The 72,089-nt window shown below is 41.3% G+C and overlaps 1 long non-coding RNA gene across 1 annotated transcript; it reads left to right on the forward strand.

Moving 5' to 3' along the window:
* Nucleotides 1-627: 627 nt before the first annotated feature.
* LOC137150112 (uncharacterized) lies at nt 628-40,387 on the forward strand. The gene is made up of 2 exons (XR_010918916.1): nt 628-1,078; nt 38,187-40,387. It is a non-coding gene; the product is annotated as an uncharacterized lncRNA (long non-coding RNA).
* Nucleotides 40,388-72,089: the final 31,702 nt, after the last annotated feature.

Here is a 72,089-nt window from a genome sequence, read left to right on the forward strand (position 1 = left end):
CAGAGCGACTGGGGGGAGAGGGGTGTACACACCCCACACCAGACAGAAAGAGGAGTGTTAAGGAGCTGCTATGGGCTCAAGCAGTCCTGGGCAGGGTCACCCCACATCTGCAAGACATGTCAGACCTCCAGGAAGGGCTTTAAGAGGGGAGTTGGGGTGGCTCCCTTAGAAGAAGCTGTGGGAAGAGAATCCTCAGTGGCTCTGGAGGAGTAGGGCTGAGGACAAAGAATGCTTGCAAGCCGACAGCTAGTTTGCATCTCCTGAAAGGAAGATGGGCTGGGCCGGGCCCTGAAGGACTAGCTTGGACTCTTTCTAGTGACTTGCCTGAGGGCATGGAACTGGACTGCAGCTTGCTAAAGGCTCCTAGAAGGAAGAGGGAACTGTGGCATTTTTGTGACTGTTCATTTGTCTTCCTTTTGTCCTCTCTGGTGAACTGTCTCAGAGACTGGGAGGCTGGCCCCTTTCAGACAGAACAGGCCCTGACTGCACAGACTATTTAGCTGCCTCCTGGTGGGGACAATTTAACTCACCTGCTCCACCTGGGGCCAACTCAATTAGCTATCAGCTGCAGCTGGTGAGGGATAAGGCACTTCTCACAAAGAAAGGAGTTAATATGTGTGGAAGGAAGCTGAAGGGAGAGAAGGGATGGTCTCTGCAGGCCCTCTCCAGTTAGAGTAGAGGAGCTGCCTGGAACAGGGAAGCTCAACTAGGAACAGCAAGGCAGTTACCGGCTTCCCCAGATGAATAAAGAAGCAGGAGGAAGCTTCTGGAAATTTCCTGGGGACACCTCAGAGTTACCTAGTTCTGAAGGAAGCAGAGATGGACTGCTGAGAAAGGAAAGGTTTGGGGGACTTGCCCTGGACCCTGTTGTCCTGTATATGAGGAAAAGCCCATGTTGGACTGAAAAAGACAAACCCAGGAGGAGGAGATACTAAGTGTGTGGGACTATTGTTTAATCCCAGGATGGGAAAGCCTATAAATGTCTTTGCTTAGGAGGAGATACTGGGGAAATTCAGCATTCTTCCACTTGGATGGGTGAGCTGCCTGAGTACTGAGGAGTATGGGCAGAGACCAAATGGTAAGAGTTGCATCAGAATCTGGGCTTTTCTTTAAGACTGTGCCTGGGTGGGTTTGAAGCCCGTGTGTAAATAAAGGAGCCCTCAATGCTAGTGGCTTTTTGATGAAAGGGTATTTGTGGAGTGATTTGGCAAGACTTGCAGGGGCATGCTCCTGCCACATGGGAGAGCCAGGTAGCCTCAACACCTTACATGGCCTTTTTAAAATAATCCTGAAAGGGGCATGTAGTAGGACCCATCCTGAGGGCTGAGTCTCCCATACCCGGACCTGTACTGCTGGCTGACTGGACACTGATGACTAGAGGCTTGGTGAGTATGAGGCCCTGTCACACCCCAAGGGAGTGCTGGGGGAGGGTAAGACAATGATAGGGGTTTATAAATAAGACAAAATAAACTGTTCTGGAAAATAGGGGTGAGGGATGACTGCACCTATGAATTCTGGGACTTTGCTGATTTTGGGCAACCAACTGTGAGTGGGGGTGCAGCAGAGGAACAGTTGAGTGGTGCATTAAAGGGATATTTGTGGGAACATGAGCTAGTTCTGTTAAGAGAACCCCCTAGAATTGAACCCAGCTATTGTTGCTGCCAATGCCACCTGGCAGAAGGCTTGCACTAGTTAAAGGGTAGTTTACATATAGCTATATAATAGTACATGATGCATATTAAAAATAATAAACTGTTGGCATAGAACACCCCTTGTTTGTGTCCCTTGTATGTATTGAAAGCCTCTTCAAGGTTCTGGCTATAAATGGACTTCTCTCTAACATTGTTTCTTAGGCCCTCTATTTTACTACCTCTGTAACTTTGGTTTGGAAATTTTCTGACCTGAAAACTGTCAGGATTAGTCTGGAGGCAAGGGAGAATGCTCCCATGAAGTTCTAAGAAAATTCATCAAATGTTCTTGAGCTGCAGGTCACTTTTAGTGATCCCCAGTTTGAAATTTTGGCTTGATCTTGCTTGTTTCTTTTTTTATGTCAAAATGGCTTATTACTACTCTTTTCTGACTTTCCACATGCTCAGAATTTAAGTACTGTCTATATTTGAAGGAAACTTATTATAATTAAACAAAGCTAGTGACTATTTTTGTTGTGGAGAGTTTTGAGACAATCCTGCTTCTATTGATGTCAATGGGAAGGATTTTTTTTTTTTAATTTTTATTGACTAGTAGGAACAGAATTAAGCACCATAGGCCAGATTTTTCAAGAGCTCAGCACCCAACATCTATCATTAGTCTCAGTGGGAGCTACTGAGTCCTTGGCCACTTCATTTACAAGGGCTCGATTGTCAGGTGCATAAATGGGAGCTGCTGGATTGCAGCTCTTTTAAAATCTAGCCTTGTAACTTTGTGTGATCATGTTTGTTCTTTCTCATCTGCATCCAGCCACTAGAGGAGAACATGCTCTCAGAATTAGGGGATAGAGAAAACTCTTCTTAGTGCAAGTGGAGCAGGGCTACCTACCTGGAACTCTAGGCTCAGAGTTCTTGTGCTGAATTTGGTGTGGGGAGTGTGTGTGTGCTTTATTCTTAGTTTTATACTTCTCCACAATAAACTGAGCAATTTTTTAAAATTAAAACAGTTTACAATGTCTCAAACTTGAATCTTTTGCAATGTCTAATGTTTTTGTCCCTCCAGATGCACTGAAGTCCCATGAGCCCACAAAATTTGAAATATTTCTAGATTCTAGATATTGGCAAGAAGCTGTTTTCAAGGGTTGAAATAGTAAAACGTCTAGTTATCAAACACTATGAATTTCTTATATATGATTGTCTGTCTGTGGAATATAGGGGGAGGGGAGGAGGAATTTTTGTTGTTGACTTTAGAAGTGGCCTGAGCTAATTTTCAAAAATGAAGGAAACACTTACTAAAGTGGGGCTTTTATGACCAAACATTTTGTTTCTATCCAGTGAAATCCTGGCCTCATTGTGGTCTGGGGGGTTTTGCCATTGACTTCAATGGAGCAGGGTTTCACTTTCATATGGCAAGAGAAGTGATTAGTAATGTTCAAGTACCCACTAGCTCACTAATCTGGACTTGGTTGTCTTTTGGAAGTGGCTTGGTGCAAGTCTGAAATGCCTCCAATTTGGAGGGTGGAAGTTCTTTTGTAGGATGGGTAATCAGGTATTTGTTTGGGACATTCACATTATCCCAAGTATTCTTTGCAGTGTGCCTCAAGATTGAATGAGGACAGTTTAAGAGCTTTAGTTCAATCTCCAAAAGGCTTGTGAAATTTGAGGTGTGCCTTGGGAAGGTTCCGGAATGCCTCATGAATTGGTAAATTCAGGTTGGTTGAGGTTGATTTGTAATCATTAGTATACTCACAATCACATCAAGAAATGGTAAAAGTGTGTGTCGTATACACACGCTATTTTTTTTTTTCTTGATGTTATACTCTTCCTTTTTAAAAAAGTATATGTACAACACTAGTCTCAAGAGACAGCAAGTATAAGTACTTCCCCAACAAAATCAGGTGAACTGATAAATATCTTTAAATTAAGAGGAGATATAACACTATTCCTTAGAAGAAAATATTTAAATACCAAAATCAGGATAAAAGTAGTGTACTATAGAGCCTCCCAGCAATCTGTAGGTCAGAATAAAAGTAGTTGTATTATGTTGGAACTATGCATTTCTTTATATTAAGAATGTTTATGCAAATTGTGTGCAGTGCGGGATTTACTGAGAATTACATCTGTGGTTCTTTAAATACTTATACAATATGTGCAGTGTCAGTCAAACTTCATTTCCCAGATACAAAACTTTCTTTGGACTGCAATTCTGTAACCACTGAGGCAATAAGCCTCATATTTTTAAGGCCAGAAAGAACCATCACAATCATCTAGTTTGACCTCCTGCACATTGTAGGCCACAGAACCTCACTCCACTCCTGTAATAGACTTCTCATCTCTGGCTGAGTTACTGAAGTTCTCAAATGATTTAAAGACTTCAAGTTACAGAGAATACCCTCACGCACATTTCCTATAGTGGTTACACCACACCACCTCAAAAGATATTTGGAAAAGTCAAATTTAGCTTCTTTCAAATAAACGAGAAGCAAGGCATCTGGTATACTGCTACTCCATCTGCATGTTTTGTTTTTAATGCCTAAAATATAAGTAAGTGGCAGAAAACTGAAAGAGCAGTAACTGAAGTTTACCAGAGATTAACATAAGTGCTGAAAGCTAAAATATTTCTTGTATTGCATCTAAAGATAGTCATGTTGCCAGAGTGAGTGGAATATCTCTGGAGATGAATGCAGCAGCTTTTTGGCTTAGGGCATGATGTGGAGAGTTCACTATAGCCAGTCAAGACTGCAGGGGGAATTTTAGGCAGGCAGACTGTATCTACCCAAGCTGGGACTTGGTCAGGAGTCTCGGGTTGGTGGCAGCAACTCCTCTGACAGGACCAAATGCTCTGATGCAAAAGCTATGGAAGATCAAAGTGGTTCTGCTGTACGTGGAGAGGCTGAGCATGGAGATACTATGCAGGGAGACTTTGCACCCTCACATTTCATGGAGCGCAGCGTTGCAGCAGTCTTAGCAGCAGGCCCATGGAAGGAGACCTGGTGGTCTGGACATGGCTGGAGGGACTACAGCTGCATTGAATCACTGACAAAAAGCTGTATTGGGGACCATCTTGTGGCCTGTAGACTGCTTCAGCCCTGAAGCCACCTATGGTTGCAGTGATGGCTGTAGAAGGGTGGGTGAGAGAGAGAGAGAGAGGAATTCTACCTCTCCCCATCTCCACCTGAAATAACACCCTGTGTTGCCCTGCACACAGCACTGGTTGTGCACATGGGTTAGGATTTGGCCCACAATAAGTGCTATGAAAATAACCAAAATTCCAGATGAGACAGAAAACCACAAATGCTCTGAAAGATAATCCCTAATATAAAGGGCTTCAAACCAATCCCTGGACCTGAACTCTGCATTCTGTTCTTCAAATTTGTTTGGGCGGGGTGGGAAGAAGGCAAGGCTGGGGATTGCAATTCTGATTTGCCACTGTTTCTGTAATGGGCTAAATCAAATTTCCAACCTGAATATTCTCAAATGTCAAATCCAGATCCAAAGTTTGCAGCTTAGGGACATCCAGAGTTACTACTCAGTGTGTAAATCTTTTGGCACATAACAAGCATTTTTAAAAAAAATCTATCCTAGATAGTTTAAAAATCAGCTGAGTCCCAGTTTGTGGTGGTGTTAATCTGCTTACATTTGCAAAGAGCCACCTGAAGGATCAAAGCTGTCCTTTAGGCTCTTAAATTGATGACTTGGGAGCCCTTAAAATGTCATTTTAGGGTGGTACATTAACTGCTAAATTGAATGTCTCTAAACTCAGTGCAGTTTACAGCTGTAATAAATACAAAATTAATGTTGCCACTTCAACTACCAAGAAACACCAAACTGTAAATTGACAGAATTTTATCAACATGCCTTAACAAAAACAGCAGTATATCACTTTGGTATGCTGAGAAATATTTATCTTTTTGGGACAGCAAAATCATTTGCAGAACATTTTAACTGCTAAATAAATACTTTATTGGCAACTTCTGAGGCATCATAAATGCAGTCAATATAAACACAGCAATGTGCAAACCAGTTCCAATCTCCATTCAAGTAACTGCTGGCTAATTCATGGCAGCACAGGACTCTGAGTTGTATCTGGCTGAGTCTCAGCATTTGGAAAATCTGATTTCTTCCTGCTATTATAAGCAAGCTTACTCAGTTTAGTCACAAATTCTGACAGTGAAAGACTCATCAAGCCAGTAGGCCTTATGATACAGCTGGTCAGCACTGGACTGAACCCCAGTTTTTGTAATTAAACTTAATTTTAAAAAACTTAATCCAGTGCTTATGAAAAGATCTGGATTCATAGATGTGGAGACAGGTTGTCTGCCTGGCTACAGAACAAAACCTCATGGGCAGTGGATAGTGCAAGCTTTCTTCCTACTCTCCTGCCAACGTACTTCAACTCTGACCTGGAGGTATGTGACTCCCAATGTCCATGTATCCTTCGCTTCTTTGTTGAGGCTGCCAATGAGCTGCAGTGAGAGTTTTTTAGAATGTGGTCATCTGTTCATTAGAAATCATGATTGGTTTCACAGAAGCCATTGAACAGCTGTCAAAGGGTAACAGCTCTTTCTGGCTACTAACAATTCTCACTGGTCTGGGTTTGAATCTGTGACCTAAAGATAAAAGGTTGTATATATCATTACCAACTCCTGAGCCATCCAATCTCACTCACTGCTCGTTAAAACTGAGATTATGCTTCGTGCATTATAATTATTGTTAATATTGCCTAGCACTTTGCATCTTCACAGCACCAGTTGATATTCTGCAGTTCCTTCTCTTTAAGTAGTAACAGACATGTTCGTTAGAACACCACACATTTGTCACTACTATCTGTGCATTTAGAAATGTACTTTATATTTGATTAATACATGTACAACACATTTAAATATAGCCAACCCATGTGGGTTAAATAACGCCACATGTTTCCATTAATAAAGATTCCTATTCCTATGTTCCAAATATATTCTAAGGATTTTGCTCATGCACATGTACATTTATAGGAGTGCAGTGTCGTAAACATGTTAGGAGTTTCTTTTGTCAATAACCACTATGAGCTTTCTATTTCTCATCTTCACTGCTTCTTAGACTCTTTGGAATGGACTGGAAGAAATTCCATCAGACTATTAACTTTGTACTTGGAAATAATTAGGTGTCCTTTCTGAGGGCTCAGTAGGTGGGGATTTTTTTTTTTTTCTCTGATATTCCTGCCCTTACCCACCTCACTCCCTGGATTTGTGTGTTTACAAAGGAATGTTTTTCCTTTTCTCTAGCCACTCCTCTTCTTCCCCTCTTCCCTCTCCCCCTCCCCCCCCAGGGTTAAAATACTTACTTCTGTACTTCTTGTAGAAAACCATGTTAAAATGATAGCAAAGTTGTCATCAAACCATTCCAGACACACCCAATTTGTTGTGATTTGATGATGATGATTTATTTTAACACTTCAGGAGTTTTTTCTGTTTGAGTTTCCTGTGGTATCCATCACAGTGCTTTATATGGTACTCTACAGAGTAAATGAGACAGACGTCCTCCTCCAAATGGTTTATAATCTATTCAGACACTGCAAGGGGTGACAATTAAATAAGGGTGGTGTGTAGGTATGAGGAGGAAAAGGCTTGCAGCAGAAAAAGATCACGGGTTGCCAGGTGTCCAGTTTTTTACCACAAAGGCTGGTCGAAAAGGCTACCTGGTGGTATCCAGTCAGCAGTGCTGGCTGGACACAGTCTGGTTACCCGCAGTAACCCACCTCTGCAATTGAGGGGGGGGAGCGGGAAGCATAGTAGCAGTTGCTGCTGGAGTCTGGAGTTGCTGACGCATGATGGTGAGAACTGGTTGGCTCCTGGACCCAGCTCCAAGAGGTAGGTACTGGTGGCACCACTACTACCTTGGGGGCGAGGGGACTCTTATTTGCCCCTACCCCTCACTCCAGGGAACGATACCCTCTCCTCTGCCCTGCTGTGCCCCAATTTCCCCAGCCTGGTCCCTCGCTCTGGGGACTGACCTCTACACCCTCCCCACTGTACCCCAATTGCCCTTACTCGGGTACAGTGACCAGATAGCAAGTGTGAAAAATCATGGCCGGGGATGGGGAGGTAATAAGCATTTTATATAAGAGAGAGCCCGAATATCAGGGTTGTCTCTCTAAAATCAGGACCTCTGGTCATGCTACTCTGGGGACCAATCCTCCCCACCCCACTGTGCCCCAATTTCCCCAGCCTCTCGCTCTTGGGACCAACTACACATACCTCCCCCCACCGCACATTCTACTGTGCCCTGATTGGGCAGGCAGGCTCCATGGTCCTCTCCTCCCAGCCCAGCTCTCCAGGCAACAGGTGAGTCCCAGGGGGGAGGGAGGTGTGAGCAATTGGGGGGAGGGAGAAGAGTGAGTAGGGGTAGAGCCTCAGGGAAGAGGCAGGGCAGGGATGTTTCTTTTCAGCCATTAGAAAGCTGGCAACCCTAATCACAATATGTGTGTATATATATTTTTATGGATCTTGCTAGTTCACGTTTTTAATGTATAAGTGCTGCTCCTTTTAAAAACTGACCAATTGTCCACTAGTGTTCCTAGAAGAAACTGCAACTAAATGGTGTGAAAAATAACAGCAACTAAATGAAGGAACTTAGCCTCCCATTTCAATCACATTTCCACTTTACAAAGGTTCAATTTGATGTTTTTTCTTTTGCAAATAGGCTTACTGAATCTAGAATTAGCCCTGTTTTTGAGCTGAAAATTTCTAATTCTTCCAACTTTATATTTTGGGAATACAAAATTGATCTTTCCCAGAATAAAATTTTAGTTTTTTACATTAAAATATCATTTCGCATGTTTCAGTATGAAAAGCTTCCTTTCATGAAAAGCAAACTTGGGAGCTGTAGAGAAAAATCACTATTTGCTCAGTGCTAGTAACTAATTCATTTCCCCCATACCTTCTTATCACCTGTATAATTCCTTTCCATTAACAGGAATTTTCTTTGTCCCATAAAGTTATGATTACTACTTCTGTTGAAACTATTTCTCTTTGAGAGGTTTTCACTTAATAGCATTTGTTGTCAGTGAATCAGATCACACAGCAAAACAGAACACTGTATACTGTACTACTTGAGCAAGGATTTTTCATGCCCTTATTTGGAACATCATGAGATGCCAAGCCCAATCATTTTCCCCTGTTTCCTTTATATACTAATGGTGGCATGTTTGCAAGGGAAAAACGGGGGGGAGGGGCGGGATCCTTGTCTTGTCTTGAAGCTGGGATAAGTCCATAAAAAGTAGCAAATAATTATCCAAGACAATTTAATCATTTAAAAAATGTAGCTTCAATTTTGTCATCAAACCAACAAAAAGACAGAATTATATAGGTAACTGTGTTTTGTAAAATAGATCACTACAGGATCAGGGGGAGTAGCTGTTTTAGGAATTTGGTAATGGGCCGAAGAGATTACTTACTTCCAGGCTGTCAAATCCATCCCAGATTAACAACGACTCAAAATTGTTGCCATCTGGTGGCTGTTGTGTGACTGATGTGAAATGAGTTTTGGTCCCACTGAGTTCCCGATGGACAAGTGTCCAAATTACAAAACTATCACCAACACAATGGGCCCTAGCTGGAAAATGTGCTTGGTAGCCTCATCAGTGAGGCGGAGAACTGAAGAAGATGGAGACTGAAATATCACCTGCCTGAAAGCGTCCATCCAGGACCTCTTTAAGGCACACTGAATGGGCAGCATGGGGAGGCTTGCATTGCCATTGCCCATGCTGTCCTTGTTCAGTGATGAAATAGAAGACTTTGACATAAAGACAATCAAGGGGATCAATCCAAAGGAAATCTAACAGAAGGAATCCCAACTAAATCTGCATCTTTCCTAGTGTATATCCTTTAAGGATTACAGATTTTAGGAAAGCTATCTCCATGTATTGGGAACTCTGGCTGGCCTACCTCACTCCCCTCCTCCCCCCCCAAATGATCTATACTATTATGTGTACTTGAAGCACATCTTCACTACTCTCAGCTGTGTGCTGTCAGACTCGTTAGTTGCATTTGGTGTAAGGATTATACCTTCTTCGAAAGGATATTGAATTTCTTGGGTTATCCATCTGACCTCTCTTACATTTCAGAGTTTACTGTTAATCTTGCCTTTCCTAGTAAGGAGGGAGGAAGTGAGGCTGAACAGGAAGGAAGTGAAGGCACTTAAAGTCCTCTCACTTTTCAACAATGAGTGAGGACCCCATCTCCCACAAGAATAGGATTTCATGCTGGCTCGCTGACAAATATAAAATGAAACACCTGTGTGTAAGAAATGTATAGCTAGCTGCATATATGCCATTGGTGATCCATCTGCAACCCACCTGCTAATTGCTTTGCTTGGTATGATTGCTTTGCTTGGGAAATCTTCTAGAATGAGCTAATGCCCAGGAGATGGTTAAATATTTTTATATTGGTTCTTGTTTATCTCATTATCCTAAAGAAATAATGTGACCTAATTGTAGTCACTCAATTCCCTCTAAATTTAAAGCTTCACCTTCTCCATTATTAATGAACAAACATAGTTGGAGCAGCAGAAATACATTGGCAGTATCTGATCAATGGAAACAACATGCTAGTAACTGGGCTGAAGACTGAACAGGATTGCCATGAAGTCATCTATGTGATATTTCAAATGTTCAATCCAATAGGAATGAAGGCCCATGGTTAGTTTGATGCTATGGCAACATGCTGTATGTAGTAATAATAATGGATAACACATTTGTCTACCATCTGAGGAAAGACTTGCAATTTCAAGAGCTATAAGCAAGTTGGGTAATTTTTCATCATGTGGGATATAACTCAATCTAATACATGAGGCATTTAATGTGTACCACAGACTCTCTTGTGATTTGATTTGGGTTTTTTTTTTTTTTTTTTTTTTTTGGTTAAATGTATTTAAAGGGAGAAAAAAGTCCTTCCACTCTAGTGGGATACGTATTTCATGGTGTGAGCAGTTTCCCTGAGTGTTTGAAGCATGATTAAAAACATCAGAAGAATGCTGTATTGTGAAGATGAAGATGAACATACATTATAAATGAAATGTATCTTTCACAGATGTGACTGGGAAATATATTGTGTTTATAATTGGGTGGACACAACTGACAGATGCAGAAGTTGACTCAGTCCAAAAATCCATTGAAATAGCCCATGTTGCTAGGGGTTGTTCTTGGCAGTAACTACAATTTAATTCTTCCTTAGAAGGACTTTTGCTTAACTGAACATCCAGGAAGAAGCCAATGAGGAGATTCCTCACAGAAGAGGTAACTGTTTTTAGGCATTAACCTGAATTTCAGGTTTTGTCCATGTTAAATCTCCAACTTGACTTTGTTTAAAACTCCAGTTTTACCCCTATTAAGCAAAGTATGTGAGCATGGGTTGAAGTCCCAGGACTTCAGCATGGCCTTACCCTTTTGCATGTGCTTAAGGGCTCTGCGGAATAGGGATGGGCTTAAGGATGCATTTAAATGCCTTGCACATGCAGGGCCTTTCATGGTCATAATAGGTCAATGGCAGTTTTGCTTGAGTAGGATTCTGTCAAACTCTAGCACTGTCTTATTAAAGAATGGTAGGATAGTATAAAAACAACATAGTGATTAGAATGTCTTGGATCTAATAAGCAATTTTGTGTGGTTCACATGCCTATGCATTTTAAATATAATTTTAAAAGAATTAATCACATGCCTTAAATTCAAGGAAGGCTAAATCTATTTTGTTTGAAAAATTAGTACTAATCTAGAATTAAGAAAATAGTTGTTCCAACTTTTGTTTTAGGATTGGCTTGTTAAATGAGATTACAAAACCAACTATCACCTACAGAATGGGATTTTACTAATGCATTACTATTCATTGGGAATCCAAACACCTTCCCAGAATCAGACAGACTTCCATGGTCTTTTCCTCCAGTTGCAAACTATATAGTCAGAGAGAATGTCAAATCATTTTATTAAATTGGATTCTTTCACATCATTTGCCAAATGTTTGAATCCAAATACCCTGAGCCTTTTCATTTTAATGATATTGTTAATTACACACTAGAAACTTCCTGGACACCTTTTATTCTGTTAAGGGAAAGTCATTGGTGGGGGTACAGCAGGTTAAATTAGGCTAATTAACCTGATAGGCTGCAATTGAGGTAGAGCCAGGGATGGAAAGACTGATTAATGCGAGAGCCTGGCTGGGAAGAAACAGGCAGAGCTGCTGTAAAGCCAGGAATTTGACAGCAGAAAGGGGCTGCAGGGGAGGTAGCTTACAGTCACTCCCTGGGAGAAGGGAGATAAGTGGTCCCTCACTGGGAGGAGAGAATCTGGGTGAGTAAACCCAGAAAGGGGAGGAGCCAGAAGATGTAGAAAGGACTCCAGGGAAAGAGCAACAGGTTCTGGGAGCAGGCAGTCCACAGTTGCTAGACATAGGGTCTCTAGACTGGAACCTGGAGTAGAGGGCAGGCCCAGATTTTCCTAAACTGAGCAGAAGACTGTCTAGGACAGTCATCCAATAGGACTTTGATATGTTGAAAGGGGAGGACCATAGTGAGCTGGCCAGAGGGTCAAGCCATGAAGTGGGAGCATTCAGATCCCAGACAGAGATAGCAAGGTGTGTCAATGAGTGGCAAAAGAAGGTGGTGGACCTGGAAGGAGCTAATCACCAGATTAGTCAGGAGGAGGTGTCCCAGCAGTGAGTGGACCCAGTTACATTCACCCTATGCAGAGGGTCATCTGTAGTCCCTTGCATTACCCAAATTCCATTTTAAACCCTCAGAATTTATGTGGGGCTTAAATGATGCATAGGACTTCTGCTAGCACAGAGCTGGATGTCCTCTTTTGGCCCCAATCCTGTGACCAATAGTTTTTTTGTATTACAGTAATGGCAAGAAGTTCTAGTTTTACAGCATGACCCCATTGTGCAGGGGCTATACAAACAGAGGGAAAAGATGGTCCTTACTTTAAGGAATTTACAGTCTAAGTATGTAAGACAAGTGATCACAGATGGATACAGATGGGGGAGGGGGGCGGGGAGGGAGAGGAAACAATGAGACCGTATTGGTCAGCATTACAGGAAATGGTCTTGGCCAGTAGGGTAGGTGAGGGTAAAGTGGGTAAACTGTCTTTCGGGGATAGGGAGTTTTAGTTTTGTGTTAGTTCACTTTTTTTTTTTTTTTTTTTTAAATGTCATTGGCCTTGGCAAACCAGCAGCCTAGCTGTTAAGTGTTTTTTGTGTTTGGAGGCATCACAGCAAAGGAGAGTTTTAAGGAGGAATTGTGTGTGGGTGGAGCCCTACTGACTTCAGGGGGGGCTCTCCCCAGGTGTAGAAGTCTGCCTGCATACTGTCAATTATGGAACAGAGGCTGTAGTGTTTGTGGCAGGTTCTGCCACTAAGGGAGTTTGTTTACTGAAGTGTAATTAATCCCAGTCTTTGTATAGCCTCGGTTCCTGTTATCTTTACAGCTCTATCAAGAAACGTTTTACTATTGCATCGAGCTTTTGAAGTTCCCTTTACCCTGGACACTCACCACCTCGTGTGTGGTACTAAAGGGTAGTCCTAATAAATTGCTTCTCAGTGTTCCATACTGAACCTTCCTGCTTTATGGTTGTATGTTTATCAAAAGTTGTACTTGGTATGTTGTAACAGAAAATTCATTAAGAGCAAATTTAATATAAGAAAATTCCCTATCTTGATAGTTTGATGCAGTCTTTCTTGATAGCAGAGTGAGACTCTAGGAATGCTGTTCCTGTTTGACAGCATGAGAAGTCAGGTCTCAGGGACCTTCAAAGTTGTAAAGTCTGATTTGTTTTAGAGTGATTTATTATTATTAGAGTGATTTTAAAAAAGAGAAATTTCATTATATTTGGTCTGATTCATACACGGTATTGTGAATTTATTTGTAGTATTGTAGCACCTAGGTATCCGAGTCATGGACCAGGACCCCATTGAGACTCAGTTTAAACACATAATGAATTAGTTTCTGTCAAGCTATTTTAAACTGACCCATGTGCCAATTTTGTGTAGCAGTAATAACACATGTAGAACTTCATATACTTGACATGTATAATTCAGGTGGTTTTGTTGGTATAGCAGGTTCTATGTACCTTTTCTGTAGGAAGCATTGTAGTTTTTGTCCCTGGTCCTGCAATCAGATCTGCATAAGAAAACCGCTGTGGTCATGTTGAGATCCATAGACTTCAGTGAGGACTCGTGATCATAAGGGTCTGTCAGTGTGGAACAGTTTCAGGATCAGAGCCTAGGCCCTGATCTAGCAAAGGCTTATGTATGTGTTTATCTTTAAGTGTGGAAATAGCCAATGACTTCACTCTCATGCTTAAAGCGAATCACACAGGTTAAATCCTGATAGGATCAGGGCTTAGAGTAAAATCCTCAAAAACGCCTAAGTGACTTGGTTAAGTGTCAGTGAGATTTAGGGACTTAGGTTTTTAAGTCCTAGTTTCAAAAGTGACTTAATTTCCTAAATTAGAGGCTTTTCAAAATTGTACTGTTAGTCTGTAACTGATTATCAAATTTGCTTTTTTATAACTAATTTAACACCTGAACACAGCTGGTGTAAATGACTGTATGTCTGTAGTGGCTGAGAGAAATGATAGATCACAAATTAGGGATGGTTGTTTTGTGACTTTATTTTGTATAATGTAAAAAGCGTTGAGGGACTCCAGGTTTTCCTCCATTAATTTCTAGTGGTAATTGAAGAGGGATTCATGTATTTACTGCTTGGTGTATTGCCTTATCTGCAGTAGCTATTACTTAAGACTGACAGAATGAGAAAATGCTTCTCAAAGTACACATGTTGCTTTCATCTAATCAGCTCTGAGATGAGGAGAAGGGTAAGAGCCAGCTCTAGCTCCCTTATCTGTCCTTTCCAGTTTCACAGTAGGCTTGTGATTCTGACTGGAATCTATGTTTAAGTGTGTTCAGTTTCTGAGGCTCACCTTTCACCCACAGCATTAGCTTGCTCCCCTTCTTCCCCTCCCTCCACCCCCGAAAGAAAGATAAAGCTCACTTTGGTCCTACATTATCCAGTCTACCCAATTCACATGTAAACCATGTCATGAACATGGGGAATGGTTTTTATTTCTATAATGGCTGACTCAGCATCCTCCGTGTAAACTTTGAACCTAAAACCCAAATCTGGACATACTTGTAATGACTTTTCTAGTTCTTATTTCTTGTGGAACAGGAAGCCTGCATTTGAGACTGGGAAATAAAGGAGCTGCTCATAAGATTTTTGCAAGATGAATCAGTGAGGGCCCATTTGCACAGCATGTACCACTACATCAGGGACCTGGTTACAACCTCTGTCTGTGTGGCTATTGTTAGCTGGGTGAAACAGGACACTGTATTTGGACTGCAGCCTGAGTTGCAGATGGGCTCCTTGCTTTATGCAGAATACAAATAGGGGTGGGTGGGTTGTCTCCTTCAGTGAAACTCTGCACATCTATTAAAAGTTCATTCAGCATTTTCTCTTAAATGTAGAATTAAGGCATTTGGGGAGAAATATTGGATGCTGGTATTTTGTGGTATTTACTCTTGTGGGGAGAGGAGATGTGTTTCTGAGACTTGCAGCAGGCCAAGACCTTGTGTGCTGGCATGAAAACTGCAGACCTTCTCAGTCTATCCTGTGTCTTAACTTTGGCTTGTTTTACCTCAATATAGTCCAAACTCTGCCCTCGGATACATCATGCATCTGGCGCCCACTGAAGTCCATGAAAGAGGCATGCAGATCTAAGAAACGGCATATGGTGCACATGACTGTACTTTAAAGGAAAATTCTAATGAAATCCAATGCAGAATGTGGCAAAAGCCCCAATCCTGCAATTGATAGCAGATTGTTATGCCCATGCAGAAGTTTCATTTACACGTAGACTCCACCCATGTACAACTAATTGCAGGACTGGGACCTAAATCATCATTGATATCTTATATATGGTAAGAAGTAGTCATGTGACTTGCCTGACGTGTATCAAGCTAGGATGATAGGAAATGGCAGGATATTTAGATTAAAAAATAGGAGTGGAGGATGGAATAAAGGAGGGGTGTTCTATTTCTCTATTTTCTTCATCCCAAAATGTATCCATGTAATGTTTATGCTTGTCATCTACAGAACCCTGTACTAATCAGAGCATCAGCCAGAAAGACATTTTCTGATCTTCATGTCCTGATACATTACCAGTTTGTTTCCCTTGAAGGCAGAATTGCCATTCCAACCTCTAGCGTTTTGAAAAATTGAGTCAGATACTCAATCATGAGATTGGCTTTTAAAAAAAAAAAAAATCTTGTGACTTTATTTTGGGTTCATTGTTTTTATTTCAGCCATTATGAGTCTGTGGTGAGGTGTAAACCCTTTCTATACCAGTGTGGGATAAAGGAGAGCCAGACATGAGCCTACTTCTGTGATATGTGACAATAGCCCAATAAGCCTGTTCTGTAACATGGAGAGGAGAGAGACAGTTAAGGATTAGAACCAGATTGAGTGGTTCTGGTAAAGGAAGGACTGCAGGGCAATAGGGAGAATAGACCTAGAAGAGGTAGTTGGGAGTTTCTGTTTTGGGGAAAAGAACTTTATAGAGAGGCCTGAAGGAAGGAGTTTGTTCTGTGAGGCTGTCCCTGAAGAGATATGTCAGCTGGGGAGAGGGGAAACTCCTAAAGTAGGCCTCAGAGAAGAAGCCTGGAGGGTCCAGGGGAGAGAGCCTTGTGGGGCAGCATCTGGAATAGGGTGAGGAGGAACGCTGCAGAGCCTGAGACGGGTGAAGAGTTTGCAGAGGACTGAACCCAGGAAGGCTGGAAGAGTTTTTGGTTCCTTTGCATTCTGAGGTTGGGCATGGTTACCCCTGGAAGGGGTGGAACTCTTATTGTGACTTACCTGTAAGGCCAAGTCACTGCACAGACCACTGCAGTGTGAGGCAGACTGAGGCATAGGGGCTGCCATGGGCAAGCGTTCCAGGATGGTGAATCTGACAAGGTCATATTTATTGTAAAGCTTTCATCTGAAAAAATGATAGCTAGAATCTTACTTTCCAAAAATAAATCTTTATTTAATAGACTCTCAGGGCTCCAGGAGCAGGGCTTTAAGAAAAACACTAAATACCATGAGGCTTGCAATAACGGTGCAGAAGATGGCTGCCCCCAGGTTTTTCACAGCTGCTCTGTTCTAGCAATAGAAAGTGTTTTAAAAAACTCTAGTATTGAAGGAAATTACAGTTAAAAAAAATGTAATCACAATTTGCAAAACTTTCTATAGTCATTTAAGGCAGCAGGAAAAATAAATCACTGCAGCTTGCTTTTAAAGTATGCCCACTGCTACTCTAGCACTGTTCTTTTATCTCTAGGCTCCCAATCTGCTGCTGCCTCCAGAGACAGGCTGTTATACCTGACAATGATGTTGGAAGAAATATTGCAAAGTGCACTGAAAGAGAGAATTACAAAATTCTTCTGTATTTAAGGCCAAGACTCCTCATTTTGTCCTATCTGTATTAACTGGGTTAAGAATACCTTACTTGCGGGAGTATTGAGGCTCATTCCATTAATGTTGAAGTGCTTTGAGATCCTCAGATCAAAGTAATTTAGAAGTGCAGGGTTGGGTTTTCAAAAGCACTTAGCATTGGCCTAACTCCGCTCCTGTCGATCCCAAAGTTAAAACCTCTCACTGACTCTAATGGGAGCAGAGTTAGGCCAGTTTTGTGTGCTTCTGAAAGTCTCACCCATAAATTACTATGTAGCGCTCTACCAATATTGCTGCTACATAGGGGAAGTAAGGCAAGAGGCTTGGATGTAGCACAATGTGGAACTTGGCACATGGCATTTTGTCTGCACAAATGCTATTTTACTCTGTACAGCGCAACCCCCCCCCCCCAAAAAAAAAAAAAAAAAAAAGTTTCCTGCACATGCATCCTGGATATTAAAATATCACTGGAATAGTAATGAGTCAGGTTATGAGTCTGTGTTGTGGGGGCTGAGGGTGGGAATCGTAATGCTAATATTTCATTGCAAGGTTTATATGAGCATTTGCTTGAAGGACTTGGTATGTCTGATGGGCTAGTTAATACGTAGCATTTTCTGTTTAATATCTTTCAAGCCTTACATTTTAAATGTTGCATTTATCAACCCTTTTTTATTAAAAACACAAAACAAGACCACTCTCGCCCGTCTGTCATAATCCACTTTATTGTATGCTAAGGAATGAGAGGCCAAGCCACAAACTTGACTCATTTCAGCCTCAATGGCTTTTTAAAAGGTCTCCTGTTTGAATCCTTAATTATTAATTTTGACAAGTCTGAAATAATACATCATTATTGTTCCCCACACAGTCTTTTGTTCACTTCAGCTGCTTTATTAAAACAGTTATTTGTATGGCAGCCAAATGGCTATGAATTTAACCTTTTCATATGGCGGAAGTGCAACTGGAAGTTTTGACTGGCTTCTCTGGGCTGCAGTCCTCAGCTTCCTGTGTTTCTACTCAAAAGGTTATCTAATATTGAAGTTGCTGCTTCATAAGATGGCTGAGACTGCCCCCACTCTGACGATATAAAAAGGACAAGGATTTTCATGTGGAGGAAAGGATGCAGTGGAGACATTTGCCATATTCATTTATCTTTAAACATAAAATCTTGTGATCATAGGGAGAAAAATATAGCAAGCTGCTTGGGATTAAAGACTAACGTGACAGATGATTAGAAATGGTAGTCAAGTTGACTTTTGAGAGCTGAATATGACTAGGAAATAGGTACTCAATATTTGGCCAATAAAACTTTAAGTGGGTGTGTTTGAATGCTGAGTACCACTGACTTCAGCTAGAGATGCGAGTGCCCAGCACTCTTGGAAAATGGGCCCCTGCTGTTCAGGAGATTTAGAACCCTTTCTTTAGCATTGCAGGATTGATGTCCAGTCTTTCTCTATTTCCATTGAGTTGGGTCATACTCTCTGTTGTTTGCAAGCAAGAGATGTTTGCAGGAGACGCCACTGTGTCTCTCTGCCATTTTATTATCCCCCTGTGTTGGGAGGGAGCCCCCCTGTGGTCCATGAAACTGGCTTTAGGGTAGCTTTGCAGCCAGAGAGCACCATGAGATTGAGCCCCAGGTTTGTCCCACAGAGTCAGTTTAGAGTTCTAGGACTGTCTGCCTGTCTCTGGACATTCTGGGATTGTGAGCAGTCAACAGTCAGGCCCAGGAGCAAGGAGGAGGTTAGTATAAAAGATGGTCAAACCTCAGTCTTGCAAACAAAACCCAGTGATCTGGCTTTACTCAAGAGAAATAGAATCCCCTCTCCCCCCATGCTGTGTGTTGGGGCCAGGGAGCTTGCATAAAGAGGTAATGGCTGCTACTGCTGGCTGTGGAGAGGAGGAGTAATAGTTTCCTTCCTTCCCCCATGTGTGATTCAGGCTTGTGAATCGGCACTATACCATATCTGCATTCATTGGTCTCGCCCTGGCCTGTCCACATTTTATCATCCATAGGGAGCTCTCAAGCATCCAAGGAGTCCTGTGTCTGCAGTGTGCATAGGTGTGTGGAGATGCTCGGCATGGGCTCCTGATTACCTGGTCCCCTTGTGCATCAGAAGCAAGGTGTTAGGGTCTTGCATGCTAGTCCAAGAGTGGGAAGGGAGTTGCTCTTAACTAAAGTCCTGATTCAGCAAAGCGTATGCTTAAGTACTTTGCTGAGCTGGGGCCAGAATAGTGTTTCATTATATATCCTCTAGATCATCTCATTCACTTACAGAAACCTACTTTCCAGGTATCTGGATTTTCATATGGGCTGGGTACTTTATAAGTGCTGTTTGCCAAACATTTCTAGTGTTCTAAAAAGAAGCATTCTTTCCCATTTTCATAATTTTCCCATTGGTATTTTAATATACTCTAACTTTTGAACATTCTGTGTGGTTATTACAAAGTAAAAATCAGCAATTTATATAAACATTAAATCTTTTCTCTAAATATTATCTGTGACATACTTTGTAAATCTCTCCAGCTACAGAAATGGTTCAATGGAAACAAGAATCTCTGAATGTCAGATGAAATGGATTGCATTCTATCTGAAGCGGTACAAGGGGAAATCTATTTTGCTGCACTTCAGTATTATTTGTAAATATGACAATCATTGCCATATATGTGCTTGCTTTAATTGGAATTGGAATTTACTTCACTCATGCTTTAAGTAAAAATACTGAAATATGTAAACAATTTTTAAAGTATCAGATGTATAAATATTAAAAGGTAATGTTTGTAGACTTTACGCTATTCAGTTTCAAAGGTATTTTGAGGAGAACTTTTAGATCCATTTTTGGAAAGAAATATGTACAGTACTTTGACAGTATTCTTATGCCTGGAACTATTAAAGTCACATGACTGGTGTTCTGAGCAAATTACATGAAATTCATCACCCACAAGTATTACTTTCATAAGGAAAGAGAGAGACTGCAAGTGGGCAGAGAACAAAGACTGAGGGGAGAAACCATTGCAAATAGTAATTTGTGAACACAAAATGACAGTGTTTTTTGAAGGCTAGGTGTGTGAACTTTTACCTTTGCAGGCATAACTAACATGGGTATCAGCTGTTACTATGTTCATATGTTCTCTTTTTTTATGTTTCTCAGTGGATTTTATTAATGCTTTAGGGGGAGCCGTTTAGGAGACTAGTCTATGTGAGAACTGATCTCACAACGTTTCAGTTCCTGAATGGTAAAAACGACATGACAAGACCAGATCATGCCTCACTTTGGGCCCATGAAGAGCATTAAAGAAGTGCACTGAGACCTCAAACATAAATATAAACACAACTCTTGTTTCTTTTGAGTCTCTTGTGTAGCCCACATGCACATCCATAGCACCTGTCTGGCAGGAACATCAGCTCTCTGGAGCCCTTGGATGCATTCCACTGGGAAAAGGAAGGAGGGCAGTACTACTTGTAATGAACTGTATCCAATATATTCAGTGCAAATATGATTTACTTTTCATATTAACACAATAACTGATTTTTCTGGAGCACATGACAGTGCACGGATGTACACCACAGGGTAGAATTAAGCTTCAGATATTCAGATGCTATAAGAGGGATATAGAGGTACCCAAATAAGCATTTTGAACCTTATCTGTCAGGAAAGCAAAATGAGCAAATATTAGATGGATAAACCTGAAACTGTGATTTGGGAAGGATTTTGTATTCATTATTTGTACTTTAGTACTAAAATCAGGGTGCTTGCAGGCACTGTTCAAAAAACTGTTTTGGCTCTTAATCGGGTGTTGTCTGGTGCAATCATCCTGGAGGTGTGGTGTGTGTGTGTGGTTTTTTGAGGTGGCACTGTCAGTGCTGAATAACAGATTAAGTGATGACCATAACTGGTTTACAAATCTGTCAGGAAAGTGAAATTCCACCAGTGGGCCTCCCAAAGCAGCGCTGAATTCAGAGGAACGTCCATGGAACTGAACTTCTCTAACCCATTTCTCATTAACAGTAAGATTTTTTTTTTTTTTTTTTTTTTTTTTTAAATTCCCCTTCCCCAATCTTAGATACAAATTCGCTTCAATGACTTGATGTCTTCATTTTACTCTGAGTTGGAAGAGTCTCTTGTTTTGAAACAGTTTTGTAGATTTTTGCAGTGATTTTTACTTTAAAACTCTGAAACGATAAATGTCATGTAAAATGTAAAACCAGTCAGTGGAACTATTTTCTTCCTCTTATGTTGGTGCCATTAGTTTAACTTTGTGTGAGTGTAAATAGTGTTTAGCTTGGAATTGGTTAGGTCAAATTAAATCAACTGGCCTAGAAAACAAACCTAGCCTTGTATGTGTAGTAATGATTTAGCTATAGTGGCAGTTACGTGGGGATCTCCTAGCAACTGGAAAGTAGGAGGATGTGTTGGAAAGAAAATTCTATATTCTGAGTGATTATTAACAATTGGTGTAAGCAAGCTGCCAAAAAACCAAGAACCAGATTATGTATGTATTTGCTACAGGTAGGAAAATAACATCATCATTTAAAACTCTGTGTAGGAATGCATTTGTAAAATGCTTGGAATTGAAAATTGTGTTGCAGTGTACCTGAGGCTACAATTGTAGGGCATTATCACTGTGTGTTTAATGAATGTATTTCATATTTTTCCTAGAGGGAAACATCATCTCTTTGAAACTGGTAAAGTACCTCCAATGAGTCTTTTCACTTTGTTCGAAGAAGTCCATGTTACTCTAGTAATTTGGTATCTCTTCTTTTTGTTTTAAACTGGTGTCTTGCACATCAGTGTGTGCCCTATTGTAAAGGCAATGTGGAAGTAGGGCTGGACAGGAAGTGGCTTTTTTGGAGACTTTGAAATATATCCCCTTGGGTGCATTGGCTTGAACTCTAGATCTGTTAAAAAATTTTTTTTTTGGTGGAGGCACTCTTGTGGGATGTGAAAAACCCAGATTCAAGTCCTTGTTCTACCCAAATTGGAGCAGGGACTTGAATGCAACTCTCCCATATCTCAAGACAGTGCCTTAACTACAGACTATTGGCTAATCTAGTGGGAACATCTCATTTCTGCTGTTGGAGCTGTTCCACTTTGTATACATATCTAATTAGGAGTGGGGAGAGAGATTCATACTCAGTAATGCAGTTGTTCTGGCACTCACCTGAGAGGTGAGAGCGTCAGATTGAGTGCTCTAATACCTGGGTTACAGAGTGAGAGTCAGTCTCTCTGTCCCAGTGAATATTTATATAAAGTGGAACAACTCAGCAGGAGAGACTGAGGTACACTCAACCCCCAGAAGCCTGGTGATTAGGGCATTCTCCTAGGAGGTAGGAGACCCATGTTGAAGTCCCTGCTCCAAAACAGAAAATTGAACGTGTTTTTTTGGATCTCAGGTGAGTGCCCTGAGCACCAGGCTACTGGCTGTTGGGTTCCTTTCTCATGAAAGATTTGTCAAAACAGACCCTTCCCTTTTCCCCCTCTCCCTCCCCCACCAATTAAAAATTCAGTTTTGACAAATGACATTTTCTGAAAATTTCCCGACCAACTCTATGTTCAACAATCAGTGCCACTGTGAATTAGGCTGTATTCAGCCTAGCAGAAATAAACATGGGCACTGATAGTCAAAGTTTGCAAAAGGCCCAAACAATAAACCCAGACTCTCTGATCTGAACACTTCTGGGTTTACTGGTTTACAGTCAAGCTACATTGTTCCCAGAGTTTACTATGTTCAAGTTTAGTCTGTTATAGTGATGGTCTATAGCTCATACCTTGTGTCCAAACCTAGATCTGGGGATTTAATTCAGGCCCATCTCTAAATCTTCTACTGCAGCTTATGTGGATTTACCCAAGATATTGTATGAACTGGTTCACTAGTCCCCATTCATAAAGCAACCCCCTCAGCCTTCTGGAATCCCTTTTTAGAGCCACTCTGTGACCCTTTCCTCAACTGTTCACATGAAATGTCTGTTCACTTCTGGTGTCCGCGTGTGACCAGAATGCAGTGAGAAAGAGCTGTTCTCATTATATTTCGATCAGGAGCAGAAGTGTTGCATATCTCATAGGAAACCCTGTTCATGTAAGTTTTCTGGCCCAGTTAATCAAATTGAAGTGGCCTGGATAGACTTCAAACAAGCATTTGAAGTTTTGGATGCCTTTCCTAACCAAACCAGAGCTCCAAGTCTTTGGGGGTCTGCCAGTTTCTGAGAAGTTTGAGATTGCATTATTCTGGCTGGATATAGTTGCATTATGGTGAGATTTTGGATCGTCTTTAACAATAGAACTACATGCAATGACCTGTGTTACAAACACCTGGAACTTGCATTGAGTTCAATGAAGAACACAAACCTCTTGAGTTTGGGCCCTAGTTATGTGGGAGTCTGTGCCCAGTTTGTGACTTTTGGGGCTGGGAGGAGAAATATAGGACACTTCTTGTGGTGTCCCATGATTTGGTCCCCAAAGCAGACAGAGCTTGGCAGTTCTGACTACATTTCACTTCTCCTCTGGGGCATTCTTCAAACCTAAAACGTAGTGGACACCAGAGGGGGGACAGAAATCTTCCAGAACCCTTGCACCAATCTCGGTGAGCAGAATCGACTGGGCTTCATTCTGATGAAAACCTAATAGAGCATAAAGGAATACTATAATAATAATAAAGGTGGGTCCAGCAACATGCAGATTTCTTCTGGCACCTCATTTTGAAACCTAAGTAATCTTTGTTTGGAGACTCTGAAGCAGCAACAATTAAGGCCTTGTGCTAATTGCTCGTTGTCTTCCCTTGGCTGATCATGCTACTCTCAGCTTGTATCTCAAACTTCCTACTTGCGGGAAAGGGGGGAATGCAGTTTGTCACAAGTCCTTCCAATAGTAATTTTATTCTGGAGCTGGAATCATAATCATGTCAATATCGGATAAACAGATGTTTATAGTTAATCCATAATTTTGCCATAAAAAATATACAATCCCTGGAAGAAATTGAAGGGGAAGGCATTTTTTAATTTACTGTGTATACTCCAAAAATTTAAATTGCTGTATGGCCTCCAAAATCAATATTGTATGTCAAAAGGCTGCATGTTCTCCAAGCAAAGTATTGTATGTCTAGTGCAAAAAACCCAAAAGAACTGCTTTCCTCAAAATTTAGTTTTTTCTACAAGAATTTCTCATTTTTAATCTTGCAAGATTGACAGAAATAATGCTCCTTTTTCTGGACATTTCTTGTAAGTTTGTTTTAATTTTTTTTTTTTGTTGAGAGGATGCAAGTTGTTACATAAAAGCTACAACTGCCTCATGAGCAAATAATATGCATCAGTCACAGTGTCTCTGCTGCTTGATAACATGCCAGAGAGCCATAGTGATGAGGTGAAGGAATTATGTTGGGTTCTGTTGTTATGAACATTTCCACTGGAAATTAGGGCTGCTGTCTGCATTAGACATTGGGACACTGATTAGTTGTGGTTTTTTGATGTAACGGGAAAAGAGAATGGTATGTAACTATTTTTCATAGTGAGCTCTCCTCCACTGAACTCTTAATGGTTCTAGGTTTAAATTACACCAAGGTTTCTAATGTGAATTGTAAGCAGATCAATGTACCAATTACTTCTGCTTTAAAAATCTATTAAGTATTTAATATGTTTAAGGCACAAATAGCATTTTAAATAACACAGGGAACTATTAATATTGGCCTTGATCTTGGTAGGTGATCAGCAACCTCAGTTCTCACTAAGGTAAACTGGAATTGGAAGTGCTTAACAGCATCTTTTAGGATTGGGTCCATTCTGCATTTTAAGACCCCAATCCTGAAACATCTATACCCATGGGCTACTCATGGTAGTAAAGTTAAGCATTCACATAAATGTATGTAGGGTCGGAGCCTTAAAGAGCAGATATTTCATAGAAAACTTTAAAGAACATTGTCTTAAGATACAACCCGTCTTTGTCTCCCTCTCAAATTATTACTCTGGATGTTTGTCTGAAAAGAACATTTCTTGTGTTTGAAGAGATCAATTAGTGCTTCCCTGCCTGAAGTTAAAGTTTTAGATTGCTAGACATCATCTTTTCCAGAATGGCTTCACTAAATATCCCAAACAAGGTTAGGATTCCATGAGGTGGAGTAAATAAAACCTTAAAGATCCAGCTTTAACACAAACATCCCTGGTGGTTTGAAAAAGAATTGCGGGGAAAGGATTACAGAAAATTATAGGCTTCAGCAAAATTGTGTCTCAAAGTATGTGAAACTGAAAAAAACATTGAAGTGCTAGTGGATTTAAAATAAAACAACCTTAGACAGTGGAACAGGAACTAGTTCTAAGAAAGCAGAGAACTATTTATCAAGCAATATACATGTGCTTGGAGACTGTCTTCCGTGTGTACATACAAATCGAAGACAGTCTCCCTCGTGCAGAGCTGATATTTGGCTTCAACCAACTAAGCATAGTTTTGCTAATACGTTATCAAAGTAACTTCTCAAATGAGCTGTTTCAGGAAGAAAAAGGGTTCAATAACAAATATTAAACAACCCTCCATTTACCCTTCTCCCATTATTGCACACCTCACACCCACCTCTCCAGCTCCTTACTCTCAGTCAGCACTGAAGATATAGGCACCGAAAAATCAGAGTTCTGTATGAAGACATGATGTTACCTTCAGTGAGGTAGGTCTCCATATAAAATAGCAAAAAGGTTATTTGAAAAGTATCTGCCAACAAAATATGGGTCAGATTTTTAATCCCAGAAGAACTATTTTAAACAAAACATACCCAGACATTTCATCAGTAGAATGGCTTCCAGCTCAAAGCCTTGCATAAGGAGCCTCCAAGAATAGAAAAATCTCTAACAAAATCATGCTGCAGTACTGACTGAGGGTTTAAAAAACTCTGTAAAGGCAGGAGCAGAGCCTACTATTTTCCAGTTACTGTACCAAATGCTAGTGTGGTAAGCCTAATTAACCCACCACATTCCCCATTTAAAGCTTCTTTAACCCTGTATCTTCCAGACAGGATAAAATCTGCAGCAGTCGTTTGCCAGCAGCACAAAGAGTGGTTCCTTTGACCTTGGGAACCCCCAGGATGTCAGCAGTTCTGGACACAGTGGGTTGTTTTGTGGATAAGCTGCTGAGGAACTGAGGTTTCCAGAGTCCATGGCTCAAAGACAGCAGGATGGACTGCCCTGGAGGTGGGGACTGGCCTTTCCCATTTTGCAGAAAATTTTTTGGTATTCATTCTGAATCGGAAATAAACCAAACTTTGAAAATATTGCAGTCCTCCACGAAATGGTCTTACCTTACTCCCATAGTTCTAGGTACAACACACTGAACAGTGGATTACACCTGCTCTGTAACTGATCAACGGACTTTCTCCCCTGTGCATCTGCTATCTGCCCCCACCCTGCAGTGCAGAGAGCGACAGAATGCTTAGACGAGCTTTGGAAACGGGGCTTGAACTGTTTTCATCTAGTCTCAGCAATTTCTGAAAAAAGTAGGGAATCAATGTCGTTCTTTACAACCTGAGTGCTACACAATAAGGAAAAAGAGAGAGAGCCTGCCCAAGGTTTGCATCTAACAGTCCACTGTGGTTTGCTTTTCACTCAACACCCCTGTCCCTAAATTCCTGTTTAAGATCTTTGACGACATAATCAGAGGCAATGCATGGGGGAGGAAGTGTGTCGGTGGGTGGGTGGGTCATGTGCCCCTCCAGATTTGCTGCTTTGCATGAGCACAATCAATATGAGCTAATTTAGCATGCTCATAACACTCCTGAAGCCAACTGCCCTTGCTCTGTTTCCCCCCCCCCTCGACTATTAGGAGGCAAGGATCATCTCTGATTATAATCCACTATGGAATTTTCTGTCATTTACTATTACCCATGAAGGGGCTACCAAAACACCAGGGTTCATCCTTGGCCTCATTGAAGATAATGGTAAAATTCCTACTGACTTCAATGGGACCAGGAGTTCATGCTGCAGGTCTGTACAGATGAAGGCTTTGGTCACTACCTATCTGAACTAGATGAAAATTGGTGAACTGTAGATTGGTTCTTTCATCTACTTAACTATTCTGTAAATTGCAGCGTGATTGTTAAGTAGGGTGTCTTGTCACAAGCATACTACATCAGTGCTTCATGATCTGCTTTGTCTATTTGTGATCCCCCTAGAGCCTCAGGGTTGGTATTTTTGACCTATCAAGTCCTGAATGGTTTGGGGATGGATTTTTTTTTTAGTGTCAACTGTTGAATTTTAGCCTTTGTTAAGCAGAGGGATAAATTGCTACTTTGTGTATTATTTGGGGCTTAAAGCTGTTACGTGCGCCTAGCACTTGTGCTGTGGATCTATTTGTATATAATGCAATGCTACATCTGATGTCCACTGGGATTGGAACTGTGGCCAAGTACAACCATCATACTGGCACCTTTGTGGGAAGCGAGCATATGTAGCTGAGGCCAGAACTTGTCCACATGTTGTGTGGTTTTTTTGTTTTTTTTAATCAGTCCAACTGATTAAATTTATATTTTGAAATGGAGAGTAATAGAAAACTTTTTACTTGACCTGACATTTTAATTACTTTCCCTGTTAATTTAAGGAACCAGTTTCCAGTGAAATATGTCAGCATGAGGCAATATGACAGTGTCTCAAGAGATTGTATTAGGGAATTATTTAACAACTAGGACATTCATGTTTTTAAAATTAAACTTCCTAAAATTAAAGTGTAGATTGGCACAAAGATAATACGAGTTTTGACAATAACTGTACCAAGCGTTCAGTTTTAATGTAAACTGTTACAACAGAAAAAGAGAGTATAATTATGCATCAGTTCAACTATCCTGGAAAATATTTGCATTTCAGATACCAGAAACGGGGGCCTGTAAACAGTTTACTCCTGAAGGATACTGTATTTCAGTAAAGAAATTGTTATCCCTAAATGCAAAACTTTATGCATTTAATGCTCAGTCCTGGTTCCACAAAAGTTAATGGAAAGACTTAGTGGATGTGTGATCAGATACTCAGGAGGGGGATTGGGCCCATTGGATAGGGCACTGGATTGGAACGCAAAGACTTATTTCTATTCCCCTGTTCTACCATTGATTTGTTGGGTGGCCTCTTGGGGAAAGTCACTTAACCTATTTGTGCCTCAGGTTCCTTGTCTGGCATTTGTCTGGCTCTGTAATGAGCTCTGATACCTGGGGATGAAAAGTTCTGCAAGCTAGATGCTAATAATTACTATCTTCAAATGTTTTGAATCCATATTTATTAGACCACCATATGGTGATAGTTAAAGCTGCTCATTTGCATTTGACAGAGTAGGTACAATTGGGCCTGTGCACCTTTTGATGGGGTACTGTTGCTAGATAGCAGTAAAGTATGTGTATAAATGATATCCAAAGCCTATACCCTTAATAGTATCACTATTGGTTACTTGTACTAATAGCTGAAACATCCGTGCAACAGCATGGGCTAATTTGCAGTTATGTTTATAAAAAACATAAAGGAAAAAATGGTGAGAACTTAAAAATTGGACAGGAACAGACAACGAAAGCCAGGGATGATTTGTGTTTAGAATGTTGGTAGGTTCAAAGAGCTCTCAGCCTGCTTGCAACTGTTCCCATCACGTCACCCTGACTCAACCCCAAACACACTGAAGCCTAGAATGTCAGTTACCTTGAGTCGTTGTGTTGATTTTGTGTATGGGTTGCATTGATTTGTGTGGGTGGCAAGTGAGGGGGGTGTGCTTGAGATTGTTGGTGTTTATTTTGTGTGGCGAGGGGGTGTGTGTGTTGAGCCAAGTAATCCACAATCAGTGCAGCCTCCCTCCAATGAAATTGTTGCATGCAAATTAGCTGAAGAGTAAGGTTGGTGGCTACCTCTGATATCACAATGGTTTAGGATTCTTCTCCTGAGATGGATACATGCTTGACTGTAGATGTATACTGCATGGGTGTAATTCATAGTCAAAATGACTGAACTTAAAAAATAGAATGGTAACAGATTGTGAAACCTCATGATGATTCAGCGTGGTGGTATTCTGAACAAAAAGCGTACTGACTCAACCACGTTTGTAGCTGTTTCCACTGCTTCACACTAACTCAGAGATTCTAGACTTCAGAGTGAGACACAGACAGGTGTCAGTCCTGGAACCTTATTATATACTTGTAGCCCTTAAGAGCCCCAATCATGAACCAGGTCTCCATTGTGCTAGGTGTACAAACACAGATTTGAAACAGTTTATTTCCTCTATTTTGAGGTTTTACAGATTAGTGAACTCCCTTGACCAACCCTAACTGTCTTTAAACAATTTGTGTGTATGAGAGAGCGCATATAGTACAAAAACTACACACAAATGTGGCAGTAACTTTTGTACAGTGCTACTGTTAAAGTTCTATATGAACGTCTGTATTGTGCATATATGTATAAAGTTATAAAAATATAATTAACAAATGGAAACCATTTACTGCAGTTTGAAATAATAAAATACAATAGTATAATATCCTTTTAAAGATGGTAAGTGAATAATATGGAAGTGGCATTGTCTCAGCCAGTCAGGATACTGTAGATATATGTACAATAGAATGATGTTTGCAAAATTGACAATCTTATGAATGACCAGATGTATGAAAAGGAAAAATAAGGTGCATAATGGGAGTGATGTCAGTGAAGAATAAGTCAATATCTCTTCATGTTCCAATGACTTTCATGCATTGGAAATTGCTTTGCTGTAGTTTGAACAACCAGAAGGAAGTGATGCAGTGCACCATACTACAACTTAGGCGCAGTGCCTGCCATAATTTTGAACTGCTTATTTTAGGGGTAAGATGATGGAAAGTACATTTTTGTATAAGTTTGAAACTCCTCCCTGTTAACTCCATGATAACAACATCCTGGGCTAATATAAATAGCTCCATGTTAATCTAGGATACACTTATTGCTTCATAATCAGGAGTCAAGTTACCTAATAAGTCCATTTGTATTCTATGCCCCCTGCAACAGGGTAGGGGTGGGAGGAAAAACAGGCAGGCCTCCCATCTGCACCAGCAGTGGACATGCAGGGAGGCCATGTAGGTGTATAAAGGTGAGCAATACTTGCCCTTATGCCCCTGAACTGCCATGTAAACAGGGGCCGCAGTCTGGCCTGTTTGACTGGATCACGTGTGACATAAAAATAGGAGGAGTAAACAAATAGCTTTGGCACAGATCTACCCCTGTGGAAAAACCTACTGGAGGAGATAGGAGGCAGGAAATCAGTTTTGTCCTTCCTCTCCTGCCCCTATGACCGATAGTGCTGTCAAGATGAGCATATGATCATCATCCTTTAAATCCATTTTATTTTCATATAGATTGATCTAGACTCCCACTGACTGGGTGTTGTACTGGGTCCATAGTGATACACAGCACTTTTAAAGAGGTCTTTGATAAAGGTGCTGAAATTTAGATGCTGCAGATAGACTACAACAATTTGGGGTGCAATATAACAATTGTGCAAAGCCTTTTAAAAGAGGCTATTCCCTAAATGTTGAAATACTTTATTAGAAGGCACAGCTATAATTTGGTCTGCTTTGGGATCTTAAAGGTTTGTCCAGTACAGGCTTACTTTGAAAACACTATCACTGTCAGTGTGTGTCAGTGTGTGTGTCAATGTTTACTAATCTGTGGCTGTATCTGAGCATAAACCAGAATGCAAAACTCTTTAGCTGGTGTTACTTTTACTCCTGGGGGAATTCTGCACCAAAAATTTCTGCACACAGTATTTTAAAATTCTGCATATTTTATTTGTCAAAACAACACAATATCATCATGCCAGTTGCAATTATTTTGGTTAATTATTTCAAAATACCTGTCAGCAAGCACCATGCAGATTGACAACAAGATTCATGAAATGTTTTTTGACAATTAGATTCCTTATTAGGCATAGTAATACAGAACTTTGTGTAATAGATTTCTGTATTGTAGTTTTAAATGAATTTCCTGCACCCCACAGAAGCAATGCAAAGGCTTGGGGGAGTCAGGGGTAATACAAGTAATTGCTGGGTAGGAGCCCGGGCGTGAACCTAGAGGGTTGTTGTATGGGGTGGGAGAAGTATGGAACAGGGTGGAGTTTTCTGGGATGGGAGGGGGATTGTTGGAGTTGGGGAGCCTCCCCCATGCTAACCTAGCCTCCCCCATTTAGTCAGGGACATCTGCCCTCATGCGTGTCCCTGCACCCCCACTCCTGTTCAGTTCCTGGGTCAGTGCTGTCACCCCACTAGCTTCTGTCCCCACTCATTCTGTGCTTTCTCACCTGGCCCCGCAGGCAAGGTGCTATGGGGAAGGCAGCTATTGCCCTCTCTCCCTGGCTGGCTGCTACTGCCTTGAGCTGGTTGCCCTCTCTGGTGACACAGTATCCCCTGGTGGGCAAAAAGTGTAATTGCAGTGCCACCCATCAGAATCTATTTTCTGGGGGGAGGGGGAAGAGGAATCTGCAGGGGACGTGAATTTTGCATGTGTAAGGTGGCACAGAATTCCCACAGGAATAAGTAACTTTGTGGCAAGTACAATTTACGTTCAGCATAATCAGTTAATGGATAGATAGCAGGATTAAAGGATATTTGACCCAGTACTGTTATCTGACAAAAGACTTGGGCACTAACATTCTTCCAGAAAAGATCTGTTTTACTGGCTTACATCTATTGATGAAGGCTTCCCCAGTTCTGAGTGAAGACCATGGCAAAACTCCCACTGACTTCAGTGAGGCCAAGAACTCACTCCTATCCTTTTGCTTTATTATACATTAAGAAATTACTAACCAGCACAGTTGTCTGTAACTGAGTTTCTCCTTGAACTTAAAATATGAGCTCTGAAATGACTCTAAACTTTGCTGTCCAGTAGTTAATGTGTTGATTTTTAAGAGGAAAGGATTTTTTTTCTTCCTTGATTCCTTTCTTCAAGGGTGAAAATTGCCCCCATTCAAGGCCTATGTACCATTTAAAGCCTCAAAATAGGCCTTGTACTGACATCCTTGAACTTCACCCCAAATGAATGCCCTCAAGGATGCTAGATGTATAAGATGCACCATTTTATGGATCAAAAGTCCATCATGCCAGACCCATCCTAAGAATGAGGCTTTTAATATAATAATAATCACACTTACACAGTATCTTTATCCTGAAGGATTCAAAATGCGTTGTAGGTTACCTATATAGATCTAAGTTCTCTGTTTGGGGTGAAACATTTAACAGCACATAGTACTGCAAAACAGCAGTTTAGGACAGGAAGCAAAGTAGAATATTCAATCCAGTTGAGTCTATAGGGGAAGTTTAGGTAGGTAGTATATAATACATAAGTCAAGACCTCACTATGTTATCTCAAGATCAGTTTTTCAATAAACTCACGAAATGATAAACAACATTTAAGAGGTAAAGAGGTCTTTTACTTTGAAGCAGGAAATATTCACCATAAAAGGATAAGAGGTAGGAGCTTATACAAATAAGAAATCCATGACATATGCACTCTGTGGAGACATTTGCACACTTTTCAGATGATGGCATAGCTTGATTACAGATAAGAAAAGATAATGTTAGATTGTTATAAGGATATGCGCAGACAGCTTACCCAGGACCATACCTGGGGTGATGTGGATGAATGGTAGCTCCCAGTCACTCGTTTTCTAGTAAGAGAAATGCAGATCCCCCCCCCCCCATGTTTTCTCTCAGTAGCTGCAATATACAGGGTGCGTCCTTTCCTAGAGAAGGAACAACTTATGAACTGATTCCTATCCTCTTTTTAGTTTCTTCAGTGCATCTTTTAGGAGTTGGAAGCAAGAATCATGTTGGGGGTTGGACTAGATGACCTCCTGAGGTCCCTTCCAACCCTAATATTCTATGATTCTGTTTATAGGTGAATTACACTTTCAGTAAATGAGAATTGCATTGTCCCTGGTAGCATGGGAGACATAGGTTGTAGGCTCAATAAACAGTGAAGAAAGGAAGAACAGAGAGACCTCGTGTCCTCTGTAAATATATTAAGAAAAGACTTGAAGACCCATACTTAAGAGCATTTTATATGACCACCAAGGTTCCAAAACCAGTCATATGAAATAGTTCTTCCTTCAAAAATTCCACTTCTAAGTATGAGATTAATCCATAACTACCTACATGGCGAGCAGATGTTAATAATGGGCTGTTCTCCCTAGCAGAGAAAGGTAGAATATGATGCAATGGCTGGAAGTTGAAGCTAGACAAATTCAGAGTGGAGCAGAAAAATCGAGCACCGTCCATGTCATGTTGTTCCAGTGTTCGTTTACTCTCTATCACTGATCATTTTTAAATTGATTGTTTTCTGAAAACAATGCCCTAGGAATTATTTTGCAGAAGTTCTCTGGCCTGTCTTTATACAAGAGATCAGACTCAATTATCACAACAGTTTCTTCTGGCCTTGGACACTCTGAATCTCTGAAAATGCCTTTTGGTTACATCCTGTCAGCCCCTTCCACCTCTCCAAACTGTTTTCCCTTTTTCTTGTGTGCATCTTCTTCCCAGCTCCTCTGTACAATAGTTTTACTTCCTCCTTCTGGAAAAAATATAAAACTACAGTACTACCAAAACAACTCCCCTAGAAACAAACACACGCTAGAATTAGAGCAAGGAAGCCAATTCAAATTTAGCAGTGTCTCACTCCTCAATGGGAGGAGGCAATGCTGTCTTCCTTGCAATACTGTGTTCCTAATGCCACATGGTGGTAGGGTGCAAAGGCCTACACTGTAGCATTTTACGCCTGACCCTCCCAACTACATGACCTAAAACGATGTTCGACATCCACTAGCAGCACTGGGGTTTCTGCTGGCTACAGAGAAAACTCTGCCAAAAATATTGCCCTAAGGTAAGAATGCCAAAGTCTCTGCTTTTGGGTAGTTGACAGTGTTTAAATGTAAAATTGAGCCGTGCTTTGTAAACCTCAACAGTGTGTGTGGTGGTCAGATTTAATCCAAAGGAAATTTCTCCATTGACTACAATGGGAATTGAAGCAGGGCCTTTGGTTGGCAGTGATTGAAGGCACTCTGTCTCTTTCAGCCTCATGCATTGCCACATGCCCTCTTGTGGCTTATTACTGTATTGTTTACCATTTGCAGGGGACCCTACCAGACGTTTATTCTATTCCTATCCTGTGGTGGAAAAGGATACTTGGACTTACTGTGGCAAGAAAGAATTGCCCATTATTTCTAGCTGCTCCTGCGTTCTGGGGGAGAAACTTAGGAATGTACAATAAGAGCACGTGAAAACTCAACTATATTTGCTTAAAATAGCCTGGCATTCCAAGCAGCCAAGACAAGAGTCCCCTGGTAGTTGGTATGCCATGTACCTCTGGCTGATGGGTTAGAGCCCTGCAAATCTGCAGATGTCTGCTTTATATCCATGCACCAAGTTTTGCAGACCAGATGTGGATACAAATTTTGTATCCACTCAGGATTCTACTGATGGGTAGTGATCCCCTCAGAAATCTAGATGTCCCTGCTAATTGATACAAGGAGGAAAAGACTAAATCCTAGCTTCCCCTTAATCTCTGGCTGTATTGAGAACTCTGCTTCAGGTAGAAAGAAAATGTAATAACCAGTGATAAAGTAGACTTAATGGAATTCAGTAATGCTCATTAAAAATATGAAAATTCCTTCATTTGCTTTATCACTGGCTGCTAATCTCACTTTTCCCCTAAAGTCGCCTGTAGTGTTAATTTTTAATTTGGAACACAACTTTCTTGAAAGATTAGTCTTCAGGGGAAGTCTTAGTTTTAATTGAAAACCTATGATAAAAGTAAAGCTTTGGATTTTTTTCCTCCTCATCTGCCCGCCCACCCCCATTCGATCACCTTTCTGCAGAGATTTGGTGGTCCATATTTTTAGCAGTCAATATTCTTTATTTGGATAAGGCTTGATTTTTTTTTTTCCCCTCCCTCCCCAAAGAAAATGGGTAAAATGCCTGATTTCTAGAAAATGTGGGATGATCAGTCTGCTTCTTATGTGGACTATGAAAGTTAATGCTTAGTGTACAAATGTATCATCATGCATGTATTTAAAAGGAAATGTGTAATTCCAGGCATTTATGCATATGGCCATTGGGAATGGCCTTTATCCTTTAACAAAGCTCCCAAAAAGTAATTGAGTTTATGCATGACATTTTGTATAGGGCTGAAGGGTGGGATTTTCATAATTACTCAGTATTGGTGTAATTCTGCTCCCTTTGGGGGTGTGTACCCATGTACAAGGTCGAGCTCACATGAGCACAAGCCAGGCAAACCCATCCTGAAAGTCTACATTTGCTTTGCGTGTCACGAGTAGAACTCTGTATGCCCATGTCCACACTGCTGCTCTGGGTACATAAGTTTAATGCTACTATTTCAGGGGTTGTATCCCTGGGTTCTTTGCGTCACACTCTAGGAACTGGTTTGTTGTGTTGCTGTTCCTGTTGTTCCCCCCCCCCCCCCCCCCCCCCAGAAGAGCTCAGGAAGCTTTTTCCCCACCTTCATGCATTACTGATGACACTTCTGAATCAAGTTGCTCCTCACTTTTTTGTCTGTTCAGAACGGAGCTGAAGTCATGGATCCATTGGGGGGTCCTGCTGCTCCTTTTAGGTGAAATGTTTATGCATTGGAATAGGCACTTGCCCAGATGCTGGATGGCAATTTTGGGAGCATTATCTGAGATGTTGAAGACAGCAAGATTTGGAGGGACGAGGACAACTCATTCATGGCAGACTGGACAGATGCATTGAAACCTATGCTGCTGCTATGGAATCTCCTTTGGTTTAGTCTCACTTTTTCATGCAGGAGAACTAGCAAGATGTGGTGAGATTACATCATTCTGTAGAGTTGGGACAACTAGCAATGGCTCCAGAACTTCCACATGAGGAAACAGACCTTCCTGGAGCTGTGTGGAGGAGTTTGCCCCCAACTCTCTGGTGCCAGAACACTCAATACAGGGAAGTCTTATTGGTATAGCAGCCAGTTGCTATTGCTCTGTGGAAGCTGGGTATCTCAGACAGCTATGGGTCTGTAGCAAATCACTTTGGTGTTGGCAAGTTGAATGTTGGAGTTGCAATAGTGGAGGGAAATGTGCTTGAAATAATAGCTGGCTGAGGACAGAATTCCCAAAATGTGCCTGAGCCATTGACGGCACTCCTCTATCCATTATTTGCCTGCCAGAAGAGGCAAGTAAATGTGTGAACTGCCAAGGATGCCATTCACTCATTCTTTGGGGCTAGGTCGACCACAAAGACAGGTTCTTAAATACTAGTATTGGAAGTACAGGAAAGATTCAGGATGCCCGGGTGCTGAGGCAATCAGGCTTGTATTTGAAGGGGGAAGCAGGAACCTTATTCCAAACTCACGATATTGTTATGAATAGTGTATCTGTGCCAGCAATTTCGGGGGATCCCACATGCCTAATCCTGTCATGGCTCAGGAAACTGTGCCCTGATGTCAGGGGTCTTGGAAAAAAATAGTTCAGTTTTAAGCTCAGCAGCTATAGGATGATGGTGGAGTGCACTTACAGTAGCCTCCAGTCTCCATGGCACTGACTACAAATCCTCCTGGAAGTCTGTGTTCCCAACACTATGCATTTGATTGGCACCTGCTGCTTAATGCACATAATCTGTGAGGCTAAAGGTGGGTATTTCTGCATGAAATGAATTCAGGACCTTGCATGCTTTCATGCTGGTGCTGAGTCCAGTCGGGCACAGGAAAATAATGGATGCTTTGCATGCACACCCTGGCTGCACAGGGAGAAAGTGGATGACTGAGTTTTGCTATTGCTGGGGGGGCGCTCCTTTTTTAATATAATATATAAATATATATATATATATAAATATAAAAAATATATAAAAATATCTTTTTTGCAAATCTGCTTTTACTTTAAAGGAAGGTACATGCCAAAACTGGGATGGGGCACAAGTGCTTCTTACTCTTTTGGTTTTATCTGCTTTGTACTTACTCAAATTTTCACTTTTATACTTTGTACACCTGTACAAAACCCATCTAAACAGATTTCCTGGGTAGGTTTATGTATTGCCTCGGATGTTGAAGATTCTGCCAAGGCAATGCAAGAGAGCGTTCTATTTTGGCCTATGCGAAAAACTTGAAGCTGTCCCTCATCACATTATGCATGAGCAAAATGCCACACTGTCACTTTAAACATTTCAGGAATTCTATTGTTTCCATTCAGTCCCCGGGTTCTCAAAGGCTGTTGCTGTGTATGGGGAAGGACCAAATATACAGAATGGGGAGAGATGTGTAATAATCTTTTATGCACAACATTAAAATTTGTATATGGCATTTAGTGGGGAGGAGTGGGATGAGAAAATGCCTCTGGGGGGCTATGTTACCAGTTCGACTTTATTTCTTTAAGGCTGGACAATCTACTGTAGATACTTGAATGGAAAAAATGTGGCTTTTTATTATAGTGTTAGGATTCATCAGTCTATGCCAAGGAGAATTTTAGGTGAAGGGCCACTACTACCCACCACATCAGCTCACCAAATCTCTCCATTCACTATTCAACTGGTGTTACCAGGTTTGCATTCCCCAGTGAACCGGCAAGGCCATCCAGATTTCATGCTGCATGAAAAATTTCTAAACTAAGATTCCAGAACTAGGAGATAAATGAGGAGGGAAATCAACCAAAGCTTGACCTAAGATAAAGAGCACTGATCCAAGTGACGATGGCCCCCTAGACATCTGTCTGCTTGCTGCCATAAAATGGAGAGAGACCGAAGGTCATTGATTCCAGTTCACTGAAGACTGGCCTCTAGCTGCACAAGCCTCACTGCCTCTACTCACGTCCTTCATAAATGGGGATTACAATAGTGAAGTTAGCTTTTTGGATTTTTTTCCAGTCAGTGTCCATATTGGATTGGACATGGCAGAGACTGGCTGGAGGAGAGGATGGGCCTTCCACAGGGTGTGGCATCTATACTATACGTTATATACCACATATAGCTCTGTGTGTATTAATGAGAAACTATTTGGCCATAACTTCCAATGGCTTTTTTAATTATTTACATTAAAGCTTTGCCAGGAACTAAAGAGTGTGTGTGCATAGCACACTTTACTAGCTGGGTTTTTTTATTCTTGTTCAGGCACCACTTGCTCTTCAGAACCTGGAGTATAAATGGAGAACCGCTTCCTGGATCTTCAGTCCGATCTTCATTGTTCCCAGATGCAGCATCACCCTCCGTCCTGTCTGACGATGAGCCCACCAAGGTTCAGCAAGACACAGGGTGACACTAGACTCAGTGCTGGGGGCCTATGAGACAGTCGGGTCCCATTCAGAGTAAAAAAGGCACGTAGCGGGAACATTCCCTGCCTGCCGATTCAAACTCTGGACCTTCCTGTATTACTGCTTTAGGTGCTTCATTCTTTTTCCACACTGAACAGCAAGAGATACCAATGCCCAGCTCCACCAGCCTTCTGGAAATAGGAGCATGTAGGTGAATGTTCTTGCTCCTCAGAGTAAAATCATGCTGCCAGCTATATTCTTGCCATATATAATAATTACAATTCTGGAGTCCTCCTCTAGCCTGCTTGCTGACCTGCGGACACTATTTCTGTAATGAGCTTTGAAGACAGCTGGATGCTACTTCCAATGCATACAGAAGCCGACAGATAATGGTGCAGGGAGTTGTGGGAATGGAGGACTATTCGGACTTGAGTCCTGGTACCCACCCCTTTACCACTCTGCATAGTTGGGCAGGTATGAGAGCAGGCAATAGCCCACCCGAGCACTTACCCAACACCCCTCAGCTGAGCTAGCTAACCTGGGATGAACTTGCCCTGAGAGGCATGTTTCAGGGGTTTGAGTGCCAACAAAAGGGGGGGTTGGACACTTCTGTCTGCGGGGCTGTGTGTAGAGGCAGCACGGTAGGCCCATCCACTAAAGTCTAATGGCAGAAACTCATTGACTTCAACAGGAGCAGAGCGAGGCCGGTGCTGAGTGCTCGTGATAAGTCTGGTTAAACGCGCACACAATGAAAGCAGTTTTCCAATAATAGGATACCTCAAAAAAAAAAAAAAAAAAAATCTGACTTTCAGCCTGTATCCTGAGAGAGATTGAGGGGAAAGAACAACGGTGTGTGATTGGGTTTGGAGAGATGTAAAGAAGAAAACGAGGGCGAGGAGACTGAGGAAAGGAAAAACGAAGAAAAGGGAGGTGATGTGGGAAGTGTTGCAGAGGGAATATATGAGTTATGGAAGGGGAGGAAAAAGTGGACGGGTGGGTGGATGTATTTGTGTCTTGTGGTATGAGTTTGCATAACACTTCAGCAAACCTGTCCATTATTATGCCTGAACTGCAGCTGCCTGAGGACAATGAAGCTTTATTTTGTGAATCATTCACCATACCCTTCATTTTGCAATGCAGTTTGCACGATCTCTGGAGGGGAATGTGAGCAAAATTGAAAAGGGGACCATTCCTCTTCCGCTGCTTTGAAGTGTCAATCCCAAACCCTGCTGTCCTCACTGGTGACTGCCCCTCTTCTCAAACACTGTCTCTTCTGCCTGCTCTCTCCTCCTCTAGACCTGTTGGCTGCTTCCCTTCCTGTGCTGCCTCTGATGTTTGTCCCACACTCCAGTCTCTGGGGAGTTGTTGTACTCCGTGTTTTACTGACACAGCAGGGTGCATTGGGGCTGCTGTGGGAGTTGTGGATGGAAACAGGTAGGTGGGTGGGAGAGGTGGTTTCTCAAGAGCCACTGCCCTTTCTTTGCTACACGGTTACAATGCTAGGGTGTAGAAGGCAAGGATTATGGCAGCTTTCCCTGCTCCCCTGGTGGTCCCTTTCTTCCCATTCATTGTTGCAGGCTGTGCATCTTCTTTGCCTCCTGCTTTGCTCTTGCCTTCTCTTCTTCACAGCTGGACCAGAGGCTGGAGGAAGGGTGTCTCTTCCTTCCCCTTCAGCTTCTTCCTGACCTCAGTGTGCTGCAGGGTTATGAGTATGAGTAGGAGCGATGTTAAAATGCTTTACAAAGTTTAGTGACACAGCTACGAAGTTGAAGTAAAAGACAAGGGGGGAGTGTCAGCGAGAACAAGCCTGCAGCATCAGAGGTATTGGAGAAATGAGGTGGGGGGACACCACCAATACATTCAACACCCAGCATTGGCCCCCTAGAGTTGGTGACTGGCAGCTCCAACCCCCAAAAGACAGCTAGAGAGTTTCAACTTCTATTCTTCCCCGTGCCCTTTTGCCTTACTCAAGCCACACCTACCTGCAACTCCCTCTAGTGGGGGTGGGGAAGCCCATAATTTGGATGGGCAAAGGAGAGGATATGTTTTCAGCTGGGGCATTTGAACATAGCTGGAAAGTTGAATAGGCTGAGAGAGACCATTTGGAACAGCCTTCTGATGTGAGCTGAGGAGAAGATACCTGGATGAGAAGGTCAGGGGAGAAAGAAAAGGCAGAGTTCAACCGAAAGAGTGATGAGGGGAGCATAGAGAGAAATGGTGCATGAGTCAGGCTGGAGCCAGTTGGTGCAGAGTTTTAGAAACAAGGAGGCCTGGTTGAAACTGGAGAGTTTGATGGAAAGTCTAACAGGCACCCATATAATAAATTTGCAGATGTGAGTGCAATGCATCTAATGTTTTATGGTGTTACCGGGTTGCCCTCGCTGGCCCCGTTGCTGGGGTCCTCCCTTGGGCTCTGTCTCCGGGGGAGGCCACAGTGCCTTCCTATACCAGGGGAAACTGTTCGCTTTCGGCAAGCAAGCAGTCGATTACTCCAACCCTTAGGCAGGGTGAGCAAGCAGTTTAGTGCTCTGGCCCTCAGGCAGGGAGAGCGAGCAAGTCAGCAGTGGGTTCGCTCTCTGGAGCGGAAGGGAGCAGGAGGCTCTCTTCGGGGTGGCTAGGCAAGGGGAGAGGGACGCAAGCCCACCTGTCTCCATTGCGTCCCAGCCCAGGGCCCTAGCAGTGGCAAAAGTGGTTGCCACTGTGTCGGCGGGGCTCCTGCCGCAACACGCCAACCAGGCCTCAGATTCAGCCACAAGCTATGGCTGCCCCTGGGCTACTTCCTCCCTGCTGGCCCCAGTACCTGTCTCCTCAGTATCATGGGGGTACTCCGTCTGGGGTTGGCCTGTCAGTCCCACCTCATCCACGGGCAGCAATGCGGGGAGCTCCTCTTCGAGGGGCAGCTCCTCTAGGTCGTTTGGCATGGGGAGGGGCTCTGCTTCCAGCAGCTCCTCCAGGTCCATTCCCAACTCGGGCCTCGGAGGGGTATTCTCCACCCAGGTTGCTCCGGTGGCTCGGTCCAGTCCCGGAGTCTGGGTACCCAGTCTCTCTGGCCGGGTTGCCTGGTCCAGCTCTGGGAAGGCCCTACCCAGTCCCCAGGCGGGGCCGGGGTTGGTTGGCGGCTCTGCTCTGGCCTAGGCCTCTGCCAGCGGGGCAGCACGTCTGTCTCCAGTGGCAGTCTTTTCCTAACTGAGCTCTGGGGCCGTGCTTTTATACCGCCCCTTCCTGTGGGGGCTCCACCCTGCTGCCGCTGATTGGGCTGGCTGGGCAGTCCTATCGTGGCCCGGTTCCCTGGTTGCCGGGCAGACTTAGCGGCTGGGCCTGGTTTGGTCCACTCAGGCTGCTCGTGCCCTCCCTTGGGCTCTGTCTCCGGGCGAGGCCACAGCGCCTTCCTACATATATGGATGTGGTATTCTTAAGCAAAGAGAGTTCCGTATTTGTTTTTACTTTAAGAACACATTCTGCTGCAGTAGTTTTCTATGAAGCTCTTAAGGACAATTCTGGAGTAATGACTTTATCTTGCATTGGTCTCATTGAGCCATTTAAATATTGAATGAAACACTAGAGCTGAAAGCTCATTTTGAATTTGTGGGTGCAGGAATCTCTGGAAAGATCCATTTATTATAAAGGATTTAACACCTTACGATAAATCCAATCTTTCACAGTACCCGCTGTGGCAGATTGCAAAGAAAAGCATTAAATATAAAAAATCCAACAGCAACCAAGAGTGATTGTATTCCTTCTACTGTGAAATAAAATACTGTTAATTTTGACTTCCTAAAAACATAACTGGCCAAGTATTTGGGGGAAATCCTAGTGCTGTTGAAGTCAGTGGGAGTTTTGCCATTGACTTAAGGGGGGGCCAAGATTTTGCCTGTGGTCTCTTCCTGTGTCTGCCTTGTTAAATCCAACTTTCTCCATGTAACGGAGGGTAAAGATCAAATGGCCTCTCCTGCGTGTTGTTTTTCCACTGACCATCCCATCAAACCCCTGAGAAAACAGGGCAGACAAAACAGTTTTTGTATCCATTTACTCTCTGCAGAGTTGAGTCCCTGTAGTAGTGTAATAAGTGTAGATTAAATGATGCTTGTGCAGTCATCTTAAATTTCATGTTGTGGCTATTGGATCATCTTCCCTAGTTTCATTCCTTGTGTACTGGAAGTAGCCTTCACTTGAGCTTCTATCCAACACAAATTGTGATCACAAGAAATAGTCCCTCATTTGGAATATGCAGGTTTTTATTTCCATATGAGATGCAATTTAATCATTAAGGGAACTTTTGTAGCGCCAGCCTAGCCTGCCTGCGTAGAAGGAAGTTGACCCCAATTTTGTAAGTGGGTGTTTATGAAGTCAAAGGTACACTCTTAAACAGACTAAGAACCTGGGCCAGCAGCGGAATGCCCAATCTGGCGTGCACACAGGAGAAATTATCCACGATTAAAGAGTTTCTGATTAATATGACTTGTGTGCCAAAACTGCACATGCAGCGTATGATCTCAATTAGAGTGAAACCTAATTCTTCAAGGCTAAGCTCCAGATTCATTCTGTAACTTCTCCTTTGTTTAACTTGGACACTTTTTGACAACAGGGTTTAAAAAGGAGGCAAAAAAACACCATTCTAAATTGTGCTTCTATAGAAAATGTCTGTCTTATGGTACTGCACTGAATACCTTGACTATTTAAATATTTTGAGGGGCGGGGGTTGTTGTGCATTCCTCTAAAGCACTGCCATTTAGTGTTGCTAATGGAGCTGTAACAGTTTTCAGGAAAGAAGGAATACTCGTGTGCAGGATTTCTGCTTAAAAAGTAACTCTTGCCAAAGAAAACGGCTTGAAGGTGGAAAGGAATAAGTATATAATCACACCACTGTCATTACCTCTGATATTAAGAAAGTAGGAAATGTCAAAGGCCTGTAAGAAAAATAGTCGAGATTTAATGAGTCCGCTGGAGAGGAATTATCAACATTAATCATTTTAGTTCACTAGCCTAACATAGCTGGCATCAATAGAATAACTTTTTCCATCCTGGTTGAATATACAGCAGTTGTTCTCAGCTTGTTTCTAAGAATTTTTTTTTTACCACTAATCTCAAAACATCCTGGAAATACCAACTCTGAACTAGTTTGATCACATTTTAAGTGCTTTCCCAAACCAGTGTGACTACTACTAAAAAAAATAATTCAGCATTTAGACCCAAATCTTGCCCCTATCATGTGTGGGAGCGGAGGGTCCCACACCTAGCAGAATTAATGCAGGGGTGCTTTTGAAAGCCCATGCAAGAGGACCCAGAGTCTGCAGGATGTGGGGAGATTTTTGTGGCTGCACAGGGCATCTTGCAGATTGGTTCACCATTTAGGCCCCAAATCTCCCACATGCTATGAAGTGGTAGTTGTCTTTGTCTTCTAGATGAGATAGGAAACTGAGCTCCATGGCACTTCAAGTCATTAAAGATCCAAAGGGACCTTTTGCAAAAGAAGGGATATTGACCACAGAGCATTGGCCAAATTCCAGTTTCATTCTGAATTACTAAACTATATTCTGTTTACTGTATCTACCTTTCTGCTGTAATTTTGATTTGATAAGGTACTCTCCACTTCCTATTAAACTTGTCATGTAGCTGTGCACTGTCAAATAGTTGCTATCTGTTTTACACTCAGAAATGGGTGAAATGATTCTCCTATATTTTGTAAGGTGTTCCTAAGGCCTTTTGAAGCCTTTTGGGATGAAAGGCACCTATGAGCATAGTATCATTATGCAATGATCCACTAGGGGGAGTTAGACATTACCTTGGTATCCATCAGATTAAGGTTAGGGGTTCTTGCTGCATAACTAATTAAGGGTAGATAGCTGTGAGTGGAAAACCTCATGACTATGCAAATTCTGCTGATTACTTACTTATGGTGATTCCTTACTTATGGAATCTCTTCTGTGTAAATGACTAGCTGGAAAAATGCTATTTCCCCCTCCTGGACATTTGAAACTTTTATTTGGAGGCTAATTACTTGGAACCTCACAACTATTATTTTATTTAGAAATATTTGTGTAAGGAAAAAAAATCAGAGGAAATTGGGGGGAAAACATACTTCTACACAATTTCCTCTTAATCATTGTTTAAAGACTCTTCTTCCTCCCTTTAAAAAAAAAATACTATGCAAAAGCATGTTGGCACAAATCCTCAGATGGTGTAACTTAACATAGCTCCGTTAGCCTTAGTGGGACAATGCAGACTTATTATAGCTTAGGGTCTCTCCCTTTTTGCTTTAAAAGCAAAGGGTGTATGCTCATTTTTATGTAAATAAACCACACCAGTGCAAAGACATTTCATAGCTCTCCTCTTCCTTCTTTGTTGTGTTCTTCCCATTTAAACAAATACTTTGATTGTAGGCAGTTGGGATTTTCATTCTGTGCCCAAAAGTCTTTTTAAAATTTCATAGATTTTAAGGCTAGAAGGGATCATTGAGGTTGTGTTGCCTGATCTCAAGTTTTATTTACTCCATTTAATTTTGTTCTAAAGATACTCTAATACCCATCCACTCTTGTTGACAGAGGAAGCAACCTTTTCACCACATGCCTAGTGATATGCTTGAGAAAGTCATGCTTTCTCATTCACTAGCATACACCTATGGAGCACTGGAACTTATGGAGTAAATATGAAAAACATTAGGTTGTGTCATTGACAGTATTGGCACATATCCCAGCAACAGACAGTGTGAATATTCTCATGTCACAAGATTGAATACACTCTGCTTTTGAAGTAATCTTACTTGCTAAAATGACTCCATCCCACCTGCTGTCTGATTCCAAAGCCCACTGAAGTCATCATAAAGACTCCCATTAACTTCAGTGGGCATTGGATCAGCTCCCCAGAATCTTGCAGTATTGGAAGGATCAAGGCTCTCACATTCTCTGCTAAAAGAGAATAAACCCAGTGTCTTCTGCCTGGCTTTTGGGGTGATTTCCTCTGGTGGTCATCCCTACATATGGATTCCATTTCAATTAAGCTTCTTCCTGAATTGCTGTACTGAGTACACCATTTCCATGTCATTCTTTACGTGTTTAAATCTAAAATATCTTCCAAATTAAACACGTTTGAATGGCACCATTCTGGTTTAATTATGTACATTGTCATTGATTAGGGTGGACAATCTAAACAACACTTAGGCTTTGCCAGAATGGTGGTGTTAATAGACCCAGTTAAATAAAATCAAAAATCTCAATCCTTGTGAACTATGGATGTTTCACAATAGCAGTAATCTTTTCTAGTTGATCTTGTGCCTAGTTAATGGCTATTTACTACATATAAACTTTTGAATACTTGAATTTTTAAATATATCCCATCACACTCTGTTACTGGGTCTGCAGTATGTACGTAATTACAGTAGAACCTCAGTTACAAACACCTCGGGAATGGAGGTGGTTCCCGTAACTCTGAATAAAACGTTATAGTTGTTCTTTCAAAAGTTTGCAACTGAACATTGACTTAATACAGTTTTGAAACCTTAATATGCAGAAGAAAAATGCTGCTTTTCACCATCTTAATTTAAATGAAACAAGCACAAAAACAGTTCCCTTACTGTGTCAAATCTTTTTAAAACTTTCCCTTTTTTTTGTCGTTTACATTTAACACAGTACTGTACTGTTTTTGGTTTTTGTCTCAATTGCTGCCTAATTGCTTGCTTCCAGTTCCAAATGAGGTGTGGGGTTGACCGATCAGTTCTTAATTCTGGTGTTTGTAACTTTGAGGTTCTACTGCAAATACAAAATGAGTATAAGCAATATTAACAGTTTTATACAATACCATAGAAGTGCATGACACTCCAGAAATAAAGTAAAATGAGGATTCTCCCTGGAGTTTATAATTTCAATGCACAACATATAGCTGGTCAAGAAAGAAACAGTTAGGGGAAAGTGAATGTGGAGTGAAAACCGAAGTGAAGAACTCGTGGGAAAGTCTAATACACAGTTTTGTGGTGTCATGGTCAGGCAATGGGGTAGTAGCTGAGTGGTGACTAGTGGAATGTTAGCTGGAAGAAATCCCTCTTGAGGAGGGGGTTAAAGTGGAGTGAAGTTAGGCATAATGGAGGCAGATTGTTCCAAACACAGAGAATGGTACGCACAAAGCATAGCGCCTTGACAGAGGAGACAAAACAAAGGGAGCGTGAAAGGTGAGGAAATTTAGCAGAAAGAAGGGGTATGCGGGAAGTAGGTGGAGATAAGCGATATGTACATCAGGAGGAATCATGGAGGTGAGGCCAAAGAGTCTAAATATGATGTGGAAGGAGATGGGAAGCTGCTGGGAGATGTGGAAGCGGAAGAAGACTAAAGCAGGAATGTGTTGAGTAGACTGGAGGGGAGTGTGATGAGACTGTGAGGCAGGATAGGAGGGGATTGCACTAGCTGATGGGAGGAGGGACTAATGTGTGGACATAAATTCTGTTGATGGGTGTGGGGAGGAAAAGATGGATTTGGGAGATGCTGAACAGAAAGAACCAAGAGCTTGGATGAGGGGGTTGAAGAGGAGAGGAGTTGAGAATGATGCTGCTGATCTGAGCTTGAATGGCAGGGTATATAGTGGGGAGATTGACTCTGGGATAGGAGGGGAAGGGAGAGGACCTAGGGTGTAACTGTTGGGGGGGGGGGGGGGACGGGGACAGGACAGGACTAAATATGAGAGGTAAGGAAGAAAAGCCACTAAGGGAACCACTGAAGGAGGACTAGGGGAGTATACTGTCCTGAAGGAAGGAGCTGATGAGCAGGGAGACACTGACTGTCAAAGGCAGCTAGTACACTGAGGAGGATAAACATGGAAAAGAGGGCCTGGAACTTGGTCAGGAACATGGCTCTGTGGTATCCTTCACTGCAGAGTAGAGGAGTAGAATCTGGATTGCATGGGATCAAGAGAGACAGGTGGTGAATCCAGGATGGAGGTAACAGACTTCACCCTTGAACAAAGAGCTGCAGGGTGTCGGGGGTGGTAGTTAGGAAGAATAGGACTGAGGGGAGGTTTCTTTAGAATAGGGCTAGCTAGCCCAGTGTGCTTGAAGGAAGAAAAAAGAAGAGAGAGGAGGGATGAGGAGTCAGAGCTGTATGCATACTCCAAAAAGGTTTCCACAGACAAGGCTGCTTAGACCATATTCACTCCAGTTGTGTTCACAACCCTTTTGGGTTAACTTTCTGCTAATATTCTTACACTCATTGGTTGCCAGCCAACTAATTTGCAAGGGCTGATTCAGTTGAAATAGAATGTACTGCAGTATATTCATGGAAAGTGAATTTTGAATTCAGATTTGTATTTGGTGATTCTAAGAGTTACACATCCATTCAGGCAGCAGAAAGATGCCATGTGACATGGGTGGAAACACAACTACTCAGAGATAAAATATTTGCTGTGAACTGCTTCCAAAATGTTGCAGGGCAAGAATATACATCAATATAGTTACCAGTGCATGTTTCCTTCACATCAACAGAGTCTGAGGTTTTGTTGGACCAATGTGGGATGCACATTCTAGGGTAAGGTGCCTGTTTTTGAACAAGCCCTGCTACCAGCCTCTGGACTTTGTAGTTAAGTTTTAGCAAGAGTGCATCACCTGATCTCATATGCTGTTTTAGTCCATGGGGTCGGGAGGAGGTTTTTCTGCAGTAGCTAGGACACTGACTATAGGATTTTAAAGATCAATACCAACAATTTGGGCCCGATTTTGATCTTTTTTACGCTGGTGTCAATTATCTGTAGTGCCACTGGAACTGATTTAGTTACATTGGTGTCAATTCAAAGGAAGAAAGATCAGAATTGGTCCCACTCACCTGCCCGCAGAGGTGAACATATGCAGCCTGTAGAGATCTGGAGTAACATGCTACTTATGGCTAACCTGACTAAGTAGTCTGGGCACTACAGTCTACACCAGCTGCAGCTTCTAGGGTGGCCACCTATAGAATATATTGCCCTACTTTACGGGCCCTGCTATTACCACACTCTTACTTAATATGTAACTCTGTATGGCAATTACAGCACAGTTTAATTTACAAGTCATTACAGTGTTTTGCCATCACCCAGCACAACGTAGTTAAGCTTATTCTGAGTAACTGAAGCATAATTATCATGCTGCCTGAAACTTTCAGGCCTCAGGTAACACTTTATTTTATAGGGGAAAAAATAACCATTTATTTAAATTGTGAAATCTGTGTATTTACAGAGTGGTTATTTTTGCTGTTCAGATTTCATAGCAATTACACTGAGTTTTTTCTGAAAAATTGAGCTCTCACTTATGTCACCAGAAAGCACTTCCTATATAACTAATTGGATAATTGTGCTCAGGCAAAAGAAAATGAACCATCGTCTAATGGTGACTAATAACCACAGCAGCATCTATTAACCCAAGACCCAATGAGGTTTTTACCATGTGTGGTGTTTGTATATTATAGTCTGGGTCCTTGCTCCAGCAAACTTTGTGTGTAAAATTTTAAATAATTAGAGGCAAAATAGATTTTTGCTAGTTCAGTGTGCTTTTATCTAACTATAAAAATAGCTGTGTCTCACACAAAGCTGTTTATCAGGGTATGTGTGAACAACTGTGTGCGTCAAGGTAATAACAATCTCTTAATATGCCCTGTAAATATTTTGCAGGTGGGTGGTTCGTGCGGCTTTCTAGTAGTGCTGTTGCAGTTACAGTGGTGGCGGCATTGAAGAAAATGTTTTATGCGGGCCCTCTGTCCAGGGCCACTGTTGTGTAGTGTTTGACTTACACAGTCATCTGCTTCTGATTGCATTTGTTTTCACAGGCTAAGGAGTTGGTGTCCAGAAAAAGAGCCAGTGATAGTGTTTTGCCTATGTTGGGAGTATTGGAATGACTGTAGCTAATAAACTATAACAGTTTGGAAAGCTGTTCTGGGTTAAAGCTGTTGAATGTTGCAGAATGTTTTCCGTGAATATTTGCTAACAATTTTGAACCAATTTGCTTTGTCCATGTGTTGGCATCTTTGACAACTTTACTGGGAGCAACATGCATACTTAAAGTTAAGCACGTGCTTAAATCCTTTGCTGGATTGGGGTCAGAGTGCTCAGGATTGAACCTAGAGTAAATTTTTGTAATATTTCCATGTTCCTTTAATGGCTTTGAATGGGTTCAGGAATTCAATGACACATGCACAAAACTCAAGTATAGGCTGAAGAAACCATCCCTTCCCTCTTTTACTGGATGACTTTCAGGTGCCAAGTCATCACCACTATCCTCCTGTTACCTTCAACCAGCAATTGTTTGTTCATAGAACTCAGTGAGAAATAAAATTTGAAAGGAAAGCTGGGTGGTAAATAGGCCTATCAGACACTTTCTTGAAAAGTGTTTTCTACTTCATGCAACACTGTAAAAACAGAAGTGAGGCATCTTGAGATTGTGTAGACTTGCAACATCTCTATTGAAAGCATTTGTATACTGTATTTTATAGACTAACAAATAGGTTCTTACACCAGTAATTAGTGCAGAAGTTAAAGGTGCCTTCCAGCAAATCAGAGAAATACCTCTAACTTGCAGTAAGAGCTGTGAACTCCTTTATTTCTCCCTTTTTGGCTTTTGCACCCCAGCGTGGACGCTGAGTGCAGTCTGTGTAGGGGTTTGGACTTGGGAGACTGACGAAGTTTAATATAGTTTTGTTCAGGAAACCTCATTTTTGCCACATGCAGTCCAGACTGTAGAAGGTGTCTAATTACAGTATTTCATTGATGAGCCCCAAATCACCGATCTCAAATGCTTTATCTAATGGGCAAAACATTTCTTTTGTTCTTTGTGCTTGGTAGATTCAGCTAATTTGACTTTGAGTTAGGAGACTGAGTAATGTGGTATTGCTTGAACATGGGTATATCCCTAAGGTGTGTGTTTAATCAGCATATGTCTTGAATTGGAGATGGGGTATCAAGGTGATTCCTCCCTCTGTGCTCTTGATCAGCTGGAAGGTTTGACCATGGCTGGCTTGAAAATTGCTTACATGCACCCAGACCAAAATTAGCCTGCAAATACTCATGCATGCTTAAAGTGGCTTTCCCAAAACACCCCAGGGAAATAGTAAGAACTAAAGAAAAATGAATGAGTGCATAAATAAAAATCTAAATGAAAGACTTCTTCCTCTCTGCTTTTTCTCTTACTCTTTCTTAACTTCCTTAGTTTTTTCCTGTCTCTTCACACCCCTGCATTTATTCTTATTTCTTTCCGTTATTTTCCCTTTTAATTACTTTCTTTCATCTTACTGAGTCTGGCCCCCTACCACTTTTTCCTTCTGCTTTCTCTTGCCTCTCCCTCTCTCTCGTTCTTTCAGTACTGTCTCCCCTCCTACTCCTTCCTACTTTGTCTCTCTCCCTTCACTCCCCTTTCTCCCTTATCTCTCACTTCTTTGTACTCTGGTTCCCTGTGCTCCAGTGGCTTGCGCTCTGGGGGAGACTAATGTTCCGAGAGCACGCCATCTCTATATCTGTGAATAGCCAATAGAGAACGTGTCCATGCATGACACTCAAGAATATAGAGCACAGTTAATGGGTTTTGTAGGACCAATAAAGTTGTATACTGCAAATGAGTTCCTTTGTGCAGTTCTTTACATCAGATCTTAACAGCTAGGATCCAAACCATCAGTTGCACATGTATAAAATGGGAAATGACTGCCTAGGAAGGAGTACTGTGGAAAGGGATCTGGGGGTCATAGTGGATCACAAGCTGAATATGAGTCCGTGTCACACTGTTGCAAAAAAGAATCCCAAAAAACAAACATTCTGGGATGTATTGGCAGGAGTGTTGTAAGCAAGACAAGAATAATTCTTCCACTCTAGTCCACACTGATTAGGCCTCAACTGGAGTATTGTGTCCAGTTTTGTGCACCCCATTCAGGAAAGATGTGGACAAAATGAGGAAAGTCCAGAGAAGAGCAACAAAAATTATTAAAGGTCTAGAAAACATGACCTATTAAGGAAGATTGAAAAAAACAGGGTTTGTTTCTTCTGGAAAAGAAAAGACTCAAAGATGACATGATAAAGTTTTCAATATATAAAAGGTTGTTGCAAGGAGGAGGGAGGAAAAATTGTTCTCCTTAACCTCTGAGGATAAGACAAGAGGCAATGGGCTTAAATTGCAGCCAGGGAGGTTTAGGTTGGACATTAAGAAAAATTTCCTAACTGTCAGGTTAGTTAAGCTCTGGAATAAATTGCCTCGGGAGGTTGTGGAATCTCCATTACTGGAGATTTTAAAGAGCAGGTTGGACAGACACCTGTCAGGGATGGTCTAGATAATGCTTGGTCCTGCCTTGGGTGCAGAGGACTGGACTGGAAGACCTCTCAAGGTGCCTTGCAGTCTTATGATTCTATGAACACCTTGGTATTTTTGGCTTGATCTTGTCTTCTGATGCTGCCTTCACTTGAAATTAGGCTCCTGGACATGCCTGTTGGTTTTTTGTGTGTTTTTTGTTGTAAAGAGCTTGTGTAGCCTCTCTCCACACTGTGCAATGATCTTTGTCTAATTTCCTAGGCTGCACCATTGCTCTCTGACTGGTTTTAAAATATAGTGCAAGAGTGAAGGACACACCAAGGAGTAGAACAGTCTACACATGGCTAGTGTTGTTGGCATGGGACATCCACCAAAAAACAATGTGCGTTAAGGAGCAGTTCTGCATGATCCTAAAGTATCTTGCTATGATTTGAAAATGAATATTTTTAAACTTTAAAGATAAATCTTATAACATAGATAACATCCCATGGGTAATGCAGAACAGTCTATGAACTATTGACCTCTGAGGGAGTTTTGCCACTGCCTTTTAATGGCAGTGGGATCACACTCTGTATCTCTCTTTTTGGCTTTCTTTGTGGTAAACTCTGTGCACAGATATTAGTAATGGGAGCAATATCCTAACGTAGATGGCTTAGTTACATAACGGACACTAGCTGAACTGTAAATTGCCCATTTTAAAAACTTAATGTGATTTGACATTCATGCTGTAAACAACCTAATGTACTGATCTGCTGACAGAATAGTCACTGACTATATGCACTTGTAATTTCAAATAATGAATACAGTGGAGAATTTCTGCAATTTGTTCAGACAGTCCACAAATAGGAAAAATAAAAAGCAAAATGAATTGAATATTTATTCACTCCAGGTGCTAAATTACCACATAGCAAAGTGACTTGCTTAGGCAGCTAAAATTAAGGATTTTTAAACAGTCTCTAAAATGTAGCCTATAGGACATATGGAATATTGCAAGAGAGAAACTACAGAAAGACCTGGAGCTGTCAGGTATCATCTGTACCTCCTTAAACCACAATTTTAATCTCAGCTGCCTGTGACCCTTAACAAACACCAAATTCATTGACATTATTTGCTTTAATTTTTAAACTATATTAAATATGGCCTTTGATACTGAAGAGTCTTCTTGACCTCCATATGATTTATTTAATTAGACAGTTCATTTTGAGAAATCAGGTCTATGAATGGATGTGAAGAAAAATCAGAAGACATAAGCACATAAAGGAGAATGGAGGACTGTATTTGAGAAGGGGCTTAGCCCATGAATCCACTAGCTCAGATTATTTATAAGGCAATACATTTAATATGATGGAAGAAACTGAAAAAGATATTATATACCCTTGTTTCTTCCTTTCCATTTTTTTCTGCCTGGTTATTTGCAAGGTATATCAACTTGATGCAGTCTTGTTTAATTGCTTATTAAACTTTGTGCTTCTCATGTGAAGCCAAATTTCAGAGTAGACCTTAAATCTGTGGCACAATCACTTTCATACATAACTAACAGAATGTACGTGTGCAAATAAGAATTGCATGCAGAAAGTGAATAGCTCCGTTTGGGCCTATTCTTTCACTCCTGAAATCAATGAGAGTTTTGTCATGATCCCGTTCTTTTACCACTAGACATTAAACCTCATTTACTTCAGGAAGTCACAGAAAATCTAATGTGATAGGCCTTTGAGGGTTGTTTTTTTTTGTTTTTGTTTTTTTTTGTTTTTTTAAATTCAGACCAAACTTTGAAGCTGTTTATGGAGCAATCAAATGTCTCTACTGGCCTCAGGGTGCCTCCAATGAGGTCTCAACACAGCTTTTCTCTGATGAAACTAACAAAATGTAAATGAGTTTTCCATGAGCTTTGCTGATTTTGGATTTCTTGGACCCTCCTGACCTACAAGAGACAAGATAATAAGGTGGTAATATATAAGGATAGGGATGAGAAGAAAGGATGTGTAACAAAGCACAGGTTTCTGGGCTAGCACATGGAAATAGAGAGAGGTGACATTTTTTTAAACTTTTTTTTTCTGGTTTAAAAAAAATGCAGTTTTGAATTGACCAAAATATGTCATGAGTTGTTTTTTTGGTGGGGGTTGTGCTGATTTGGGTAAATTGCTTTAATCAGGTGGTGGTGGGGAATTTTGAAAAAGTTGTCATGTTTCACTTTAACATTTTCAAAATCTTTGATTTGAAACAACTTTTTCACTTGAAAATTAATTTTGATTTAAAAATAGGAAGGTAAAGCTCAAAATATAAACAAAATGTTTAGTTTTGAGTTGAACCTGAAATGTTTCTCTCCTTTTCAAATTGCCAAAAATCTTGAAATGTCTTTTTTTGGGTTGATCCCAAACAATTTTTTTAATTTTTAAATTTATTCACTCAACTCTAAGTGGAAGGATTGCACTGTTTAGGATACCAAATGAGGAGAGAGGAAAGAGGGCCTTATCCAATGCTTGTTGAAGTCAATAGGAGCCTTTTCATTATCTTCAATGAGCTTTGGATCAGACCTTAAACGCTTGCTGTATAGAGCTAGCTTTACAGGTGGAAATTGCTCTCTGCTTGAGATGAATGTTATAAACTCTGGCCAATTAAAAAAAAAAAAAAAATTCCCACTGAAGCCAGAATCCTACAAGGTGCTGAGCACTGTAGCTTTGAGTTAGCAGATGACAATTTTGGTAATTTTTGCCCTGTGTGCAAATTTCTTTGCAAGGTTCTATTTAGCTCTGAATTGATTAATATTAATCATTTAATGGACCTGATGAATTCTAGTTTTTTAGAAAAAATAATTGTGAAGAATTGTTTTCATCATCGGCTGAGCTAATCCATTTTTAATGAGTATATATGTACTCCTAGCCAAAATCCATCTTTGTTTTTGACTACTTTTAGAAGCAGTTTGTGAAGTGAGTTAAGCCATAAACCAAGTACCAGCAGTCAATGAATTCCATCTACTGTCTTAACTTCGAACTTGAGCATGTATTAAAAATGACCTATTTTTTTTTTTAAACCCTCTTTTGGTACAGCCTAGAAAAATGTTCACCATAAGGGGAAATGAAAATTATTTAGACTAAAGTCAAAGCAATAATTTAACATCCTTTTGTGTACACAAACACTCTTCTGAAAATCACAAATCATAGAAGCTTGATGTACGAAGTCATTTTAAATGCTACTTACCTAAAGCCAGGAGATGAGAAACATGTGGCAGACCCTTTCTTGCAAAAGTTCAGGGAAGGGAGGAGCGAGGGAGAGGATGTTTGCATCTGTCCAAGGAGGGCCTAAAAATATTCTAAAGCTGACCGTTCACTTAAATCATTAATCCTACAGTGAAGACATTTCCACACTTTAATGGACTGCAATTAAACCCAATATTTCTTAATATGAGTGTCAGGTGTTCTCAGCAGTGGTGAAAATGACTGCTTAGTGCTATAATTCTGAAGAAGGCATTTAGTCCAGGCTCATTTGAACAGCCAAATATAAACAAGAGCACATAATTCCATCTGCTTTTTGGCAATTTGTTGTTCCTTTTAGGTTCTCTTTTCCCGTTTGTCTTGTGGACACAGTTTGCAGGAAATGTCAGCCTGTGTGATTGATAGCATGAGATTGGATGTACTGACTTCATGCTTTCATAAAGCAAGACAGCTGTTGGGAGAAACTTTCCTTCAGGAGCTGGAAAGGTTTAAATTTTCCATCTCTTTGACTATTTGGCCTGATGAAGGATTGGGTTTTACCAGACAAGTAAATAAAAAGATGGCTAAAATGTACTACAAGGTCATTCAAATGATCTTTAAATAGCAATTACAGGGGGGAAAAAATAACCGTCCACATTTGGAATCTGCTTTAGTTAGCCCTAAGAAATTATGCTTGAGTTCTCTCAAATATTTTATAAAGCAGTATTTAAAAAAAAAACAAAAAAAAAAACAAAAAAAAACCTACCTCTGACATGATTTTAGTATGTAAGGTTGTCACATGACAGGAAACAATGAAAACGATTCATTTTAATTCCCCAGTTGTCAACTGGGTTTCAGTATTTCAGACAATTTGACATTACCCCAAAGTAGTGTATACTGCAGTGCATCAGTTTGCCGTTTTTTTTTTCCCCCCCCAGCTCAGATCAGACACATTGGTTTTATTGTAATTATTTGTTACATTTTTTGGATTAGTGAATTAAGAATGTTTACCTTCATGGCAAAAATAATTTTTAAGTAGAAGGACCGTGCACATGCCTTCTAAACTTTTTAGAATCATATCTACGGCCTATTTTATTTTTGTAAAGCATTGATTTCTGAAGCTGCTATGAGCATGTTGAAAAAGCCATTTATGTTGAAATGCATCATCTGACTTTTTAATGGTTCATTTTGAGTCACATTATTTAATCTGATTTTTTTAATAAAAAGATAATTTGATTCAACTAATTTAAACTAGGGACCTGTCTAAACTCACCCTGAAATGGTCTTTGCCAGAGCTATATTTCAACTGGACATGGGTCAGAATGAAACCTCAGGATTTGAACACCCCCAAACTCTGGATAAGATTGGATCCAGGTTGCAGTTATTAAAGTTTGAGCCAGATTCTAATTGCTGTTCAGTCTAGTGTTTTAAACCCATACTTGTCTCTGCAATATGCTATGGTTCTTGCTCAAAAGACATTAACAAAGTTTTGTAGACTAAACAGGGCCTAACCTTGAATGGTCTCTTGCAACATGTTAACTCCTTATACTAAACCATCTTTTCCACCTTGTATTTAGCTGTGATAGTGAGTACCTTTCCCAGATCTGAGGAAGAGCTTTCTGAAAGCTCAAAAACTTGTCCGTCACCCTCAGAAGTTGGTCCAGTAAAAGCTATGACTTCACCCCCCTTGTCTCTGTATTTTAGACCAGTGTTTCTCAACCTTTGAAGTAGCATGTACCCCCTGGCTTCTGAAAATTTTAATAAGTACCCCAACACTCAATTTTCCACTGTGAGATATATAATCATTTTCCCCTTTACTGCTGGACGACTGTATTTCCTGTAAAGCAGGAGAGTTCTGAGTTCTGCAATGGCTGTGGCAGATCACAAAACCTCATGCTTTCTCTCCACTCCTTCCATATAGGAGCAATGGTCAATGCCAGCCAATCACTATGGCCTGATGGTGGGGTCACCTGGTGTTCTTCTCTCACAGGCAGGAACTTGTGAGGTAGGAGCAGGCAGTAGTGGTCCACCAGAGTGGATAACAGCGTTCCCCATAGCTGTCCCGGGGGGGGGGGGGGGGGGGCGGGGGGAGGGTGCAGGCTTGGGGCAAATCACACTGTGTGGGTCCCTCTTCACATTTATATGCTGGTAAAATCTAGGGCTGTCATAGTTGTCAATTTCACTGCTCAACTATAGCAGTGAAATTGACAAATAATGCTCCCTGTAGAGCCTGGCTCCAGAACTGGGCAAGCCGCTGGGCTCTCCGCCTGGCTTTCTGGGCACTGGGCTTTGAGCCAGGGAGCGGAGCTGCCACTGGGCAAATTGCAGGCGGCTGCCACCTGGCTGCCAGCCCAGGAGGTGGGCGACTGCCACCTGCTCTGAGCTGGGGCGGAGGAGGCTTCCGTGCAGGCTGGGACCTGAGGATGTGGGCAGGCAGCAGGCAGCTGCTGCCCATCTTCAAGCCAGGACACGGGAGGCTGTCTCTCGGCTCAGAGCTGGGGTGTGGGTGGCAGCCACCCAGTTGTGAGCCCAGTTTGCAGGATGCAGGGGGCTGCCGCCGGGCTTCCCAAAAAGCCAGCGGCTGCTGCCCAAGCCAGCAGCTGCTGCCTGGTGTCCCAAAAAGCTGGCGGCTGCCGCCTAGCTTCCCAGGACTGGGGTGGCTGCCGTCCACCTCCCCACTAAGGAGGTGGGACCGGGCGGGAAGCCGGCGCCTGCCTCTCCCAGAAGCCAGTGGCTGCTGCCTGCCTCCCAGCTGGAAGCTGGGAACGGGCGGGAAGCAGGTAGCTGCCGCCTGGCTTCCCCAGAAGTTGGTGGCTGCTGCCCACCTCCCTTCACTGGCTTTTTCACTGCGTACCCCTGCCTGTGTCTCACGTACCCCTGGTTGAGAAGCTGTTTTAGACCATTTCTCAAACTGCTATCTTGCAGTGTTTAAGTATATAGCATGAGCAAACATAGTTTTTTTTTTTGTTTTTTTTTTTAAGTGTAAAACATGGCTAGGTCCTAGCTATGATTGTCAAGGGAATTTTGCTAGCTAAACACCTTGTTTAAACACAGTCCTGTCTATCAGTTCTTGCTAACAAGCTATGAACTGTGGTCTAGATGGACCTTATTTAGTATTGAGGTCCATTGAGGGTCTGCATTTCAAGAGCATTGCTCAGATCATTTGGCATCAAGACACCTCGCAGGCTGCTCCAAAGAAATGTAGAGTGTTGGAATATTTTCGGACTCTGTCTTCTGCTCACAATCCCGGTGTAATTATCAGGTGACATTGAGTGAGCAAGAGAGTGGAGTGCATTACTGTGCTCACCCCCATTCATTAATGCTGCTATTCCGTCCTCTCAGCCTCATGCTTCTTAAGAGTCATAAATTCATTGCAAAATACGTGGGGGGAGAGACATTTTTTTGTTTATAAAGTCATGATTATAAGAAAATTTGACATTCCAGCAAATCCTAAAAGACCTCAAATAACTCTTGAGATGGCTTAGGAACCAAACTGAAATAGCAGTTATGTAGCATAGACAAAGCATGGCATTAACTGCTATGGGGATACATTTTGTAATACTTTGAAGTAAGAAGATATCAAGGAACTATTTGGGTCACTTCATTCGGATCCAGTAAACATTTCCATAATTACTAATCATCAGTGCCGCTTCTTAGCTGTATCTGGATGCTGGCAACAATCTAATCGCTTACAAAAATATACAATCTCGACCTCCTCCAATTATCATGATTGTACAGAACTGGAAAAAAGCCAATCTATATTAGCCTCATACAACCACCCTTTTGTTGAACACTGAAGGCCTTAATCATTCCTTCATACTTAACTGAGAATCTCATTTTTTGTTTTTTCATTTGCAGAGAGAACAGAGTATCTGTCCATACAGAGGGAAATATCCACCCCTAGTATAACTTCATTAAAATCAGTAGTGTTACATCAGGCAGGAATTTGACCCTTTGCAGTGCCATGGGGCAGTGTGGTTGCACTGCAATAAACAAGGCTCCGACAGGTAGCTATGTATTTCTGACCCCTGTTCCACTAGCTTCACAAAATTCTTCCTAGTCAAAGAAGTCTTTTACTGTTAATATTTATATTGCAGCCATGACTGGAGACCTGAATTAAGATTAGGCCCCCCATTGTGCTAGGTGCTCTACAAACACACAGTAAGAGACAATCCATACTTGGCCCTATTTATAATTTAAAAGCAAAGACAGACAAAGCGTATGAGGGCAAACAGGCACAGAGAAGTGAAGTGACTTGCCTGAAGTCACACAGCAAGTCAGTGGCAGGGCCAGGAGTAGAACCTGCGTCTCCTTAGTTGAAGTCCAGTGTTTTAATCACTGGAGTAAGCTGCCTCTGACTCTCTTGTTTCTATTTACTGTGCTGACTGATCCTAACAAGTTCCTCTCCAGTCACCAGAATTAAAAAACTACAAATAAAATACTCCTCATGATGGCATTCAGTCTATCTGAACCAAAGCACAAACAAGTTTCAGAGCAGCAAAAGAATTAAATACAGAAATGCAGCATGCACATTTTAATGACTAACTTTCACTTTGTTCTAGTAGTAATAATGCACTATAGTAGAGCAATTGCTTAGTGCTGAAACTATCCAATATAGTCAGGCACTGATACTGTGCTCATCACACTGCTATCTGAGCGCCAGCAAAGCGTAGGTTTTCAATTAACTTCAAGTAGTTATTGGTGCAAATCAAGTCTTAGACAAGGCAGATGCTCAGACAGGTTGGTTCTGTTGGGTTATTGACACTGTCACACAAATTCTAGATGAGACTCTCATTTAGGTTTATTATAAGGAGATGTATGAGGCTCATGATTGCTCTAGGAACTTTCTTTCATGGTCACATGGGTGAATGGAAATCCTTCTGTTCAGCAGACTGAGAGGAGCCTCAAACAGATTATTCTGCAGCAGCACTGGTGTATTTAACCCCAGCAAAGCTGTAGCTCAAGAGTGTGAGATAGGCAAGGTGGAAAACCCGTGTTTCCCTCAGTCAGCTGTTTTTAACGTCATTTCAAAAGACATAAATATAAATACCTAACAAATATTGTTGAAATGATCTTTCCCTTGCTACCTAGCTTTACTCTGCCAAATACTGGATTCTATAGTTGGGTCCTTTATTCCCTAAATTGCAAGGAGTGTGTGTCAATGAAAAAATAATTGCTATTATTATAGCACCAAGAACTCTAGTCATTGACCAGAATGCTATTCTGCTAGGCACTGTACGAACACAGGACAAACTGTTGGAACAGTTGCATCTACATTAGGGGTTTTGTTGGTGTAGCTGTTGGCCAGCACCCTTCTAGCTTAGATAGCTATACTGGAAAATCTTTGTCATGTAGGCATAGCCTGACTTTTCATGATGGGAAAAGATTTTTAGTAAGCAAGTTTTTTTCCTTAGAAAAAGTTGTGTGGGAAAAGGTAAATGTAATGGAGAAAGTCTGGTAGCGCAGTTTCATTTGAGGTTCAGAGTGTTCTTTATTTCTCATTTTAGTGCATTGTGTTTTCATGTGACTCATGTTATGGCAAATGCTCTAAATGGTTATTTGCTTTAGTGTGTAACTTATACAGGGCCAGCAAAAACACTGTGGCCCTTCATAATATTTAAGATAATCCTTTCAAAGAACATTGAAAACATTCAAGTGTTCATGTTTTTTAAAACTTGTGTGGGTAGTTCTTGTTTTCCCGGTTGAAGCCATTTATCTGTTTCACAATTAGAGGTGGATAACGAGTGCTGTAAGTGCCAGCATATCCCACACAGGGAACATGATAATAGCAAGGGAAAACCTTTTAAGAAGCTCCATCCTGTACTGTACATGTCCACGTGAGGAACCAAATACTGAACCCATCAGTAGAGTTAGGTTGATGGAGAATTCTGAATAGCCTGTTCTTCTCCAGCATGGGGCTAAGAATATTATTAGATTCACAAACTCTTCCATATAAGCTAATTCCATCAGTTTCTAAAGAAACAGAATGCTCTTGTGCATGCCAAAAGTTTAGCCCTTTGTGCCCATATTGCCAAAGTAACTGGCAGGTGCTTGCATTAAAACAAACAAACCATACCCTGTCAGAAAACCTCACCTAACCTGGGGGTGGGAGAGAGGGTTTGAGGAAGCCACATGTTTTCTAACATGTTTGCATCATCACTAAACCTAGATAAGCCATCTTTTCTGCAACTACCTACCATCTGAGCCAAATGCTGCAGTCCTTACTTAGTCACAGCTCCCATTGACTTCAACCAGAGCTTTGCCTCGGCAAAGGCTGCATGATCAATTGGGCCCTATGATGAGTTTAACTTTCTACTCAGTAACCATTTTTACTATCCACAATTACGTAACTCAGTGCATTTAAGAGGAACTCATTCATCGGGAGACTTTTTAAAAGCGCTTCGCAAAACCTGGTGTGGTCTTACTGTGTAATCACTGGACTTTTAAAAATCAGTGTCTGCAAATTGTAGCCCTAGTTAGCATAGCATGGTACTGAAGCCATATTTGAAATGTCAATCCATATTGTTTAACTCTTAGAAAAAGGCAACAAGTTTTCCTTGTCATTTCATGCAGAAATCAAATAATCTTTATGAGAGAGAAACCCAAGGAGACTCTATCCCAGATGGTGGGAGACTAGGGTGATAAGATAGCAAGTGTGAAAAACCTGGACAGGTGTTGGGGGGTAATAGGCACCTATATTCGAAAAATACCTGAATATCGGGACTGTCCCTATAAAATTGGGACATCTGGTCACCCTATGGGAGACCCTAGCCATGCCTAGCTATTTACACGGGTGGCTCATGCACAGGTCTCTGTTCCTTACTACTTATAAGGGGGCCTTGCCCCTGGGGGGGCCTTTCCAAGATCTTTTTGATGGGGGAATCCAAAAACAAAAATTAAATGACCCAGCCCACCCCAGAATAACTACTACTTCCCAGGGGCCATCAAAAGGGAAAAAGGCCGACGGTACTGCCAATGGCACAGAGTCTGTGTAATGGTTTTCAAGGAGTCCCTCTGGCTGGGCTGCTGAATCAGTCAGGTGCTGTCGGGCTTACCTTGGCAGCTCACTGCACTCCCTGAAGGGTCAGAGTGGGGATCTCCTGGATGGGAGTTTCCCCTGTGGTTTCAGAAGTCACTCCAACACTTTCCTGCTCAGGGTGATCTCTCCCCCCAGCTAACTGCACTTCCCTCCTTTGTAAAGGCCTTCTTCCTACCATGCATGAGTGGGAGGGGTGGGGTTAGTGCTACCTGCCCCATCTCTGGCACCTTCCTCCTCAATGTAGGGTCTGTACACCCTATCACAGTGAGCCTTTGCATACGGGTTGATCGGCTGTTGGTAAGTCACCATGGGAATTGTAAGCAAGTAAAATTTCAGACTCTAATAGGATTTTAATTCAGGCAAAGAATACACACACAGTGCATCCAATTATGACTTTCAACTAACTCATCTGAGTGTTTTCATTAAAAGGAAAATTAGTCTTTTTCCAAACAAGCTAGCTGTCAAAAAACCAGGCTCGCCTATATCATTGAACTCACCAGAACAGTTTTCTATGATTGGGCTGACGTGCTGATAAGAAAAAACCTCTAGTTTTTCATCACAATCGTTAAGGGGGAGAGAGTCACAATTCCTTCCCTAGATTGCCCCCTTGCTATAGGAGGGAAGCAGGCTGCTACTGGCCCAGACTTTGTCTCCATTGGTCAATGCATTGAGGAGGATGAGCCACCTCTTCATGGATGGGGTTGGGGAGCGTAGCTGTCCAATGGAACCTTACTCTCCACTCATGTATAGACTAGCAATGAAGGGAAGCTAGAAGTACACCGCTTTTCTCTTGTGCAGCTATGCAGTATGAGTCACAATCTTGCCCCACTCCCCAAAAGAATGAAATACTCTCTGGAAATGGAAACTTCCTTTTTAATGGGTGAGGTTAGACAGAAAACAAATAAAAAAAAAATGCAATAAAAGGCTAGACATTTATGTATCTGGGTTAATTATCTTCAAGTTCTCCAAAACGCTTTTGGGATAACCAGGCAAAGTATTTGTAAGCCAGACTTCTTTTTGGCAAAGTTTCCATATTGCTCTCTCTATTAAAAAAGTTAGCAGATGGCATGAGCTATACCACAGAGAATTTTTCAGACTCTTCAGTAAGTTCTATTTTAGACTAGGAGCGTGTTGTGATAATTGGGCCTACCAGATTTACCCTAATTGTGAACTCAACTGTGAAATGTGAGTGAAAGTTCATAAAATGTCCTAAGTCTGTAACTTATTCAGATCTAGAAGAAGAGTGACAATATATCTCCTTTTTGCTAAATGTCATAATAAGCAATAACAATAAATGGTAATGGCAAGGGATAGGAGAAGGTGCCAGAGAAGGGCTGAATTAATCCGAATAAAAAAGCCTGCTGAATTCATGGCTGGTAAACAGAACAGTGAGAGACTGGAAATCAATGAGCCAAAATTGGTGTCAGAAATTGGATGACAAAATGAAGGCGTGTGTTGTTCTACCTTTCTCTATCTTTTGGAGTCCTCTGAAAGAAATTTTTTGGGGACAAAGCTGGCTGCTGTGACGCTGACTGAAAGATGAGAGAAGGGGAGACAGCAGGCTTCACTGTCATGTTTGCACCCCCACCATCTCCTGGGACCACAGACCTCCTTCATCCTAATCCTGAGAGATATCCTAACTAGACCAACCAGATGACACCACCACTTCCATTGGCTCTGGCTAAATCTTGACACCAGCTGGGACCTGAGACTTTGTCGCTGTTCCTCCTACCCCCAAATGTGTCCTTTTTCCTTCTCTACTTTATTTTTCTGTTTTCCTTCTGTTTAATAAGAGTCTGGCTTAGTCAGCCAAGACTGCTTATTTTGCAACACTGCAGTAAGCCTGTGACCAGAAAGAGGCAGCTAAAAGCAATGTCTTAAATAGCCCAACACTACTAGAAGTAGGCCACATCTTAGGGTATCTAAGACCACTTGCAGTGACTGTTTGTTTTCCCAGCAGTGAGGTTGCCAGCAGAAGTCACCAGAAACAGAAGCTGCGTTTTCTGTCTTTGCTGTCTTTTCCTCCTCTCTTGTGTTTGTCTTATTTTATCTTCTAGGAAACAGGATCAGACATCGACAGTTTTTTAGATGATATCAAAGATGGTAAAAACCATTCTTTTTGAAGAAAAGAGAAGTTAGTTGACACAGGCTGGAGGAGTTGTTGCTGTTAAAGGAAAAAACCCTGGAATATTCTCTACCACTTAAGGGAAGTGGAACAAAGAATGCTGTCAAAATGAAAGCCTTACTTATTACTTTACTTTTCAAAAGCTTTTAAAATATTTTTCCTTATTTTTCTGTATTTTTTTAAAAAAGGTTTAAAGGATTTTTAATGGTGTTTGCTATAGTACTAAGCTGGCTAAGATCTTTCTACACCAAATTTTGTTTAACTTGTTTAAAGTTGCCCATGTACAGGGGTCAAATTGACACCTTTTGACTCTTTGGGCCCATTTATTCCATTTAAATTAGTTCAACAAACCATTTGTTTTGTTAATCCATTATTTAAATTTCCGACTGGGGAAAAACTCATGTTGCTGAGTATTATAGCCAGTGTTTTGAGGTATGACATTGACAACAGTCATGGAAGTAAATCTCTGAAATTAATATGGCAGAGTCTGATTTGCATAAATGTAATGTAGTGTGTGTATCCATTCCTTAATACTGATAACTAGGTAGCTACATTTACTTACTAATCTGTGCAGATGCATGCAGGTGGTGTGGTAACTGAGAGAGAACAATAGGGAGTCATAGTTGGAAGGCATTTGCAAATATATTGTTGCCAAAAGCAAGGTGCAGGTCTTTGTGTTGAAACATATCTGAGGAGAAATCAAGCTGACCCATAGCAATAAAGTTGTTTTGATGGCAGGATTTTTAGAAGTATTCAGATTTTTCCCCAAGAAATTATTGAAAGTGAATGAGAGAAATTATACCAGTGGTCTGAAATGAAGGTCTTATTTTATTATGAGACATGCAAGTGCCCCATCCATACGCATTCTCACTTAATAGAACAGTAAGGGGCAAATCCTACCTAAACTCACATTCACAAATAATCCTGTTAAAATCAAAGGGCCTATACCCAGGAGTAAGATGAAAAGCATTTGGTCCTCTTCCTCTGATTTGTGTAAAGTACTTAACACAATTGGGCTCCAGGGTTGGCTGAGGCCTTTGGCTACTGTTGCATGGTGAATCAGTAATAGTAATGATGGAGGTACCATGAATTCAGTGGGAGTAGGACAATTCTGCTACCTATTCAGTGTAACCAGAATATCTGTATGATATCTTCAGCCATGTGAAAATGTATTCCTTTGTTTCTAGTGTTTGGATAGTCAGGCAAAGGGAATTCAACACATCACTAAAACTGTGTGTGTATTAAAAGCTTTAGCAAACTATAGGAACACAAAAGCAGGCTCTACAAATCCCACAGTCATACTAACTTGACATGGTGGTGTAGTAAATTGACTTTGACGTATTCTTCAAGAGTAAAAAGGCTGGATATGAGTTTAACCAGGATCATGCATTTCCTGACAAACTAGGTTTTAGCTATATTACTTCAGAGGGCTAGATATGATCTCTCATTCTTTTCACTGCATGTATCCATTATTCTTCACTTGTGGCTTGACATGACTCTTGAGCAGAAATGAGCTAGAATAAAAGCAATGAATTCAGCACTTTTATTGTGCAATTTAAAAAAGAGGTTGAGAGCTCAACAATATGCAAGAGGTCTGAATAACTTCATTTTTGTGGAGTCAACTCTTAAAAGAAAAATCTCATTCTTTTTCAGTGATTGTCTTATCTGTTTCTTTCTCTGAAGAGTCAACTACATTGTCTGTGTAAATTACTTTTTTGTGAAAAAACGGTGTATATCTTGGAATGTTAAAATAGGCATAATAAATAATGAAGATACTTATGGCATAGTAAAACCATACATGCAATACTACAGCGACACAGGACAGGACATGCAAATATCTTTGGGCTTGATTTGTAACAGCCCTTATTTGGTCATTCAAGGGGGTAGGAGAGAGTACTCACTTTACTTCCCTGCTCCCTGGTGCAAGCCAGTGGTCTTGGAGAGCGGTGGGAGGAGTCTTGGCAACCTCTCCTCTTAATTACTGGCCAGAGTAGCTCATTAGATGCATAGAGGGGTAAACTACTCCATGGAAAGGGGGTGAATTAACATAATTATCCCCCAGAATGAAGTGGGAGCAGGGGAGGAATTGTGACTCTTAAAGTCATTGTTTATTCTCAGTCCTGCTCCTGGGATGATGTAATTAAACGCTGTCCTTTACACAGGGCAGATGTGCATTCTACCCTTGTATGGTATACTTATAGTGTTTTTATATAATACTATTATAGAAATGTAAGGCTGGAAGGGACCTCAGGTGCCACCTAGTCCAGCCCCTGACACTAAGGCAGGACCAAATATATCTAGACTATCCCTCACAGGTGTTTGTCCAACCTGTTTGGAAATCTCCAGTGACTGGAATTCGACAACCTCCTTTGGAAGCCTATTCTAGTGCATAACTATCCTTGTTAAAAAGTTTTTCCTAATATCTAACCTAAATCTCCCTTACTGTAGAATAATCCCATTATTTCTTGTCCTACCTTGAGTGGGCACGGAGAATAACTGTTCTCTTGAGACCAGCCCCTAACATATTTGAAGATTATCAGGTCCCCCCTCAATTTTCTTTTCTCAGGACTAAAAATGCCCAGTTTTTTAACTTTTCTGCATAGGTTGTGTTTTCTAAACTTTTTATAATTTTTTGTTGGTTTTGTCTGGACTGTCACCAGTTTGCATGTATCTATCTTAAAATGTGATGCCTAGAATTGGACACATTACTCCAGCTGAGGCTTCACCAGTGCTGAGTATGGCAGGATAATTATCTCCTACATTTTACATATGACGCTCCTGATAATATATCTTTCTCAGCTGCATCACACTGTTGACTCATATCCAATTTGTGATCCACTATAAACACCCAGATTTTTTCAGCAGTACTACCACCTAGACGTTTTTTCCCATTTTTATAGTTTGTTTGATTTTTTTTTCCTTCCTAAGTGTAGTACTTCGCATTTGTTGTACTGAATTTCATCTTGTTGATTTCAGACCAATTCTCCAATTTAAGGATGTTTTGAATTCTAATCCTGTCCTCCTTAGTGCTAGGGACCCCCCACCAGCTCGGTGTCACCCGCAAATTTTATAAGCACTCTCTCCACTCATTATCCAAGTCATTAATGAAAATATTGAATGGTATTGGATCCAGAACAGAGTCCTACAGAGCCCATTAGATACATTCCCCCAGTCTGACAGAGAACCGTAGATAACTACCTTTTGAGTACAGTCTTTCAACTAGTTTTGCACCCACTTTTAGCAATTTCATCTAGGCCACCTTTCCTTAGTTTGTTCATGAGACTGTCAAAAGTCTTACTAAAACTGAGAGAGATCACATTTACAGCTTCCCCTAACCACTTGGCCAGTAACCTTGTCAAAGAAACAGTAGATCTGAAAGTGCTTCACAGCCATTCATGTATGTATCTTCTCAACACTTCTGTGAGGTAGGGAAGGGCTGTTATCCCCATATTCCAGAATGGGAACCGAGGCACAGAAAGGCTAAGTGACTTGCTCAGCTTCATACAGGAAGTTTTAATTTACTTTTATCCCATAAAATTAAGGCTCTGGCCATTACCATCAAGCAGCTTCCAGGTCCAGACTACAACCAGCTTAGAATTTAGCTGTCTGGATGGGACATCAAGGAGGTGGTAAGTGTCAAATATTTGGGGACAATGTCATAGAGGGCGGTTGAGGATGCTTGAAAAATGTGGACACACATAGGAGCAGCTGCTGCTATGTTTTGGGCTCTTCAGAGATCTCTCTGGGGGTTTGGCAATGACAAACTTGCTGTGAATTTATAGACCCCCAGATATACCATCTCTGTTGAAATGTGGGCATTAAGGAAGGCTGAGACACAGCAGACTGACATTTTTATTCTGATCTTCGTTAGATGCTCAGTCTTATCAGTGGCAGGACAAGGTCAGAAATAATACCTGAAGCCAAACCCAGCAACTGCCTCCATTACCACTGGTTAAGTTTCAGTAGTTTTCTTCATATGGAAATATTAATAGCATGGAAGACCAATAAATTCCAAAATGTGTGTACCAAGGAATGCTGATACATGGCCAGCAATCATGTGAGCTCCAAAAGCTTCAGTGGTGTAGTAAGATTGTCAGTGATGGATATAAACTGAATATCCAGCCAGACCACCTAGTGTGAGATCAGTCTGGGTGGTGCTTGATCTGAAAGGAGGCCATGTCCCTTTTGGGATTTTTCCATGATGACTACGACATAGGATGTCTATGGCAGAGCAGGGAATTGAAATGTACTGCTGAACAATGACACAACTTGTCTAGGAGTTAGTCAGTTATTTACATGATGCTTTTATTTCTACAAACTGTTTATTCTTACTATTTGAGAAGTTAAAGGGCTCAGTTCTCCTCTTCATTAAATGACATGTTTGGGGGTTAGGAGGCCCCCATATAACTGATCTCAAAACTAATTGTTCCTAGTATAAAAATTTAGGATACATATGGGTAGACTCACTGCTCACTTAGCGTTCACTTTTTGTATAAAGAGATTGATTTAACCAAGTCCCATGGACCTGGTGTAATAGAAAATAATTTTTAAGGTTTGTTGTGTGCAAGAAAAATGAAGTAAAGCCATAGCTGCCTAGGAGGACAGATGTGTTCTAGAGCCTGCCTTGATTCTTGATTTGGTGTCTTGTGCAGAGATCTTTACAATCAACATTCCTATTCTATGAGTTATGATATTGAAGGAGCTGGTGATACTGCTGTGAATCGTATGTCTTAGTCTAGTATACTTACATCAATGCCAATATCGAAGTGCTTTAATTTTTTAATCGTTTGTGCAGAAGATCCCCTGGGCTTGGTTCTCCTCTGTTACCTGGGTGTAAATCAGGAGTAATTCCACTATGGTCAGTGGAATTATACCAATATAAAACAGATTAAATTTCAGACAGCCCAGCTTCAACATTAATGGTCTTTGGAAAAATTTGTTCACCTACATAATACTGTGTGGGTTTTGTTTGTTTGTTTTGTTTTTTGTTTTTTTTTTAAATCAGATCCTGTCCTTCAGCTTTACAGATATTTCTAGGGAGGCTATCCCATTACCTTAGTTGGAAGGGGTGACGTAAAATCTCGGTGATATATAATTTTCATATCTGTTTAGACTTGTGCATTTTTTATTGCAGTCTTAAATCATGTAAAATGATAGCTATCCCCATAAGTAATTCTGACATAGAATTTTATGTATGAATCAAGACACAGTACATAAAGAATAGGTGATAAAATATTACACCAACATTCAAAACATTAAAATACTGACTTTTTGAACAGCTGGGTTAGCCCTCTCTCTGCTGAAATACCTAGTAATATTAAAGGATTAGCATAACCAATAACAAGTGTTAAATGATTCCTGGAATGAGAGAACGCAGGACCCAACATTTAGAACATCATGCAACATAAGAATTCTGCAAAACACTTTGTCTGTGTTTATCTCATATATGGGAGGAAAAAATCAATATGATGTTGAACTTCGAATCCTTTGGAATATAAAATGTGGGAGAATGGGTTTTTTTTGTGTTTTTTTCTTTTTTTAAATTTACAGCACCCACTTTTTAGAAGTAGCTTGTCTTGATTTTTCAAGTTTCATGATTTTCATTAGTTGTTTATTGTTAGAATTTGAAAAATTCATAAATTTGGAGAGAAATTATCCCCTCTTAGGAACCACCACAGATTCAGCAAGGAAAAGAAAAGTAGGTGGATAAAATGTTCTGTACATAAATCGGATCACTTAAAACATCAACTTAAAAAAGCAGCCAAGAGATGAAAAGCTAAATTAAAACTATGGGCAGTTAAATAATGTCTAAAACAACCATAAAGAATTCACATAATACTGAGAAATAATGCAATATCTATACCTACAAAGTGAAAAAGACCAATGGGCAGCTGAAAGGTCAGAAAATTAAATCCTTGGAAAAGCCAAATTCAAGCAGTAGCATTGGTTGAAATAAGAAAATGAGGGAAAGATTTAGAAGTTGTGCAAAATGTGTGGTGATGACTGAGAGCTGGTGCCACTAGACTCTGGGATTTTGGGTTCATTCCAATATAAAAACAAAACTCTGCATCTGTTTTCGGTTGGATGTTGACAAAACATCAGGATGGTCTAATTTTGGTTCCGTGGGAAGGCAACTCTCAACTCCTACAGTGCTTGTTCCTTGCTGGTTTAAGACTCAGTGCTACCTCTCCTTGTCATTCACAGGACCAGTTGCTCCTGGTTTCTCCCAGGCCTCTGCATGTTCCAACCCCCAGGATTCTATCCCAACCCTTAATGTCTTTGAGCAAGGGAGCTTTCATTGCCTTCCCCTTCCAGCTGGTTCTTCAGTGGTCTGTGTGCGCATGCGTATGCTGGATGGACGCATTCCTCCTTCCTCCCCCCCGACCCATTGGATCTTCTGAGAAAGGGCTTATTAGGTAAGGTCTGGCTCAATTCCTATTTGTAGAATCTTCTAGCTGTGGAATGGGCAGCCTCGCCACTCCTGTAACCTCCTCCCTCTCAGTTAGCAGTGTGTGGCACTAAAGCTGATTGGAAGGGGAGGAGGATTACTCTCCAGGAGCACCTGAGGAAGGATGCTAAGGGCAGGTCTACACTGCCGCCAAAATTCGGCGGCAGTCAATGAGGGGAGTTACACAAGCAGAGTAGCTTGTGTAACTCCCGTCGACTTCGTAACTTCCCTTTAGTGCGCCGTCTCCGCTGCACTGACAGGAAATGTGTTCCTGTCGACACAGCGCTATGCTTTTTGGGGAGGTGGTTTTATTAGATTGACTTCCGGATTGATTGAGCGTGTCTTCATTGTCGCTCAATCAAACCGGAAAAATCGATCTGACGGCAGCGAATTTGCCAGCATCCGTGTGTACCTAGCCTAAGTTTGGCTGGAAGGAGCAGATTGGAGCATATTTCAGTTTTGGATTGTAGTTGGCTAAAATCATTTGGAAACTAAAATGACTTTAAGGGTTAAGGAACCTTCTTAACACATCCAGGGCCTGATTCTTGTTGCATTAAGGGCCCTTTATGCCACTCTCGATAATGTAAAGGAGCCTTCAAGTGCATGGAAATGTGATTGTAGAGCAGTGTAAAGAAACTTTAGTGTGCATAAGGAACAGGCCCCCAGAAATAGTGACAGACAGGGTGAACGCTGCTGCATTCTGCAGTGGGTAAGGTCTTTTTCTTAAAACATTTTGAGGAGTCCAGCTTTACAGAGCATTTTTTTTATTAAGATAGAGGTCTCTCGAGTGCTGGAGCTTCTGTTACATTCTTCCAGCTATCTTGCTGGTAGTCTGTGACCTTTTTTTAGAGTTATGAAGCGAAAGGTAAAGAAGAACTTCCACTATCCCAAAATGTCACTTACCTTTTTCCTTCTTTTAAGTTTCCTTCTGCAGCAAGGACTGTTGCTGCAGCCAGATTTCCTTCTGTGTCTTGCATTCTACCAATGCAGAGGATAGAAGTTAGACAACTGTGTTCTGCAAACAAGATTATAGGACATAATGTCCACATTCTTACATCACAAGTTAAAACCCATACACTAAACTATAAAACTAAGATAGCAGCATCAACCTCTTCTAAGTCCTCCTCTTCCCAGGTACAAGATGTATGTTGCACAACATGGTGATGCTGTTGGATGATACAGTAAGTTAAACCAGGAGCAACACATCAGAGCTATAGAACTGTGTCAGCTGCATAAGTGGAAGCATCCTCCACATCATCTCATCTACAGGGTGTCACAGCTTCCTATTTGTCCCACAGATGACTGGTACTGCTGCTCAGGAAGATCATGGCATAGCACATTAAATTAGGCAAACATGCTGTCCTTTTTCACAACTGGATATAGATGTTCAGGGGAATACTGTGATTTCTAACTGCAAATTTTGTAATCCATTTACACTTAAATTAAGACTGAATGATAAATTGGAAAAAGGGTCTATTCCCATTCATCTACCTATGTGTGGATACAAAGATGCAGTTAAATAAAATGTTCTGTAATCAAATAAAAATACCAAGAGGGAGAAAATGTTCTGAAATATTGATTTATATTTAGCGCTAGGTTCTCTTCTTTCCTATGTCTGTCAAGTGCCTTCTTACAAATACTAGGCACATTGCTGGTAAATAGACTTCTGTGGGCCACTCAGGTATTTAGTTAATCATGTGCTTTGCTAGATTGGAACCAGAAA

The sequence above is a fragment of the Emydura macquarii genome, unplaced genomic scaffold, assembly GCF_026122565.2.
Source record: "Emydura macquarii macquarii isolate MOO-44397 ecotype Brisbane River unplaced genomic scaffold, CSIRO-AGI_Emac_v2 contig_968, whole genome shotgun sequence".
NCBI lineage: Eukaryota > Metazoa > Chordata > Testudines > Chelidae > Emydura > Emydura macquarii.